At 42.0% G+C, this 60948-nt stretch overlaps 2 protein-coding genes across 3 annotated transcripts; one reads left to right on the forward strand and one right to left on the reverse strand.

Moving 5' to 3' along the window:
- The first annotated feature begins 9389 nt into the window (after positions 1–9389).
- ALKAL2 (ALK and LTK ligand 2) lies at positions 9390–21876 on the forward strand. The gene is made up of 5 exons (XM_077812592.1): positions 9390–9688; positions 12261–12314; positions 12436–12516; positions 14006–14071; positions 21770–21876. Exons 1-4 carry the CDS (start codon positions 9430–9432, stop codon positions 14068–14070), a joined length of 459 nt encoding a protein of 152 aa, XP_077668718.1. The 5' UTR covers positions 9390–9429; the 3' UTR covers position 14071; positions 21770–21876.
- A 9850-nt stretch (positions 21877–31726) lies between these two features.
- ACP1 (acid phosphatase 1) lies at positions 31727–59842 on the reverse strand. Of its 2 annotated transcripts, none has more exons than XM_077812594.1 (6): positions 59720–59842; positions 52773–52846; positions 52379–52492; positions 37496–37557; positions 32240–32345; positions 31727–32092 (listed from the first exon to the last, which is right to left on the reverse strand). In XM_077812594.1, the coding sequence occupies exons 1-6, from the start codon at positions 59760–59762 to the stop codon at positions 32015–32017; spliced, it is 477 nt and encodes a 158-aa protein (XP_077668720.1). In that variant the 5' UTR covers positions 59763–59842; the 3' UTR covers positions 31727–32014. The 2 variants fall into 2 exon arrangements, with proteins under 2 accessions (XP_077668720.1, XP_077668719.1); XM_077812593.1 differs by lacking the exon at positions 52379–52492 and adding an exon at positions 52552–52665.
- Positions 59843–60948: the final 1106 nt, after the last annotated feature.

The raw sequence follows: 60948 nt of genomic DNA on the forward strand, positions 1-60948 counted from the left end.
GAAAAAAGCATTTTGCAGTTTGGTAAGTTTGAAAGGAGATCCTAGAACAGGTGTGGCCCAAGGGCCACATCAGGGAATAGAAATTGTATGGCGGGCCATGAATGCTCACAAAATTGGGGTTGGGGTGTGGGATGGGGGTGCGGGCTCTGGGGTGGGGCTGGGGATGATGATTTTGGGGTGTAGGAGGGTGCTCTGGGCTGGGACTGAGGGGTTTGGAGGGTGGGAGGGGGATCAGGGCTGGAGTAGGGGTGCAGGAAGGGGTGCAGGTTCCAGCTGGAGGTGCGGGCTTTGAGTGGGGCTGGGGATGAGAGCTTGAGGGTGCAGGAGGTGCTCTGGACTGGGATCGAGGGGATTGGAGAGTGGGAGGGGCATCGGGGCTGGGGCAGAGGGTTGGGGCATGGGGAGAGGCTCAGGGGGTGCAGGCTCCTAGTGGCACTTACCTCAAGCGGCTTCTAGAAGAAGTGGCATGTCCCTTCTCTGTCTCCTATGCGGCAGCTTGGCCAGGTGGCTCTGCACGCTGCTCCGTCCGCAAGCACCGCCTCTGCAGTTTCCATTGGAGCACGTGGGAGCCGGAGCGGGGCCATGCCACGGCTTCCGGGAGCTGTGTGGTGCAGCCCCGATCCAGCGCCCCAGCCGGAGCGCCGGAGCAGGGCCGAGCCGTGTGGTGCGGCTTGCAGGACGGCTTAAAACAGCTCGACCCGCAGGCCATAGTTTGCCCACCCCTGTCCTAGAATAATGTTTGTTGGATGCAACACATTTTTCTATTTATTGGGACTTTAATATCAATTATTATAATTGCTTATACAATTTGAATGCTTGCTAGAATATTAACAGAAACTGACACATACACAAACATATATGATTAAACTTATACTGACCAGAAAAGAAAAAGTATGTGTCACCTGCTCAGGTTTTCTTTATTAATCAGTTAGGATGTTTTCTGTTCAAAGGACTATTAACTGTTATGTCTAAAAAGAGGCTGAGCCATAAACAATATTTCTGGTTGTAAATTTTGAATTTTGAATTATGGATGTGGCCAATGCTTTGGAAGTCCAGTTGTTATGTCAACCCATTGATATCCATTTCAGTGAACCAGAGTTATTAGCACCTTCTTGTTCAGTCAGATTCATCTGTAGCTGCAGTAGGACAAATTTTGCTTCTTATTTGCTAGTGCTGCAAAGTCTGTTTGTTTGTTTGTTTGATTTTAAAACAGAAAGTTTTACTGTTTGATTTTAAAACAATCTCAAGCAAACATGAGGTTTTAGGAAAAATGGATTTAAAAACATTATTTTGAGTATCTGAGTTCAGTAGAGAGCAGCTGACACCAGAATGTATTTTTATAGTCTCGTCATAAGGACACTCATGGGAATTTTCTGCTAAGCACACACACTGTTCACATGCTGGATATAACTTTGATTCAAGCAACCAGCGCTGTTCTGCAATTGCTTCAGAAGATGCAGCACTTGGCTTTTATTAAACATAGATGGGAATCTTTATGTCTGTTATAATCAGCTGGAACAACAGCATGGTTGAAATGCTAAGCCTCTTAGCATGAAAATTTCACCAGTCTTACATGGGAGAGGACCATAAAGTGCATATTTGCTTGTTGTTTTTATGTAGGCCAAGTAAGTCAAAATTCAAGGTATTTCCCTTTACATTCTAGCATGGTATGGTATTATCAGAATCAGTGCTTGTTAGTGATTTGATACCCAGAAAAGTGTGACTAATGTGTTATTTCACAAGAATATTAATCCTGCATATTGTTTTTGAAAACAAGCAAAACTCCAAATCCCAAATTTAGTTTCTGCTTCAAGGGCCACTTTGTTAGGTTTCCATATCCAACCCAGGGAGTGAAGAACAATTCACCAAATGAATTACTATACCAAACAGCATATCAGTTGTTGTTTTATATGCTTGCTTACAATACAAGGTGGTCATTCAGAGGATTTGGAACATTTCTTTTAAAGACCAGGTGATGTTTTTGGTTATTATAGATGTGTAGATTCATAGATTCTAAATCCAGAAGGGACCACTGTGATCATCTAGTCCAACTTCCTGTATAACACAAGCCACAGAGCATCAACTAGTAATTTCCCACTTTCTATTCAAATCCCATATAGCTGGATTGTGTCACTCTTACTCACATTGAATAGTACCTTATTCCTTGAATAGTTCCATTGAAATACATTGAATTATTTGCAAAGTAAGGTACTACTCAACATGAGAAAGGGTAACCCAATCTGGCCCTTAAATTCTTATCACATTTATACTGGTGTAAATCTGGAGTAACTCAACTGAAGTCAGTGGAGCTATTCCAGTTTTGTTTTGTTTTAAATACACCAGTGTAAAACAAAATCAGAATCTGGACCTTAATCTCAAAATGCCTCAGCATTTATTTCTGTAAAACATATAATTGTATTTATCTACTCAACTCACTTTGGTTCAATTAACATGTGTAAAGCACTTGGAGAGTCTTTGTTGAAATGTGCTAGATTGGTGCAGATTATTTCTTGTTTGCATGACATTAATTAAAAAAAATACTAAAAATCAGAAAGAACAAGTGCTCATAAAATAGAATAATGTCCATCCAAGTTAATTTTTTTTAAAAAGTGTCTGCTCTGCAATTGCATATGTCTGCTTCCCAAAGTATGTATTTGTATGAATGTTTGTTTGAAATGCTAAAGTAGAAGTTTTCATGTAATTAAGCAACCCCACTACTACATCCTAATAGAAGGGCAAATGAAGCTTCTCGAATGAGAACCCATAGGGGAGTGGCAAACCCTGTGTTTTGAACAGCACTGTGTATATGATACCTAAGTAATGTGTACTTCCCTAGATGACCAGAGGTCACTGTTTGATATGGATGCACAGTGAATAATAATCATATTATTTGTATGTTATACAAGTATTATACTCTTGCAAAGCTGAGCTAATCTCTCCAAGTTTCCCTGCATTTCAAACTGACAGAAAATAAATAATAAAGTAGAAAAGAAAGTATTTTCTGGATTCCTATCTAAACTGATCTTGCTTTGGATGTCTTTCTTAATTATGCAATGTTATGTATTTGCCATTGGTTTCCAATAGCAACCTAGATGTGACTGCATAGACTGAGAGAGTATGGAAGGGGGAGGCTGTTACATCATGTATGCAGGGGTGCTATTGGGGGGGGGGGGCTTTCTTCCCCCCCCCCGGAAGTTTCATACAGGAGGTGTGCTCCCAGGCAGAGCTCTTAATTGCTCAGCATTAGTGTGGAATGTGAGTTCTGCAGAGAGGTGTTTCTCCCAGCTTGCACCCCTAGGGCAGAGTCAGTATTTTGTTTACAAACAGAGGCAGGGTGATTAAGATGAGAAAGGGCTGGTAATTAAATTAAGGATCTGGAAATCATTAGATGAACCTGTAAAACAGAAATCCCACTGCAGGGAGTGGGAGGTGTTGAAGAACCCCCCACCCCGAGTCTGCAGGGGACTCAGAAGAAATACAGCTACGCCCTCTGAGCCAAGTTTACATTAAGGCTTTGTCTAAACTACACACCTTTTAGTGACACAGACGGGTCGCTAAAAGTCGGGCAATGTAAACGCTATTTGTTAGCACTTTTGCCGACAAAACACTTTCACCCCCTATGAGTGGGTTTTGCATTGTCGACAGGAGAGCACTCCTGCTGGCAATGTGGGCATTCACATAGGCACTTTCTGGGGTAAAACTTTTGTCTTTTGGGGAGGAGGGGGCTTTTTAAAGCACTCCTTCAATTGGCAGTGTAGACAAAGCCTCAGAAAAGAGGGAGATGTGAGGGGCATAGGTGAAAAGAAGGGGCTAAAACCCAGGGAAGGGATAGCAGTGGTATAGAGAAGTTCCCACACTACCTTACGTGGCCTCATCACCATAGCATCTGAGCGCCTCACATCGCAGCCCCTTGGTGAGGTAGAGCAGTGCTGTTAGCCACATTGTACCAATGGGGCACTGAGGCACAGAGAGAGTAAAGGCCAGATTTTCAAAGGTATTTAGGCATGTAGTGGGATTTACAAAAGTACCTACAAGGCTAGGTGCTTTGTAAATCCCACTAGATGCCTAGCTGCATCTTTTGGTGCTTAAAAACCTTTGAAATTCTGTCCCTAAGGCACTGGCCTGAGGTTATACACGAAGTCCATAGAGGAGGGGAGTAGAAACCAGATCTTTCAGGGCTAGTTCTCTATCCACTGGACCAGCCTTTCTCTTTGCTGCATGTTGCAAAAAAAAGAGGACTCTGATCTATGGAAGCAAAACCAAAGCAGCCAGTTCTCTGAGACTCCAGCAATTGGTCCCAGGCAATTGGGAAGGATGTCATGGTTGACAGTATGAAAAGCAGCACAACGGTCAAGAAGGATGAAGAAAGAAAAGAGAGAGAATGAGAGTCAGATGAGAGGAGAGCACTTAACTGCCAATGGGTGGCAGGTTCTGCCCCAGGGTGAGTTGTACAGCAATGGCTGCTGTGCAATTTTAGATTTTAACTGAAAACCATTTTGTTTTGTCATTTTTTGTTCTGAGTTTGAGAAAAGGAAGGAATGAGAAAGTGTCATCTGAGTATCAGATGTGATTATACATCAAATTCTCGGAGTTTCAGCTGGATTCAAGCCAATTCCAGAACAAAGAACAGAAATTGTATCCACAGAGTGCATAATGTCAATGATTATTGCAATGATTTGTATTATTCACTGGGCACCATCTCTGTGCTCAGCACTGTTCAGAATGTGCCAGAAAATGTAGTCCCTGAGCCAATGTGTATAAAATGTGTAACTCTGGATAAGATGGCTAAGATATTTAAGTATGAAGTGTACAGTTATTGACCATATAGTATTGCATGTTTACTGTGATGTTAATATCTATGAGTGGAAGCCCTGATGGCAATAGAAGTTTTACTTGATTAAAGACTAGACGATTCGACCCTCCAACTTTCTTTCAAGAGGAAGAGCTGCCTAGAGCTCCTGTGCCTGTTTATTTTCCTTTCCTGCCTGCAGTGGCCCTGATGTACTTCAGAAGTCTCAATTTTTTTCTCAACTTTAAAATGTGGAATTTTCTTGATGTTTGGTTTTAAATGTTCTCCTGTGAAAACTGCAACTCAATCACTGTAGTGTTGTGTTTAAGACCCTTCTGGAAAGTAACTAGCTTTTAAACAGAAGTGAAAGTAGTGTTGCCAATTCTCATGATTTTGTCATGAGTCTCATGATCATTATTGTTTTCCTTAAAGCCCCAGCTGCTGGAGTCAAGTGGATATGTGATTATTTCAGCCTTCATTCTTAAACAAAAAGTTTCTGAAGTTTCTAGCCCTCGTGGCTGTGAAGAAAACTTAAAAATGTGACCCCAGTGCATCCTAAAGGCTCAAAAAGCAGAATTCAAATAAAAAGAACACCAGATCTATTATTTTTACATAATCTCATTATTTTAAAGCCAATATCATGATTTTTGGTGAGTTTGATTCATGATATTTGAACATTTGGGATTGGAAATACTATGAAAGTGACTTGAAAGTTTCAAGGAGTCTGGTGGCACTTTGAAGACTAACAGATTTATTTGAGCATAAGCTTTCATGGGTAAAAACCTCACTTCTTCAGATGCATGGAGTGAAAGTTACAGATGCAGACATAAATATACTGACACATGAAGAGAAGGGAGTTACCTCACAAGTGGAGAATCGGTGCTGACAGGGCCAATTCGATCAGGGTGGATGTAGTCCACTCCCAACAATAGATGAGGAGGTGTCAATTCCAGGAGAGGCAAAGCTGCTTCTGTAATGAGTCAGCCACTCCCAATCCCTATTCAAGCCAAATTAATGGTGTTAAATTTGCAAATTAATTTTAGTTCTGCTGTTTCTCTTTGAAGTCTGTTTCTGAAGTTTTTTTGTTCAAGTATAGCTATTTTCAAATCTGTTATAGACTGTCCAGGAAGATTGAAGTGTTTTCCCACTGGCTTTTGTGTGTTACCGTTTCTGATGTCCGATTTGTGTCCATTTATTCTTTTACGTAGGACTGTCCGGTTTGGCCAATGTACATGGCACAGGGGCACTGCTGGTACATGATGGCATATATAACATCAGTAGACATGCAGGTGAATGAGCCTCTGATGGTGTGGCTGATGTGGTTGGGTCCTCTGATGATGTCACTAGAGTAGATATGGGGATAGGATTGTCGCTGCTCATACAAGCCCTGTCTGCCCCCAACCAAAGCCCTGCCTCCACTCTTGTATGGGGCTGGCATTGCTGCTCCCCCACACATTCCTCCGCACCCCACTTTTTTGGCACAAGTGGGCATTTGCTCTTGTGATCAACTGATCAAGTTGGCAAGAGCAAATGGGACAAATGCCTACTTTTGCCAAAAAAGTCAGGAAGGCCGGAACTGCGCTTAAAAAAGGGACTGTCCCAACCAAACCGGGTCTAGGGTCACCCTATATATAAACTACTTGTAGGGTTTAATGAAAAGAAAATCTCCTCTGCTCCGTGTGAGTGTATGTGTGTGTTTGAGAAGGGCTTTAAGCTGTACTGATGAAAAGTGCTATATACACACCTACACAAATACGGAGTTTTCTCTCCCTCACACACTCTCTTTCGCTCACACACACCGTATGGATACAAAGACGCGAACTAGACTCAGGCATGGAAAGCACGTTCACTGGGCTTCAGCAGAGCAGTACTCTAGCCATTGTAACAATTTTATTGTAAAGTTTCGCACGCCCTGAAGAAGTTTACATGCACAATCTGGAATGTACACCCAAGAGAAAGGAAGGCTCGGGGGAATGGCTTCTGGAGGAAGGGCTCGGCTTAATTGCAGCCCCTGATCTCGTTCCGTTTCTTTCACCTCGGCCTCCCAGTCACTTTCACTTTGCAGCGGGACCACCCCCTCTAGCGAACGCTCCCCGGAGCTTAATTACACTCGCTGCCACTACGTGTCGCTGTTGTCAGCGCCTGCCTAGGGGATGGCACCGTGTTCACGGCTTGCCTGACACAAGTGTAGCAGGAGAAGGGGAGAGGGCGAGGGGGCCGCTCTGGCTTTCCAGCTCCTAGCTTCACTTACCGATCGAGGTACACAGGCGCTGGGGGGCGTCCCCTCCCCTGCGTGGAGAATATGCGCCCCCCGGCCCGATCCGACTGGATAGGTGTCTGTTCGCTGCTGCGAGGGTGAGGTGTAGCCACGCAGTAAAAGCAAACAGAAAAGTTCAGCTGGATCATGTTTCAGCATCAGCCCCTGCCCCCCTTTTAGTGCGTTTTTTTGAGGCTGGGTGGGTGAGTATTCATTTGGCAGGATTCAGACTTAGGGGGCAGGGTTTTGCTGGGTGTCTCAAGGGGGCAGTGGGAAAGCTCTCTGCCCCGCGGCACTCCCCGCCGTGGGGGGGGGGGGGGGACGGGAGCGGCCCCGCTTGGGACAGCGTCCGCGCGGGATGGCGGCGCCTCGCTCCCCGGGCTGCCTGGAGGAGGGGGGGGGGGATTTCCAGTCACGGCTCCTAGCGCTGGAGAATTACCCTTTACCAGAATAACTGAGGGAGGCAGATGCCGGCTCCTACCCAACGCTCCCGCGGCCACATAACCGCAGACTTCCCGACTGAGGTGCCGCGCAGCTCCGCCCCAGACAGACGGACGGAGGGACAGAAAGTTCCTGGCAACCACGCAGCTTCCCCCCGCGTGACAGCCAAGGCGCGCAGGCGGCGGCGCGGGGTCCGAGGGGGGCCGGCGGACGGGGCTCGGCGCGGCGGGCGATGCCCAGTTCAGAGGCGCCTCCGCGCTTTCCCCGTTAAAGGCAGGGGCACAGCCCCACTCGGGACCGGCTCCTTACGTCGGCGCGAAGCTGAGGAGCGAGCGAGCCTGCACTGGGGACGGGGGGGGGGGGACTCGCCGGGTTGCCAAGCGGACTTTTGTTGCTTTCCTCCCACTTGCGAGTGACTCGATCCCATCTGCCGGAGCCGCCGCCTCGTGTATGTCCCGTAGCCTTTATAAGCGGCGGCGCCGGGGCTGGCCGCCATGGAGTAGCTTGTGGACGCAGCCTGTGCACCGGGACGGGGCGGGGGGCAACAAGGAAACTCCGGCACCGCGGGCTGCTCCTGCCGTGGGGGGAGCGAGCGAGGGCGGGCCGGGGCGGCGCGGGGGAAGCAGAGACAGGTAACGGCGGTGCCGGGCTGGCGGGGCGGCGCCGGGGCCAAGCGCTTCCCGCGAAGGTCAGACCCGGAGAGCCGGGCGCGCCAGGGATCAGCCGCGGGGCTGCTGCCGGCCGGCGGGGGAGGGTTACGCGACAGAGGCAAGGCAGGTGCGAGGCAAGGAGGAAGCTGGCGCCTTCCCCTCTCCGGGTGCTTTAGGAGCCGGGAGGCGACTGAGCGCCGCTGGGCTCCCACGTGCCTTCCTTCCCTCTGCTGGGGCAGACTCGAGCCCGGGTCCTTGCGGTGAGACTGCGCAGGAGCTTCTCAACTTCCCTAGGGCAGGAGGGACGGACTGCGCTGGGTCCCCAGGCTCCGGCAGGGCAGCAGGCACAGCCCGCTCGTTTGCAAGCCCCTGGGGAGCAGGCTGCCTCTCTGGGCAATGGGTCCCCAGCGCCCTGTTGCCGCAGCCGCGTAGTGGGAAGCGGTGACTGCGCATGCCGGGGGGGGGTTAAACCTCACTCACGCCAGCGCTTGGACTGGCTGGGCAATGAACGCTCGCCTGTGGCTGTAGCAGTCAGAGCGGGTGTTAAGGTGCAAGTTTTGGAAAAGTTTCCGCAGCGGGCTGTTCCCTACTGCCTCTCCCTGGGCGGACAGACGCCTCTGTTTACACAATTGCCCGCCGCCGGGATTTACTCTGCTGTGTTTCAGCGCTCAGGGATTACCCTCTGCTGCCACGCTGGAGATAAGAAGTGGGGTGGGATAGGAAGGGCCAGGGAGTCCTAGGAGTGCGCTCCTCCATGCAGCCGCCTCGCTTTCTCCATCCGTGTAGGCTACAGTGACTTTTAAGAATGGATCTGTGCGAGTCCCCCTTGCCTGGGCACTTCGGAGTCAGCACTGGCTGGACTGTGTAAAACGTGAAGGCAGCATGGGAGTACTTTGACTCCTGTAGCTTTCGGGCGGCTGAGCGGCTCTCTAGTCCGCACTGCAGGGGAGAATAAAGTTGCTGCTGGCAGGGCAAGTAAAAGGCAGATTGGGCCATCTCCTCAACTAGTGCAAATCTGACTTCACTTGAGCCCCGGCAATTTGCAGTTGGGAATCTGTTGGGAATCTGGTCCATTTTAAAATCTAAGGAGGTGGTGGGAAGGAGGAAACAGGGCACCCTGATTACATAATGTGCAAAGTAGCCTCTTTGCTCTTCCCCTGTAGTATTTCTGATTTCACCCCCGTGACTCGCCCTTCCCCCACCCCCATTTTTCTCTTTCAGTGAAATAGGAGTCCCCCCAAAGTGGATCATTTCTTTTCCTCTGATCATTCACTCTCCAGTTCAGACTTGCAATGAGTGGACTGAGGTCTCCTGTGCTGCTGGTGCTGGTGCTCTTAATGTTGTCAGCAGGTTATTGCAAAGAGAGAACTGACTCCATAGACCTAAAAGACAGGCAAAGCCTCTTCAATCTCATCATGGAGATTATTCAGGAACTGAAAAGGTACCACATGGAAGAGGACAACGGGGTGCAATACTTCTCCAACCACGATTATACTTTAGACCGAAGAGAAGTAGCTGATTATGGAGAGTACCAGGACGAGCAGAGAGCTGGTAAGTCTGCTCCTTTCCTTTCCTGGCAACTTTGCTCCCCTTGAAGGGGAAATCAGGCATCACTGTGCTAGTTCTTATAGGAGGTGCAAACCCCCTCAGGAGATCTGCAGACTTGCTTCAAAAATACAGAGGATTCCTACACAAGAAACTGGCTTTGAAAATCCCAGCGTAGAACTCCACTCTCACTTCAGTCTAATGTACTTCAGAAATGCATTAAGTTCAAAGCCAGACCTGCATGAGCTTTGGTTTTATACACTCTATATTTATAAAGAAGAACAGTGAGATGGACTGGGGTAAAAAAATCAGGGATGAAAAGTCCTGTTTATCCTAGGTCATGTAGTCCAAGGGCCTGTCTAGTGGATTATACTGTTTTAAATGGCCCTGGATTTGACCATCTTGCCATCTCCCTGGGGAGACTCCACAACCTAATAGATCCCACACCTGGAAGTTTTTCCTGCTAGGCAGCGTCATTCCCCTTTTTGCTAACCTTATTCATTCCTTTAGCTTTTTGGTACTTGCACCTTTCAAATATTTGTCAATTTCATCATTTGTCCCTCACCACCATAGATTTTAATTCTTTCCTCCTAAATCAGCCCCTACACCATTCTAATAATTTGAGTTGCTTTTCTTCAAGCTCTCTCCAGTCAGTGTTGTTTCTGGTAATAAGGTTTTTCAGAATTGTATGTAATATCCCAGATGCAGTCACATCAGACTGATGTAGAGAAGGGACAGTTATATGCCTGTTTCATGATATCCTGCTTCTATGCATGCAGCTCAAAATTGAATTGGCCTTTCTTGCTTCCCTATTGCATTGTAAATTCATGTCTAGTTTGTTGTTCACCATCTCTCCTAAACAGAATTACTGCCTCTCAATTTTCCTCTTCCCTTGAGTATCTAGGTTTGGGATTATTTTTCACTAGAAATTTCAGTTTACACTTTCCGAGATGAATCTCATTTTGTTATTTTCTACCCATCTCTTTTGATGTCTCTAGACCCCTTTGTATCTTTTCTTTGTACTCAAAGTGTTCACAGCTGCTCTTAATTTGGTGTCATGACTGTCATTAAAATGTGATTTTTAGCCCCTAATCTAGATAATTAGTGAAGATATTAAATAAAACAACCTAACAGTTCCCCATAAACTCAGAACAATAAGAACTGGTTCCTTTTTCTTAATATATGGTACAAGCTTAATGGGCCAAGTAACCAGTGCACTCTTGCTACAGTTGCACAGAGTAGTTAAGCAAAGCCAGCTGTAAACCCAGTTTTACAAGGAGGTTAAGCAGAGTTTATGGCCGTCCTGCATAAGCAAATCAGTGCAAAGCATCTGCCATGTACTGATGAATATGGCTCAATGAGAAAATCACTTCAGAAACAGACTAGTTGGTACAAGTGTCATTGGCTCTTGAAAGGGATGTTTTATTATTATTATAATGGAATTTATTCCCAGAAAAGCTGCTGCCACTGAAAAGAAACTATTGCTTGGAGCCCTCCTTTATTTCAGTCTTAGCATCACTTTCCCAGCGCATCTGTCCCATGGGAAACTTCTGAGAGAAGCATGTAAGCTTTCAATGCTTGTCATGACACAATTAGGTCAAATATGATATGGTAAATTTTACTCAGACTGACTAAAGTTAGAAGTAAACGAAGAATGACTTTTGAGAAATTTCTAAGCTCACCAGTGAATCAGATCTGGGTGGAAATGTTCTCTGATTTAAATGTGATAAGAGGTGCCTGGGGAATGAAAAGGCTGTGTAGGCATTTATGGTCAAATAAATAAAGTACAGTATCATATGCAATCAATGTGTCAGCATAGAGTTAGTAACTGAAAGCAATCAAAGATAACTGTAAAACAAGACACAAACAAGGGTTGACGCTAACATGGATTTCAGTAAACCAGTTTCATTTTGGCATCTGCTGAACACAAAATCCAGAGAAGCAAACCACAAGAGTGGGGAAAAGCAATTTGTTTATATTCCTTTCCTGTGAATTTTATTTAATGCTAGAGATAAAACAAGGACTGTTTCTAGATTTCCTGTAAATATAACAATTCGATCTCATGTTCACAATAGTTATTTCAGATAGTGCTTGTCAATACTTGCCTGTGTGACAAAACCATGCAGGTGCTTGTAGGAGAACGTTGCATAGACAGCCACAGAGCAGCCCAGAGAGCATTCCCTGGTGTGTCTTTGAACCTTTACCCCTGGTAGAGTCTGCACGGTTTCTAAGCACCAGTGATCTTAAAGACCTAGATAAGGGGTAGCCAAAATGTGGCCCACAGAGCCCTACAATGACAGTGACTCATGCTTACTCTCATTTTTAATGTGATTGTGGTGGGGCTGCTGGACACTAACGGTCCCAGCATTGTAATGCTCCATAGTCCTTTTAGCCGTCTCGCTATATGAAAGATAAAGGCAGCTGCAACTTGTTCCACTTTATGGCTCTCAATCTCCTAGTAAACAGTTATTTTGAGTCTCAGCTGAGCAAAATTTTGGCATCTCCTGTGGTTGCCCTACCATCCTGGACAAGTATATTTGCAGTGGAGTATAATTACTACTTTTTTTCCCCCCAACAGAAATAGTTCCTAGAGATTTGAGGATGAAAGACAAGTTTTTAAAGCATTTAACAGGTAAATTTAGATTTTGCATTGTATCCATCATTTCATACACATACCACCTAAGCCCCACTTCCCTTCTGGTAGGCCTTTTGTGCTGTGTTGACTCATGAGTTGTTCTTTTTCTGTATTTCAGGTCCTCTCTATTTTAGTCCAAAATGCAGTAAACACTTTCATCGGCTTTATCACAATACAAGAGACTGCACCATCCCAGCTTGTAAGTGCCATAAACCAAAGCTAACTTTTTAAAAAAAGAAAGCTATTAATTGGGGTGGCTACAGGAGATAATAGTGGCAATACTGTGCAACTATACACTGCCTTTCACTTAAAGGGTTCAGAGTGCTTTATGGATACTTATTGATCTTCACCTCCTGCCTGTGAGGTAAGTATTATCATTCTCAGTTTAGAGATGAAAAAATTGAGGCACAGAATTTCCAGTGGATATATTGTGTAAAATGATGGTTAAAACTGCTTTCTAGGATTCCAGGTTTATTGTCCCTTGATGTCTCCAAATCAAGTGCACTCAGTTTACCAGAAAAAAATTAATTGCTAGTGCTGCAAACTTAACCTGGGATCTGAACGCCAAGTGGGGCTATTTCCTTTTCATGCATCATCACTTGTAACACATACTCTACAGACAAATTATGGCATGTTACATTTTGGCAACTTCCTGTTCTTCCAATTATGCCCTCAGTGGCATCTTTGAAACCCTCTTGCCTTCCTCCAGTACATTTCCTAGTGCTTTGTGTGGTTTGGTAGTATCATAGATTTTAAAGGTCAGGTTTTATATATCAAGAACTACTGACACTTTAACTGTAACCCAGGCTGCTAGCTGTAGGACTGCAGGAGGTCTTTAACTGAGCACGTGAGCAATCTTTGAATAATTCCTTTTCCATCTGCACTGCACAGATTGTACTGTACAAAAAACAGATCACTTGACTGAACTTTGTAGGTATGAAACATTGTCTACCGTGACTGCTTCAGTTTTCCTCATTACAACACCACCACTTCTTATCTGTGTAACAAGACTATGCAAAGATCTAAAGAATATATTGTAGGGAACTATCCTATACTGCCGGAGGAAACAAGATGTAACTAGTCTTTTCTTTTAATTCTATGAACTCAAAGATATTTGGACACCTAACTTCTATTCATTTAAATAAGGGTTAGATACCTTTGAAGATCTGAGCCTCCAAGACTCTATTGCTCTGTTCCTCAATTGTTCGAGAAGGACAATTAGTTGGAGGACTGCACTATTATTTATCTTAGTATTAGTTCACTGAGAGCTGCATTTCAATGATGGGACAGTGCCATTTCAAACACCTAATTTGCACAATCAAATGCCATGATTGCAGCTTCAGATCCCGTACTTGTGCACACCATAGCTAGTTAGATGTATAACTGGCCATATATTCATACACACAAGCTGTCTGCATGCACAATTTTGCTGTTTGTGCACAGAACCAAAGAATTTGCAAAGAAAATGCACAGCAAATAGGCATCTAATATTTGAATGGTAATTCTTAAGCATATGGGGCCAAGGTCTACCCTGTTATAACCTAAGTCTTTAAATTAAAGTACTTACTAAAGTTAATTATGATAATTTGCACAGCACCTCTATCAATTTTATTTTATTTTTTGAAACCAAAATCAGTGATTTTAGCAGTGTCATTAAGTTATTGCATTTATGATTTTTTTCATGGCAGACTATAAAAGATGTGCCAGGCTTCTTACTCGGTTGGCAGTAAGTCCAATGTGCATGGAAGGATAAGGTAAGCTTTTTGAGAGAGGTAATAACATTCTACTGCATAGCAAAGCTGTGGATTTTGCATTGTGGACATAAAAAATTCATGAGTGTAAAAACAATCTTCCTTTGGCTAAGGTATTCCCTTTTCAGAGCACTTGACATAACTATCTTAATCTGGGAAAATACTGGCCATAAATAAAGGGTACCCCCTACTGGAAGGCATTATAAAGACCCACAGACATCAGCTGTGAATTATTCATAGCAGTATGCAGTTAGCAGATAGTGACCTTGCTTTTATAGAACAAAACACAGCAGCCATAGCTGATTTTTTTTCAAGTGAACTCAATGTACAATTGTGTGTATTGGCACTGGCTGCCCTTTCACATGCACAGCTTTAAATGTATTAGGTACATTTTAATATGGATTAATATACACATAACTATACATATGCAAGTTTTTAAAACATAGATGTCATTGGTATTTTTAGAATAATTCAGTTACCATGTACTTAAAACATTAAAAAACCCCAATATGTATGTTACTCAGATTTCTTTGGATTTCCATTATGTTCAACTTCTACTCCAAGGAGTTATTTTTTCTTGATGCACATGCTTAACTCTTTTTAGAGAGAATGGGAATTTCAGTGCACAAAAGGAAGAAAGTCCTCCCAAAATATCTATACCTCTAGGAGTTGACATCTTGTACACAAAGACTAGTCCATGTCCTGTCCCCCGTCAGCTGAGACAAAAATACAGTTGTATGTGATTTGAGAACTTTTAAATGAGGTTTTAATAAATTCTATATTTTAGTTTTCCCTGGATATTAATATAATACAAAGTCACTAAATGAAGGTGGCAGGTCAGAATTAGGACTTCAAATTAAGCCCAAATCTTTCCTCATGTTTCTTGCCTCTCTCACTTTCTTCCCTATTTTTCTGTTCATACAAGAGATAGCTTTACAAGTAAACCAAACCAGCCACAAATCAGGTCTGTAGGTTCCTGAGGTCCTATAGCTGGAGAACTGCCCCCTTTTCTGAAAGCTTCATTTACCCTTAGTAATGTAGTCACGGAGGCAACTCCATGATCCAGATCTTGCCTGGTTAAGGGAGAAATCACAGAACCTATTGCATATGGCACTTAGGCTCATGAGACTGATGTTGGGTATGTGAGGTAAATTCCTTGTTCTAGGTAAGGGAACTCTGCAGTTCTAAGGTAGTGAATTGTGCAATTCAGGGAGCTAGTTGGCACCTATCATCCATACATTCTACTGCAAGACACAGATGAAATGGTACTGCTACAAATACCTGCCAGTAAGCATAGATGGGGGAGCACATCCTAAAATGCATTATTTCTTTTCCCCTTTCCCTGAAAGTCTCTCTGCATCAACACCTCCCACTGGCATTTTATGAGTTTTCAGGGTGAGAAGGGACAGCTTCTTTCAGGGGCACTTGTCCACTCTGAAACTTGGAGAGTTTCTATTAGAAAATCCATAATGCCAGGGGCTTATACTCTCCTGAGAATGGGACATAAGGCGCAACCTCTGTTGGGTTGTCACTGATAGCAGCATAATTCTTGAGTGATTTGCTTTAGTGGGAAGGAGGACTGATTGTCATCACAGGTGCCTCAATATTTATAGATTTCACTAGCAAACTTGGAAGATCTATAGAGGACCATTCTTCCCTATAGAGATAATGCACTGAAACTGCCGCACAGTTCGACTTTTCCATGTAAGATACCTCCTCCTGTGGAAAAGCATGGTGGGGCTGTCATCATGTCCCATCAGCTCCCCAGAAGGAGCTCTGAGGAAGATCGTTCTCTTGCTCTTTTACACAAGCCCATCAAACCCATCTCTGTGCAGGCTGTGGATAATTTCTGTTGGAGCCAGCATTCTAGGTGCTTTTAAGAGATATTCAAAATTTTGCAACATAATGCCAATTAAATACATATACATACCAAACTGTAAAACCCATATCATATACTTAAGATAATTTAGCTAATAATCAAGCTCTAATAATCAGAATAAACAGCTGATATACAAGATAATAGAATGTAAACACGTCTTGCTTTTGCTGTCATCTTAGTAGCTACTAGTAAATCAAGAGTTAAGACAAACATTAAACATCAGGAACAAAGTTTTGCTTTGTTCTACCACTCTAAAGCAGTTACTTATGTGGAATTATTCCAGATTTACATGGGTCTAAAAGAGAGCGGAATTTGGCTCTAAATTCATAGTAGTTATAATGATGATAGATCTTTGGAATATTTTGCCACATTATGAGACATGTTTCATGTATACTCTTTCACTTTCCCTCACAATTTATACTCCAAATCCTTCCCCCCGCCATTTCATACTGCATCCTAAATTTAAGACAAAATTCATGGATGTATTCTTAATAAAAGTGCACAGCGATACATGGCTGCCTTTCCTCATTCGTTATTGCCATGCTAGCTTAAGTAGTGGTGTATAGGCAGTGATCACATATTTAGAAACGAATGAACCATACACTTGGAGGGCCCATTCTAGCAAAGCACTTAAGCATGTGCTTAACTTTCAACTCATGCTCAATGCTTTCCTGAATTAGGGCTTGAGGATAAGAGGACAAATTATGAAAATTCAGGAGAACTTTGAGATCTACAATATGTTTTTCTTCAATTTTAAAAAGAGGCTCTCTTGTTCTCAGTGGTGGGGAGTGGTTGCCTGCCTGCACTCACATCCCGCTATGGATAATGAATACACCTTTTTATTCCACAAGTTTAATATGACCGCACTGTAAATTCTTAGTTATCTTTAAATCATGCTTTTGGGCACCTCTGCCTAGTGGGAGATAGAAACAAACTCTTCATGGGGGCTGGCTATTCCATAAGTGCAGGGCTTCTTGCATATTCCTCTGAAGCATCTGGTACTAGCACCTGTCAGAGACAGGACACTGATAGAAGAACCACTGGTCTGATTCAGCATGAAAATACCCATGGTCCAAACTAATTAAATGACATTATTTTCAATTTCCATGTCTGGAGTATTTTGTTTATACAAGTCAAAAACAGTAAGAGCTAGGGATTACTATATTACCTGGTGCTTTTCATTAGTAGATATCACAGTGCTTTACAAAGAAAAGTCAAGTTTCATTATCCCTATTTTTGGTACTTTGTCTTGCTCAGTAGTTCCCACTTTTATTTCATTCATCCCTTCCTGGCAGCAGGCTATGGATGTATTAACGCTAGTGACTGTTTGGAAAGCTGGCAGGTAGCTTTTGCTTATTTGCTTTGGAGATGCATGGACATATGTCCATGTTTTGAGATTATTTTGGAAAAAGGTTAGATTTGTTTTGGATTTCTACTCACAACATGTTCGGGATTATCACAACTTCAAGGTAGGCAGGAGGCTTTCAGATTCCAGGAGGGAGATAAAATCAGTAGACACAAAGACAGCATTTAAACAATTGTTTCAGTGACAATACTTAACATTATGTACAATTTCTGCATAATACAGTCTTGAACAAAGGTGGATATTCACTAGCAAACCCAGCACAAGTTAGGCTGTGTGCTCTCAGGTTCAACAAAAGATTCTTAACATCCCTCTCTGCCATCAGATTCATAGAGCGACAAAAATCAATCTCGAGCAGTAGGAGTTCATTTACAGGTGCCAAAAAGGTTTAACCACATCCTCAATGAGAACATAGTCTCCTTTGTTCTTTGCTCAGCTGTTTATCTTAGACACTTGCACCACTGGCTGTCTATCCTTCCTTGTGAATTTTGGACACTGTTAAGATTTTCAGAAGTGACTAGTGATTTTGGGTGCCCAAACTGAGGCACCTTAAAAGGGTCCAATTATCAGAAAGTGTATGTCATCCATCCTCTGAAAATCAGGCCCCTTTAAGGTGTCAGGTGAAGAATCTTAAAATTGTGGGACCCCAAACACTTTTGAAAATCTTGGCTGGTGTCTGATTGCTATTCATTGTGAAGCAGAATAGCCTGACATTAAGTGTTATCTTTAGGCTTAATTTTTGGCTGGATTTCTAGCTCTTCAGTATGCACAACTCCTTTGTGCCTGTGAGTTTCCCATCCAGTTCCACAACTTGCATGTGGGGAAATCCCTGATTGCATATGCACCTATCAAGCCACATGCAACTATGATCCTACTTTTGGGGTGAAAAATACGATTCCCTGGGGTAGAGCCACAATGTCAGAGACGGGGCCTGTTAAATATTTTGTATACGGCTTGCTTTTTCTACTTGACTATAGTAAAACCGTAACATGCATATCATATTAGCCATCTCCCTTTTAGAGCATATTGAATTTTCTTAACATCTACTGAACTTCACAATGCAATGAGCCCTGAATATTACACCCTTCTGTAATTTTTTTTATTTTAACTGCTTAGCTATTAACTATTATCTTCATAAACAAAGATAATTAACAAGTTTTTTCATGCTTAGAAAAAAAAATTTTTAACCTCACCAAAAAAATAAAAAAAAAATAATCACTTTGGGGTTTAGAAGCAGCATGCATTTTCAGCTAATTTTTTCCTAGTGATTATGAGCCACTGAAAATAACTTAGAATGAAAAAGCCACATTCAATTAGAAGGGTCTGTCTACACACACAGTGAAACCAAAATAACTAAATTGGGTTTTATTAATTATTTGGATTGTGGTAGCACCTAAAAATCCCAGTCAAGGACCAGAACTCCACTATGTACAAATGCAGAACATGAAAGCCATTGCTGCAAAAGGTTTACAATCCTGCTATTTTTGATGCAAAGTTAATTTTTTACTGACTTGAGTTAACATCAAAATAGGATACTCAACTGAAAATAAAGAGTGTCAACACAGATTTGTACCAATATAATGAAAATATGTGAATTAAAAGTAATTTAATTATTTTGGTCCTGGTTTGTGTGTAGACAAGCTTTAAAATATTAGACCCTTAAAATTTAGACATAAAAATAACTTGAGAACATGGAAAAATAAAATACACCAGTTAACCAGTTTGTGGGGGAGGGATACCTCGGTGGTTTGAGCTTTGGCCTGCTAAACCCAGGGTTGTGAGTTCAATCCTTGAGGGGGCCATTTAGGGATATGGGACAAAAATTGGGGATTGGTCCTGCTTTGAGCAGGGGGTTGGACTAGATGACCTCCTGAGGTCCCTTCCAACCCTGATATTCTATGAACCTCTCATTTTGTAATAAATATCCATTAAAATGCATACTGTTGCTTTGCCTGCAAAGCTGCATCATGGAGATAATACTAAACTTCACAGTAGTTACAATGCTATGCATAATTACAACTTTAAGTCTGATGGTAAATAAATACCACTCAGAGATAAGTGTTTTGATAAGCTTCCATATCTCAACTACTTTTGACTTAACACTTCTAGCCCATTAGGTAGTATTTACATTATTCAGCTACCAGGATTCAATATGATTCAGTATTAGTCATTACTTCTCAGGAGATGTTCAGAGAAGGGTTAATACTAACATTCTATAATTTACTGGGGGGGGGGCGGGGAGGTAGATTTCCAGCAAATAAAAGGCCCACTGTTACAATTCCTACTTGAGTTGTCCCACTGTAGTCAGACTATACTAGTAAGACTAGGTCTCAAAACACAATACTAAATTTTTTGCTGTCATCTCTCCAGATCTTTTCTTTGAACTGAGTGAAAAAACTCCTAATCATAAGAACATAAGAGCTGCCACACTAACTCAGTGATCTATCTTGACCAGTATCCTATCTCTGACAGTGGCCCATATTAGAGCTTCAGGGGGAGTGTAACAGAACAGGGCAATTATGGAGTGATCCACCCCTGTATTCCACTCCTGGCTTTTGGTAGTCAGAGTTTTTGGGTCACTCTGAACATGGGGTTGTCTCCTCGTATGGAAGCTGTTCCATACCCGTGATCATCTCTGTTGCCCTACTCTGTCTCTTTTCCAATTCGAATATACCTTTTTTGAAACAGGATGACCAGAAATGCACTCATTATTCAAGGTGTGGGCATACAATGGATTTATATAGTGGCATTAGGATATTTTCTGTCTTATTTTTTATGCCTTTCCCAATAGTTCCTAACCTTTTTCACTGCTGTTGAGCATTGAGCAGAAGTTTTCAGAGAACTATCCAAAATCTTTCTTGGCTGGAAATAGCTAATTTAGAACCCATTACTGTATGTGTACAGTTGGGATTATTTTTTTCAATATGCACTACTTTGCATTTATCAACACTGAATTTGATATTTTGTTGCCCAGTCACCCAATTTTGTGAGATCCCTCTAATTTCTCGCAGTCTGCTTTGGACTTAACTACCTTGAATAATTTTGTATAGTCTGCAAACTTTGCTATTTCACTGTTCATCCCCCTTCCAGATCATTAATCAATATGATAAACAGCACAGGTCGCACTACAGAACTCTGAGGGACCCTACTGTTCATCTCTCTTTTGTGAAAACTGACCATTCATTTATTTCTACCCTTTCTTTTGTATGTCAACCAGTTACTGATCCATGTGAGGAATTTCCCTCTTATCCCATGGCTACTTTTATTTCTTTAAAAGCCTGAAAGATCTTGTCAAAGGCTTTCTGAAAATCCAAGCACACTATATAAACTAGATCATGCTTATCCACATGCTTGTCTATTCCCTCAAATAATTCTAATAGATTAGTGTGGCATGACTTCCCTTTACAAAAGTTATGATGACTCTTCCACAAAATATCATGTTCATCTGTGTCTCTGATAATTCTGTTCTTTACTATAGTTTCTGCTATCTTGCCTGATACACAGGTTAGGCTTACTGGTTTGTAATTTCCATAATCTCCTCTGACGCCCAGCATTACATTAGCCACTGGGCACAGAGGTGGATATCAGTAATTTTGTTACTAGTTCTACAATTTCATATTTGAGTTTCTTCAGAACTCTTGGGTGAATACCATCTGGTCCTGGTGACTTACTCTTTAGTCGATCAATGTGTTCTAAAACCTTTCCTACTAACACAATTTGGGACGGTACTTCAGATTTGTTACCCACACCAGAGCTATTCTTTTTGGGCATCTCCCCCCACATCTGCTGCAGTGAAGACCGATGCAAAGAGTTAATTTAGCTTTTCTGCAATGGCCGTGTATTGAGTGCTCCCTTTAACATCTCTGTCGATTAGTGGTCCCACTGCCTGCTTGGCAGGCTTCCTGCTTCTGCTGTATTTAAATAATTTTACTGTTAGTTTTTGCCTCAATGGGAGCATGCCTAGGCTCCTCAATCTTGATCCTGCCATTGGATCTATGTGGGCAGACCTTATGCCAAAACTATATTGGTAGTGAGATTTTAAGACTACAAAAATGACAGAACATTAATAGCATTGTTGATATGTACTCAGATTTTGATTTCACTACTGCATTTAGAAATTGATTTATTCTGAAAAACTAAGCTTAAAGTATTAAATATTTAAAACAGTAGAATTTTGTAGTTTTCAAAATCTGTTTTCCAGGCATAGAGCATCAAAGAGATAGGAATAGCACAGAGAAGGATGCTTTTCCAAAACACTAATCTGTAAGGTTTCGTTAGTGAGTAGTGCGATATGAACAGAACAAGAAATGTACTACCAGATTTTCCAGAGACAGTTGTTGCAAAAATCTTTATTTACTAACTCTGTTCAATCTGCCAGATGCATTTTAAACAGCTGAATTAAAATATGAAAATGATAAAAGGCAACTATCTTTTTCCTTTTCTTTTTTTTTTTAAACAGATATCACCATACAGAGAAGAGACACCAAGAACCAGGAGAAGTGCCTTGGAAACCAACAGGGAAATAGAACTTAATACCTTTATAACATATTCCATTGTGAACAAGAGGGTTTATTTTTGCAGATTGACAGACTATTTCCCATAATTCTTTTAACTGTTTTGTATGTTTTCAACAGTTTGCAGATCTACATTCTTTACAGTAGTATAACTGCCAGTAGTACTTACTGCTCCATACTTAAAAGTACACTCCACATTTGATGTGTAGTGCTGCCAAAAATTACATGAACATGTACCCTTCAGCCAGAAATTAATGTTCTGTTGCTGAATTCTGAGATTTGGAGGGATGTTTGTTTATATACCCAGAACTCTTAATGAATCTACTCCACAGCAGTGGTTTTCACTTGATATTCTTCATGCTTATGCAATTAAGAGACATTTTGGATAAAACAAACATGTTGGAGGGTCACATTGTACCCTTGGAGTACAAGTTACAAATTGCATGACAAATACAAAACACAATTCCAAGTGAACATGTTTTCTCGAGACAGAGGAGTGTGGATTTTGCATACACACACAAATATGCCATTAGTTTTCTGTTCAATAAATGTGTAAACATTCCAGCTAACGTGCAATATGTAAATACTGTAAATAACAAACATAAGTAATAAAGTGTTTGATATATTACATGATCTTCAATGTTTATTCTTTAAATGTCCCTTTAGAACAATGGTTTTCACAAACTAATGGATTTCATGTGGTTACTCATGATGTTTTAGAGCAAAATAATCTGTAAATTATAATAAAATCCAATGCAAAATTATATCAGGAGCGTAACCTGTGAAAAGGTTAAACGAAGACTGCATCAGGAGGTCTCACTATGAATTTCACTTTTCTTTAAAATCACCGACCCAACACATCTGGTGCATGGGTCATTTTATTTATGACCAAAAAACCCAAACCAAAAACCACACACTATGGAGCATTTCTAATAAATGCACTCCAGACACACAAGTTTTGACTCTTAAGCTTTCTTTCAAATAACCATCTATTTTGCACAAGTCCTTTAAATCATATTAGACTGTATGGTATAAAACCTTTGAGTATGATACAAGTAACTGGGACTAGGATTTTCATAGTTTCATAGAGTTTAAGGCCAGAAAGGACCTTTAGATCATCTTGTCTGACCTCCTGCATACCTCACACTATTAAATTCCATCCAAATACCCTATGTTGAGCCCAACTAAGTCAATTAAACCAAAGTATTTTAGTCCTCAGGAGACTAAACTAATGTGTGCCACAGGCAGTGAATAGGAGATACCAAGGTGCCACCAATGCCATGCCACAAAACTGATTAGGAGAGATGCTCAGATGACCCTAGAAGGCAAACCACACCCCAGGCTGCAAAGGATGACAAAAAGTCTTCAAGGTTCCTGCTGAACTGACTTTGGGGAAATTCTTGTGATCAGTTACATCCTAGGCAGCTGAGGAAGACACACTAGCCAGTCATCTGAGACAGAAAATTATGTGTATCAAATCAGAGTGCATGTCCACCCTAACTAGGAACCTGCATCTAGCTGTGGCATATCTCTGATGCATCGGGGAAGATGGGCCTTTACCCATGATAACTGATTTGGGGGGGAAATTCCTTCCTGACCCCCTGCAGGTGACCAATTGAAGCCCTGCTGCATGATATTAGATTATAATCATTATCAAATACAGAGCAATAGTGTTATGAGCAAACTGAAGACAATGTAAGCAAGCCTGTTCTCCCCAAGGCCTATGAAGGAAGGAGATTAACAACAGGGAGATTCATAGATTCACAGATTCCAAGGCCAGATGGCATCACCATGACTAGCTAGCCTGACATCCTGAACCTGAATTCTCCCAGAAACTGACTTCAAACATACCTTTCAGAAAAATATCTTTCTTCAAGGCTCCAAACAACAGTGAATCCACCACCTCCACTGACACTTCCCACTTAAATTTATGTTCCCAGTCAGTTGTGCTTAAACTTTTCAAAACTGGCCATTTGAAGATCCAAATATGCGCATTATTGGTTGGTGCCCCCACAAAGCACATATAACCACATCATGACCGCTGACACCATAAGTGCTAATTTTTAGGCCAGCAAAAAGTATGTATGCTGGCTAGCATATTATATGTCAGATTAATAACGTGTTATCCACACCACATGAATACATATTAGTATGTATTAAGCACAAATATTGTAACAGTAATATAGCATAAACTGGCCTATACCATAATCCTGTTAACTTATGCTAGGTATCTCATAACTCTTTGCAGTTGCTGAAGTAAGCATATGGTCTAAGCAGACAGGAAACCTGTCAAAAAAATCAAGATACATTCATTTTATGTCTTAATACAAACTAGGGAAGTACCTTCATGGACCAGTACCCGGAATGCTAGTCCAAAATAAAGATAGGAAGGAACAGAACAATAAGTTAAGGAATTGGGACAAAATGATGGGTTTGATTTTAGCGATGTGTAAAGAGATGTGTAAACTGTGAAATCATATAAATACCATCTAAAATGTATAACTTTGAGAGCACATCTTACGCTAAAGGTGAATGTAACATCTCTGCACAAGAGGGCTTCCCAGACACTGGCATCATATAGAACCTTTTTCCTGTAGTATGTTATTATTGGCTCATAGCAACAAACCTGACTGAAATTGGTTATTTGGTCTCTTGAGTATATTTTATAACAAACCAAAGTGTGGTCAAGCAATTGACTATGCAATTTACCAACAACTGGTAATTAACTCTTTGTCCATCAGAATGAGATCTAATATTGAGTTATCCTTTGCTGGGTGCAGGACTTTGTGTTAAAGAATCTTCATCTATCATTTTTAGGAATTCCAAGGAAGTTTTGTTGTTGGTCACATAAGATGCCAAGCAAATATTCCCCAGTATTCTTAAGTAAAAGAATTAAAGGTGTCCATATCCCATCAAAACTCCAATTGGATTTGAGCACCTAACCTCCTCAGGCTTCTTTTAGTAAGAGAAATCCATATTATGTGATTTATATCAGTGTTTCCCAACCTTTCCAGGCTACTGTACCCCTTTCAGGAGTCTGATTTGTCTTGCATACCCCAAGTTTCACCTCGCTTAAAAATTACTTGCTTACCAAATCAGAGATAAAAATACAAAAGTGTCACAGCACACTATTACTGAAAAATTGCTTACCTTCTAATTTTTACCATATAATTATAAAATAAATCAATTGGAATATAAATATTGTACTTACATTTCAGTTTATAGTATATAAAGCAGTATAAGTAAGTCATTGTCCGTATGAAATTTTAGTTTATACTGACTTTGCTAGTGCTTTTTATGTAGCCACTAGGCAAATATCTAGATGAGTTGATGAACCCCCCAGGGGTACACATTCCTCTGGTTGATAACCATTGATTTATGTGACCTCATGAGGCATTAACATGTCAACTGTCATCGACAGTTCTTACTACATTTGTAACAAAAAGTTCAGCTGGGAGAATAATGGGCTCCTATACAACACATTTAGGGCCAGATCCACAAAGGGACCCAAGTCTCAGTTTTAGGAGCTACTGCGATCCACAAAAACTCTGCTTGGCTTCTGCCTAACCCTGTAGGTATGAAAACTTGCTCAGAACCTAAAGTTTTGCTGTAAAAGTTTTCTAGGCGCCTAAATTTCTGCTTCTCGGCATGCTGCTTCACTTTAGGCCTCCAAACACCTGTCTCATTGCTACGCCCCAAAATAACCCACAAACCTGGGGAGCATCTATCTTGCCTGCAGGGCCTGACCCAGTAGGCAACCTTAGAGGCTGCTTAACGCCACACAAAATGGGGCAGGGAGAGGACCTTCCTTATAACCTTTAGCCCAGTGGTTACATACTCACCTCAGAATGCGAGAGACCCCTGTTCAATTCTTCAATTATTTTCCCTGATTAGAAGTGATGTGAACAGGGGTTCTCTACCAGTATGATGAGTGCCCTAGCCACTGGAAGTGATACGCTTGTGTGGGTCTCATTCTGTCTCTTGCTGAAGCTGTTCCACTTTAATTAAATAATTAAAATATTAATTGGGCTACAGCGAATCACTCTACAGTGCAGTGGTTAGGGCACTCAGAGAGGCTGCCTGACTAGATCTAAATATATCTTTTCATCTACTTAAGGTGAGCAGCTGCAGATAGAAAAAAAAAGAGGTAGAGGAAATTCTGTATTTGTCCATTTGGCACAACATTTTCCTAAAAGTTGAGAAAATTTAGACCTGTAACCAGTCATCTTCATGGATAATTATTAGTGCATTTTCTTCTTGTCAGTTGCTCATCTTGCACATGTATGTTTGTATAATGCCATTGTGCAACTGTCCTCCCATGAAGGCTAGCCATTTACTACTCTTTCACCTTCTGCAAACAAGTCTTCTTTTTAAATGCAATGTTACTCTCATGGGGTCCAGTTTATCCACGCTTTTAAGCACATTGAGCACTCTTCCTGAAAAGGGATGCACTCTTGAATTGGGGCCATGATATTTTGTCCTGCCACTTCCAATTTTATACATAGTTAAAAGGCAGAGTCCCATTTACAACAATGGGAAACTGACCAGATCTGAAAGGAAAAGATGTTGAAAATTTAATACAAAATGAAAACTTCTGAGAGACTGTGATGGGGTAGACTAGGCCCAGAGGCCTCTGCTGGAAGCCTCAAGGTCCTGCCACACTTGCCTCAGGAAAAGGGCAGTGGAAAGGATCCCTCCAAGCTGCCTAGAGAGGCTGCATGGGACACAGCCAATCAGGAAAGAGGTTGCAGGAAGCAGTCAATCAAAGCCCAGCAGACTAGGATAAAAAGAGCTGCAGACCCAAAGTGAATTCAGTCAGCTGGTAGGGACTGGGAGAGTAAGAGGTACTTCTGGCTGACTATAGAAGCTGAAAGGCTGGACAGAGCAGCTGATGGCAGGGGCCGAGGAGAAAGGAAGATGCTCTTGGCTGCCTGCTGGGACGTATAGAAGACAAGGGCTGTAGGGAAGTGGCCAAAGGAAATACAGTTAGAGGGACATGGTTACTATTTAGATGGTCCCTGGCTTGGGGCCCAGAGTAGTGGGTGGGCCCAGGTCCTCCCTCCCAAACAGCCACCAGAGAAGTGGCGATGACTGTGGTTCTCAAACTGGGGGGTGAGGACCCTTCAGGGGGTCGCAAGGTTATTACATGGGGGGGGGGGGTGGTCCTGAGCTGTCAGCCCCCACCCCAAACGCCGCTTTGCCTCCAGCATTTATAATGGTGTTAAATATATTAAAAAGTCTTTTTAATTTAGAAAGGGGGGGGGGGAAGCGCGTCCACATTTCGGATCAGCGGGTAGTGATCAATCTATCAGGGATCGATTTATCGCGTATAGTGTAGACGCAATAAATCGATCCCCAATCGCTCTGCTGTCGACTCCGGAACTCCACCAGGGTGAGAGGTGGAAGCGGAGTCGACGGGGGAGTGGCGGCCATCGATTCCGTGCCGCGAGGACGTGAAGTAAGTGATTCTAAGTCGATCTAAGATACGTCGACTTCAGCTATGCTATTCTCATAACTGAAATTGCATATCTTAGAGCGATCCCCACCCAGTGTACACCAGGCCTTAGAGACTTGCTATGTGAAAGGGGTCACCAGTACAGAAGTTTGAGAACCACTGGGCTATGCCTTGAGAGAAGGGAGTTTAAGCAGACCGAGGGAAGGCACTGCATGTGGAACTGTTACCCCTGCCCAGAAGGTACTGAACTGAGCCTGACCCAGCTGAAGAGCTGGGGTCAGAGCACTAAAGGATAAGCGAAGAGTCTCCAGGGAGAAAGTCCAGGAAGCACTGCTGTATCTCAGAGCAGGAACCTTCACATGTAAACTGGCCAGCTAGGATACTGAGATAGGCCCTGTTGGTCAGACTGAAGACTAAGTCCCGGGAGGGCTACAGGAAGACGTACCAGCTGATGGGGTACTGCGATAGGCCCCTGTTGGATTAATTAAGGGCCTGAGCCCAGGGATGGCTGCAGGTTGACACCAGTGGAGAGGGTACCGCGATGGACCATGTTGGACTGTTAGAAGACTGAGCCCAGAGAGGGCTGCAAGACATTTTGGACTCTGTACCCCAGAAGGGGTTTGTTTGTTTTGCATACTGATTGTGTATGACTCAGCCGGAGATCTGAGTCACTGAAAACCTGCCTGATGAGCGCAGCAGCTGACAGGAGGCATTGTGAGCGGAGAAACTGAAAAAAATTGCAGGCCCCCACACACTCGGCTACAGAGACAAATGCATCTATTACAGCATTACTTTAGTTGGTCCCCTATTATCAAGTCACCTAATACTGGACTGGTATTCAACTACTGGACATACAAATTTTCCTTAAGAACCTGAATTTTATAGAAACACATGGTTACAAATTCATGCACACAGAACTAGGAGTACTTGTGGCACCTTAGAGACTAACAAATTAGAGACTAATTTATTTGTTAGTCTCTAAGATGCCACAAGTACTCCTCGTTCTTTTTGCTGATACAGACTAACACAGCTATCACTCTGCAACCATGCACATAGATGTTATATTAACATATAAAAGTAACTGTTTTCCCCTTTAATTCTTTCATATAAGCCTGGAACAGAAGTTTGTGTTGAACACTGGCTAGGGTGATGGTCAAACATGCCCACATGGGTAAGTTTTTACAATTAATTGAACTTTCTCAGGACAGAGCAGAACTACCTCCCCATGGAGTAACCCCACACTAGTATTGTGAGGCCTGTTGTCTTTAGTTTAAAACTGAGCTTTCAAATGCATACTTTTGATGTGCCACCTACTCTCCTCTGAACAGCGTTCAGTGACACTGGCTATTAACAGAGACAGGGATTATGAGAGATTTCATTTTCAGCTACAGTTTTGACTTGAATAGGTTAATATTGCTAGATCAAAATATGAATCTCAGTTATGTTTTTATATTGTACTACTTTATCTTGAAAAGCTCTGCTTGGCTGAGCTTTGAAAGAATGTCAAGATAAACTGTAAACTTTCAGGTGCATCGCTCTAAAAAAAAAACCCCAAAACTATGTGGAGGGGATAGAGTCTGGCAGCTTATCTTCAGTCAGGGGAGTCACTCATTTTCTGAGGATGCCAAAGTGTGCTCTACTTTACAAATTAAGATGTGGCCTCTGTCCCAAAAAACATGCAGCCTGATTTCAACAACTGAGACATAACAAAAGGTGGGAAGGGCGGAGGAAGAAGGGTGAACATCAAAAACGTGTGGTAACTCAGAAAGGGATGTATTATTCATGAAGGATTTTAAAAAATTATTTATTTTAACACTTTTCATCCCTCTTGATTTTCCATAGGCCAGCCAGCAGAAGTGAGTTTTTAGGAGAAACTTGAACAAATCTGGGTTAAAGTGTACCAGCTGGGTGAAAGTGTACCAGGGCTGCAGCTAGCGAGAGATGTTAAGAGTAACAAGAAGGGTTTCTTCAGGTATGTTGGCAACAAGAAGAAAGCCAAGGAAAGTGTGGGCCCCTTAATGAATGAGGGAGGCAACCTAGTGACGGAGGATGTGGAAAAAGCTAATGTACTCAATGCTTTTTTTGCCTCTGTCTTCACGAACAAGGTCAGCTCCCAGACTGCTGTGCTGGGCATCACAACATGGGGAATAGATGGCCAGCCCTCTGTGGAGAAAGAGGTGGTTAGGGACTATTTAGAAAAACTGGACGTGCACAATTCCATGGGGCCGGATGAGTTGCATCCGAGAGTGCTAAAGGAACTGGCGGCTGTGATTGCAGAGCCATTGGCCATTATCTTTGAAAACTCATGGCGAACGGGGGAAGTCCCAGATGACTGGAAAAAGGCTAATGTAGTGCCAGTCTTTAAAAAAGGGAAGAAGGAGGATCCTGGGAACTACAGGCCTGTCAGCCTCACTTCAGTCCCCGGAAAAATCATGGAGCAGATCCTCAAAGAATCAATCCTGAAGCACTTACATGAGAGGAAAGTGATCAGGAACAGTCAGCATGGATTCACCAAGGGAAGGTCATGCCTGACTAATCTGATCGCCTTCTATGATGAGATTACTGGTTCTGTGGATGAAGGGAAAGCAGTGGATGTATTGTATCTTGACTTTAGCAAAGTTTTTGACACGGTCTCCCACAGTATTCTTGTCAGCAAGTTAAGGAAGTATGGGCTGGATGAATGCACTATAAGGTGGGTAGAAAGTTGGCTAGATTGTCGGGCTCAACGGGTAGTGATCAATGGCTCCATGTCTAGTTGGCAGCCGGTGCCAAGTGGAGTGCCCCAGGAGTCGGTCCTGGGGCCGGTTTTGTTCAATATCTTCATAAACGATCTGGAGGATGGTGTGGATTGCACTCTCAGCAAATTTGCGGATGATACTAAACTGGGAGGAGTGGTAGATACGCTGGAGGGCAGGGATAGGATACGGAGGGACCTAGAAAAATTGGAGGATTGGGCCAAAAGAAATCTGATGAGGTTCAATAAGGATAAGTGCAGGGTCCTGCACTTAGGACGGAAGAACCCAATGCACAGCTACAGACTAGGGACCGAATGGCTAGGCAGCAGTTCTGCGGAAAAGGACCTAGGGGTGACAGAGGACGAGAAGCTGGATATGAGTCAGCAGTGTGCCCTTGTTGCCAAGAAGGCCAATGGCATTTTGGGATGTATAAGTAGGGGCATAGCGAGCAGATCGAGGGACGTGATCGTCCCCCTCTATTCAACATTGGTGAGGCCTCATCTGGAGTACTGTGTCCAGTTTTGGGCCCCACACTACAAGAAGGATGTGGATACATTGGAGAGAGTCCAGCGAAGGGCAACAAAAATGATTAGGGGTCTGGAACACATGAGTTATGAGGAGAGGCTGAGGGAACTGGGATTGTTTAGTCTGCGGAAGAGAAGAATGAGGGGGGATTTGATAGCTGCTTTCAACTACCTGAGAGGTAGTTCCAGAGAGGATGGTTCTAGACTATTCTCAGTGGTGGAAGAGGACAGGACAAGGAGTAATGGTCTCAAGTTGCAGTGGGGGAGGTTTAGGTTGGATATTAGGAAAAACTTTTTCACTAGGAGGGTGGTGAAACACTGGAATGCGTTGCCTAGGGAGGTGGTGGAATCTCCTTCCTTAGAAGTTTTTAAGGTCAGGCTTGACAAAGCCCTGGCTGGGATGATTTAATTGGGTATGGGTCCTGCTTTTGAGCAGGGGGTTGGACTAGATGACCTCCTGAGGTCCCTTCCAACTCTGATATTCTATGATTCCAAGCATTAAAGAAGATCCCAAGCCCTTTGAAAGTTCTATATGAAAGGCAGAGCAAGCCTGGCGTTGTGGGGATCCAAAAAGACCAGGAAGAGATTGCAGCAGTTGAAGCAGGAGATTAGAACACGGATTGGTGATCTGGTTTTTGATTAAGAAACAGAGGGGAGATATTTGAAAGGTTGCAGAGAAAAAAATTCCCTCAATTCTTACTCGACAGCAGGCAACTATTTATCTAAGGGAAAGAGAGGCTTAGATGTCAGGGAAGTACAAGGAACTGGTCAATGTTCCCATTAGGTTATGTATTGGGAAGTTAACTCCAGCTTTAGGACTGCAGAAGTTTGCAAATGCTACCCAGCTTTTATACAATCCCAACTCTAGCGACTTGTGCTGGACAGGATGACAGCTGAAGAGTCTGATGATGATGATAGGTTAAGTATCCACAGACTTGTCTGCAGCAAAGTGAGCACCATAGCCTTGTCTGAAATAAACAGTCCTGAAGGATGCAGCTATTTTTGTTGAAAAATACAGCATTCATCAGTTAATGCTCAATATATGTAAATATGTGTCAAAACATTAAAGCTTCTGTTTCTCAAATTCCTTTTTAAGAATTCTTAAATGGGATATATGTACAAGAATGTAAGTTTGCATTACACACAAAAAAAGCAAAACGTTAATTTTATAGTACTTAGACACTGAAAGAGTTCATAAAACATATTTATTCTGCTGATCTCTGAATGAAATACATTGTTACGCTGATGCCTGACAAAATGGCTGATCCTCAAATACAATTTTTAAAACTTTTCCAAATTCTTCTGAGTTAGGCCATAGAGTAGTTACAATACAAAACTAAAATTAAGAAGCTGCAATTAGGATTTACCGCAGAGACACAATATTACATTTTAAATACATCAATCAAGTGAAATTTATATAACACTTCAAAGAAGGAGCTAAATATTATTTCCTTTTAGAAATAAAATAGCGTGGCACTAATGAGACTTCTCCAAAAATGCCTTACAGCATCTAACACACTGCTCATAAACAGTCTCAAAGTCTCTTTCATTTCCCTGGAAAAAGATAAGAAAAAGAAAGGGTAAAAATATCTAGCCACCCAGATTTAAGTCTTCAACAGCTACTTTTAAAATTGTGTTTGTTTTACAATCATACATACATATTAACGTTTAAAAGTTCTCAACTCAATTTGTGATACTTACATAGTATGGATCTTCAATAATAAGTTGTTTCTGTGGATCATAGCACCCAAGGAGTTCAATTTTAGCTGTACAGTTTTTAACTTGATTACTTTTTCTTTTCAGATCTCTGTAAAGTAAAAAAGAAGCAATTTTGAACCATTGTTTTTATGGCAATGGTGGTGTCTGCTCCATTTGGAATCAGCATTATAAATTCAATCATTCTAGAAAGTTTACAGGGTATGAATGAAGATGAAAGAGCTGCAATACTTTCACAGTGCTGTGTACTCTATGTTGTTGCTTACTTTTGTTAAATGTCAAGGTCATCTATATAAAATGAAGACTAACTGGAAAACAAATAAATCAAGCAATTGGGTTCTCGACAATGACCTTAATTTGGCTTCAGTCACTAAAAAAAAAGTTTAAAATTTTTTTCTCCCGTCATTTTATGCATTATTTTCAGTGTCTCCCTTTAGCTTTCATTATACAAAAGTCTCTCTGGAACATAGTCAATATATTTCTTAAAAATATGAGTAAGCTTCTTCCAGGTGTCCATGAAATGCTACTTCAATTGTTCTGTTTTTGTAAATTGTCTTAGCTCTGCCTTCAATTCATTTAAAAAATTCTTCTGTTGTATTCATATTACATTGATCGCTGAAATGCTAAACAAAGTCTTTCTTCCCATCAGTGTTTGTAAACATGTGGACGAGCACTTCTGATCATTCCGCTTGCTTCTGTTGATAAGGTATGTTGAGAGCCCTATGCTGTAATACTAAAGTTCTTATATAAAACCTGACCCAATACCAATCACAATGGCTAGCCAGTCTCACTTTAGGACTCTCAACACACCTCAACAGAAGGAAGCAGAGTGCTCTGATTCTGGGGCATGTGTGGAACGAAAGGCTCCCAAACCTGTGAAGGTATCCCCTTTCCTTCCGCTGCTGGTAGTATGCCAGCAGATAGAATGAGTCTGCCATCCCAGGCACTGTGGTAGAACAACTTCGAGCACCACAAGGCTGTTCCTAGGGAAAGCTGGATGATACTGGGGCCGAAATCTGAGATCTAGAATGGTAGCGTAGATGGCAGAGGTGGCTGGGTGCAGAGTCCTCTTCCCACTGTTGGGCTGCTTCCCTGGCAGGAGCCAGAATGAATTTCAGTTCTCCCAAGTAATGTTAAGATCTTTTGAAATCACTCCAGTTCTACACTTCCAATATTTTTTCCACTTGATTCGGTACAGCTCTTTTCACTGTGTCACTGACATCTTGGTAAGTGTAAAGGACACCAATATATAATTAAGAGTTTAAATGAAACTGGAAGTAAATCACCTAAGTATATCGTTTAGTCACTGACTAACACGTCAGTCAATTCAAGTGTCATACAGAGAGTTGTTTCATGATTGGGTTGTAAAAGAGGTGGCCATTCACAACCATCTGAAAAAACTTATGACTGATTTGTATAATTTCATCTTTATTTTTTAGTCTTTAAATCCTGAGAACTTTCAGAGGGCCATTGCTTAGAATTTCATACCCATTTAACCACTTGGCCCAGGACAAATGCATCCCCCAATTAGGGAGAAATTTTGCTACTGCTATCCAAATTAGCAAATTAGTCAGCTATTGTCATGCACAATTATTAAGCTCAACATGGTCCTGGGGAGACATGTTACCAGAATTACAGTGAATAGTAGCAAACAACCATTATTCTTCCTAGGATAATAAAGTGGCTTTTTCACACAGAGCCCTTTCTGCCCTCTCTAGCTGTAATGATAAAGATTCTTTTGACAGGACAGAATCTTCGAAAATCTGGACCTCACACCACTGTTTCCACCAGCTATGGAAGGTGGAAAACGGAGCAGGGCAGGATCTCTCTGTCAATTGAGACCTGCTAAATTTTCTGTTATATGCAGGTGTGTAATATAAAGCCCCAAGTTTTGCCCAAGAGTCTTTTAAGGTGTGAAGTGAGCTGTCTGTGAAATCTGCAAAAAGCTTCTGGCCATCAAGAGGTAATTCCCCATGGTAGATTGTAGCTCTTACGGAAACCCAGACAACTGAAGCCAGGAAGCTCACCTCATCACTACTGTGATGGAAACAGAGTTGGCTGCAGCATTATTTCAGGTTTCACTAGATGCTGTGAAAGTCTTTGAAAAAAGCTGGCCCTCCCTCATTATGGCACTGAACTGTTCGCAGTGTTCCTGTGGTAAATGGTCAATAAAAGCCTTAAACTTCTCATGGTTCAGGTAATCATATTTTGACATCAGTGAATAGCTATCCTGAATTGAAGTGTTGATGATGAATACTCCTACGGCCAAACAGGTCCAGACATCTGGTCTTTATTATAATGGGTGGTCTTTTGGATATGCTGCCTGTCCCTGTCACTGACTGCATCCACAACCTGAGAGTTTGGTCCCATGTGAGAGAATAAAAACCTCAGCATCCCTGGCCAGGACGTAGTATTTTTTTAAATCAGTCCTCTTGCATTTGTGAAAGGGGCTGGGAGGGAGGGAATTGCTGGAGTTTGCCAGATGATCTTGGCTGGCTCAAGGAGGACTTCATTGAATTGACAGTGCCACCTGTGCTGAGCTAGAGGTGTGCAATACATTCAGGAGCCTGTGATGAAAATCCTGGGCCTTCCTCTAGGGGAATTTGCAGGATGTCAGCGACCCAGTTAATAAAATCCTGGAATTGCCTAAAGTCATCAGCCAGCAATGGTAGTGATGGCCTTTGCTGCCTCATCAGGTGATGATGATGATGATGAGTTTTTGTAAGTGAGGGTAATCTCTTTGTCTGCTCTTGCTCCTTAAAGGTCCCCTTCGGCTCAGAGTGGAGAGGAGAGAGGAATGGTACCGGGGGATACAGACTTCTGTGTTTCCTGTGGACTGAGTGGAGGTACCTTGAAACTATTGCTGGTATACTGCCCATGGATCCCAGTAGAGCCAATGAGACCATAAGGAACTGGGGGAGATCCAGTATTGGTCTCTTCATCTGTTGGAAGCCAGGGCTCTGGTGTCTTGCCTTTGTTGCATTTGCAATGGAGAGTAACAGGTAGAAAAAAAATGGAGATCCTTGAACCAAAAGTTTTGAATTGGAATGCTTCTCCACATTCTGTATGGGAGGTGACAACCCCTCCTCATGGATAGTTGAAGAAGGAGAAGAGGTAGATCTCCCATAAACCTGAGCAGTCAGAACAGGAGTACTTATGGCACCTTAGAGATTAACCAATTTATCTGAGCATAAGCTTTCGTGAGCTACAGCTCACTTCATCGGATGCATACTGTGGAAAGTACAGAAGATATTTTTATACACACAAATCATGAAAAAATGGGTGTTTACCACTACAAAAGTTCTCTCCCCCTCCACCCCACTCTCCTGCTGGTAACAGCTTATCTAAAGTGATCACTCTCCTTACAATGTGTATGATAATCAAGTTGGGCCAATAGATAAGCTATTACCAACAGGAGAGTGGGTTTGGGGTGGGGGGAGAGAAGAAAACCTGGATTTGTGCTGGAAATGGCCCAAGTTGATCATCATACACATTGCAAAGAGAGTGATCACTTTAGATAAGCTATTACCAGCAGGAGAGTGGGGTGGGGGGAGAGAAAGCCTTTTGTAGTGGTAAACACCCATTTTTTCATGGTTTGTGTGTATAGAAAGATCTCCTGTACTTTCCATAGTATGCATCCGATGAAGTGAGCTGTAGCTCACAAAAGCTTATGCTCAAATAAATTGGTTAGTCTCTAAGGTGCCACAAGTACTCCTTTTTTTTTTGCGAATACAGACTAACACGGCTGTTACTCTGAAACCTGAGCAGTCAGTGACTCAGCAGACCGGAGGTTGCAAGGAGTGGAGACTCCAGCTCATTCAGTATCGCAAGCTCTTTCGGGTTTAGGAACTCCTGTGATACTGGAAGCACAACAGAACTTGGTATTGTGCCAGTGATTCTGCAGAACCTATGAGAGGTACTGATGTTGGTACTGCAAGGTCCTTCTGTGGTTCTGGAAGTGCTACTGAACTTGGTACCAGTGCCGATGATGTTGCAGATGTCATGTGAAGGACTGACGTAAGTACCAAGGATTGCATTGAAGCCAGTCCTTTGGTGACAGTGATCTTGGTGGTAAAAAGCTCTTTACCACTGAGGTATGGGACTTCGATGAAGTCTTAATGTGCTTCATGGTAACTGAAGTACCCAGAGCCTCACTAGTACTCCTCTTGGGGTCTGAGGTCTCTAGTGACTGGATCTTCTTTGGAGAGAACTCTGATGTTTTGCTCCTCTTATTCCCCTTCCTTATACCTGGAGTGGGAAACTCATGATACCAGGGGCACAGTTATCGGTATCTCAGTCAAGAAGTGTTGGAGATGGAGGTTTTGATGTTCTCTTCCCCTTGGAAGCTCTTGGTGACAGTGATCTTGATGACGACAGGGCACTGACTGATAAAGGTGGTCCCTGTATGGGGAGGGGTGTTCTCTGAACCCAGGTGCAAAGTCAGTTCTTAAGACTTGTTAAGACTTAAAAGTCTATGATTAATTCCTCCCTCCCACCTACCTGCCCCCCATTTCTTTTTTTAATGAAAAGAAAGGGAACAAGTGCTCCATCTTTCCAACTATTAGGTACTAAACCTACTCTACTAACCAATTATACAGCTAAATACTAATAAAATAAGCAAACAAGTACACCCTAGACTCAGTCTCAGGCCGTAGGCAGTTGAAAAGGAACTGAGGGCAGTTTGCCTGCTCAGCCCTATCTAGTCTCGGTACAGGGCACGAGGATCTGTACGGTCCATGCCTAGGCTGAAAAGGCACTGCTATCAAAAATCTCTGATCAAAGGCGCAGGAGTCCTAATGTGGAGCATCACAGAGATACTATTCAAAGAAGAACTTCAAATTTGATTTAAAGTATATTTACTCTGTATATTTTGATATAGGTTGACAATTTGTGTTTTAATGGTTATACAGTTTTAACTTTTTGAATCTCAATGTCTATTGTTTAATAATTGTCTGACCCCCCACCCTAATAATTTTCTGCAACTGAAAATTTAAATAGATATAAACTGAAAAAAAATGCGTAAAAATAAACATCTCATCTGTTGAAATTATATATATATATATATATATATATATATATATATATATATAAATAAAATTCTGCCAAAGCTAATTATAACTCATAAGAAAACAAACGGCAAAAGGTTGCACATTAGGCAATCAAGTCCATCTTCTGGATTTATCATCATCTACAAAAGCAGATAGTCAAATCAGAATCTCTTAGCATTCTACCATACCTTACCTTAGGTTGCTTTCATCCATGCAAAGTATATAATCAAATGTAAGGAAATCATCTTTAGTAATCTAGAATTAAAAAGATTTGCTTTAACTTTTGTAGCAAAGATGTGTTTGCTTAAAATACACAAAATATTGCAAAAGAAGTTACAATTTTACAATTCTTACTAATTATAAATATGTACATATAAAAATGGAATTGTGAACCAGCAAACTGGTTAATATATTCTGAGTCCAAGAGCTATCCTTCAGGTCAATTGTAACTGTTTTAACAAAACAATGAACAAAATATTAAGACTAAAATATGTAGTTGCACTTTTACAATAGTTTATTTTCAAAAGCTACCAACTAATCTTTTCATACCTAAGTGAAGATACTATGTCAGTTATTCATCCAGAATTATAAAAATTTTCACTCCACTCACAAACGTATAAAAAATAAACCAAGTCTGCAATAATTTTTATATGTCCCCTAGAAAATTAGAGAGACAGGGTGGGTGAGGTATTCTCTTTTATTGGACCATCTTCTGTTGGTGAGAGAGACAAATATTCGAATTTACACAGAACTCTTCTTCAGATTGTAATTTCTACTGAAAAACTAGATTAACACATAGAAACAACATAACTGAACCATTTCCTATTTTTGCTTATGATTTTTCCATCATATTTTGCTCTTCTAAAATTAAGAGAGACAAGTCTTATCTTTAAATAGTTACCAGGTGAGGAACAAATTATTTTTCCTTGATAATATGTAATTAGTTTCTATAGTCACTGTCCAGCTATTTGTGTATAAAGACAGGGTTTTTTAGACAGACTCAGATACAAGACAAAATTCGGAAGGAATATGTAATGTGATACTCCCTTAAACTATTTTTCACCCACATAATGCATTAAAGAGCATAAACTGTTTAACATTTTCCAGATTTTTTGGCTTGTAAAAGGTGTAAATTTAAACAGGCTGAGGGGCTACCTTAACCTACACCCTTGCACATCATATTATCAATTACTTTTCTTTCTATACATTCCTCTACTGTCGCTTAAGCATGAAAATTAAACAGAGTGAGCCAAGTTCAGAGGTATGTGTGGATCTACACTGTTGGTAAGTTGCTGTTGAAAGCGTGAATTTCTAAAAATCTTGACCACAGTAAGAAAATTTGTATTGGTGAAATTACATTGATTTAGTTACACTTTTGCAAACCCTTTTACATATTCTGCATGAATAAGGCTGTGTGTCTCTCATGGAGGTCACGGTTTCTGTGACTTTCCGTGACTTCTGCAGCAGCCGGTGCTGGCTTGGGGGCTGGCTGAGCAGGGCAGCTCCTGGGCCAGCAGCAGTTTCCGTGTGTGGGAGGGGGGTCAGGGCTCGGGAAGAGGGTTGGGGTGTGGGTCAGTTCCCAGCCAATGGGAGCTGCGGGAGCTGGCACTTATGGTGGGAGCAGTATGCAGAGCCCCCCCAGCTGCACCTCCCCCTAGGAGCTGCAGGGACATGCTGGTCAGAGCTGGGTAGGGAGCCGGCCAACCCTCCACCCCAGAGCCAGTAGGGGTCCTGGGCTGTGCACCACTGCCCGCCCCACCACCATCGTGGGTCCCGGGCCACCCCTCTCACCAGCACCTCCAGGGCCACCGGACCGACCCCGCAGAGCACCTGGCACCCCTGGCCTAAGTTTTATTTAGGGGTATATAGTAAAAGCCATAGACAGGTCATGGGCTATGAATTTTTGTTTACTGCCCATGACTTTTACTAAAAATACCTGTGACTAAAACATAGCCTTATGCATGAACTAGGTAGGGTTTACTGCACTTAAAGCAAGGGCTCATCTGTATAACCAGCAGAAGTTCAAAGATATAATCCAGTGTGCACTCTTGTTTCAGAATAGAGTGCCCGTTTTTAGTTTAGCTTACACACATTTCCAACTGACATACACTAAACTAAAAAAGCAACTTTTATACCAGACAAGACTGTCCATGTAAGTGGTTATACTAGTATAACCACACTGGTTTAAATTCACAACTTAAGTTATTCTGAAAAAGCTTTCCCACATCAGGCAAGGCCTACATCAATTTAAGGCCAAACTTTGTGCTGGTGCACCGCATTGATATTGGGGGTTTACAATGTGAATCAGTGAAATTAGCTACATAAATACTGCACAGTTCTACCCACAGTTACATATATAGCATCATAATTCAGCTTCTTGGAAAGTCTGCCTTGTAGATGTACTTTTTTGGGAGGAACTGGGGTAAGCAAAGGAAGCGTATGAGAAAGTGTCCTAGAAATAAAATAAGTTCACAGCCTGTGGAAAATCTGAACTTGTAAAAATTATGCATATGAAAAAATAGCCTCAATAGTAACTTGTAATGGATTATGATTAGACTTCCCCTAAATTGAGGTGGAGTGGGGTCTGGAAATCACATCTGGGCTAAGAGCAAACATGAAACATTTCACTCATATAGGGAATTTTTCCTGCAGTAAATGCAAAGTGTAAAACAGAGTTAGAATACAAGTCTCAATATAATCTCATCTAAAACTTTTGATAGTACTGAGAATTAGTGAAGATCTGTTTATTTTCAATGTAAAAATATTTGCTGTATTCATACTGTGCCTTTGACCTACAAAAATATTTTTATCGTGGAAATAGCTCTGTCTTCTAGCAACTCTAATAAAATCTCTACAGGCTTACCCTCATGGCTCTCTGCTGCTAAATGTTGGCCCAAGTGAAAATAATCTTACACAATTATGGTTGCACTGAGGACAACAAAAATAAAACATGAAGACAGATGTACTGTACCCTGAAGCTACTTAAAAATTAAGTTATGGACCAGCATTATCAATGATGATAGGGCACCCCAAGTTGCTCTAAGGGTAACTTAGTTAAAAAGGAGAACAGTCCAGTAAAGGAGACTGCCGTTCAGGAGTTATTTTGACGTCCATTGCTTCTCTGAAGAAGAGCGCTGAAGAAGTCCCCCATGCCTCACTTGTAAAGGAGAGGAAAAAGGTTTGATTCCATAACTGCATTCCACACCTTCTCAGGAGGAGATGCTCTCAGTGCTGTCAAGGCTCAACTCTCTGATGCTGTCTGAGCCTATACCGAGGAAGCAGGCTGCTGGAGTCCCACTGGGGGAGCATCTGACCCTACTGGGTTATGTTTAGGTTGCTGCTGCAATACCATGGAAGCCTGTGGTAATTCACTTTTCAGCAATTCCTTAAAGCTTGGGGCTGAAGTAGAGGCAGATCCTTCTGGTACTGCACCCCTACAAGTGAGAAGATTTTCCCAGCTTTGCTTTCAGCTGCTCCTTTGATACCAGAGAACTGGGGAAGGGTGATTGCTTCATTACAAGAGATCTTGAAAAGTAGTGACTCAGATAGATACTTCTGATAGATAATTGGGTTTCTGATGCCCGGGAAAACCACATGGTGAACTGGCTGCTGGGTGTGAAAGTTGCAGCCCACTCCAGACTTCTAGATAGATGTATGTGCAGTGTTGGGGAGATGCCAATGGTCGTGGTACATGTAGGTACCAATGACATAGGGAAAGGTAAGAGAGAGGTTATGGAGGCCAAATTTAGGCTGCTATATATGAGTTTAAAAGTCCAGGACCTCCAGGGTAGTATTCTCTGAAATGCTTCCAGTTCTACAAGTAGGGCTAGTTAGACAGGCAGAACTGCAGGGTCTTACTGTGTGCATGAGATGGTGGTGTTTGGAGAAGGTATTTAGGTTTATTAGAAACTTTTTGAAAAAGGGAGGAGCCTACACAGAAAGGATAGGCTCCAACTAAATTAAAACAGAACCAGATTGCTGGCATGAAAAATTAATAAAGGAGTTTTTAAACTAAGGGCAGGGAAAAGCCAACAGCTGCGGATGAGTACAAGGTTCAGACAGAGACATCCATTAGGGAATAGTTTATTAAAGTGAATACTCTATATCCTAGCAAAAAGAAGAGGATGGAAGTTGATAAACAATACGAACTGAAGAGAAGCCTATCAAATGAAAAAAAGAGTCCCATTCAGCTATATCACATGAATGCAGACAACTAAATACCGACAAATTCAAAAACTGCTTCTAAACAAATGCAAGAAGTCTAAACACAAAGATGGGTTAACTTCAGTGCTTGGTATTAAAGGAGGATATTGATACAATAGGCATCACCGAAACTTGGTGGAATGTTGACAGTTGATAGGACATAATACCACGGTACAAAATATATAAGAATGACAGAGCAGGTCATGCTGAGGGAGGCGTGGCACTACATGTCAAAGAAAGCAGAGTCAAATATAGTAAAAATCTTAAATGAATCAAACTGTACATAGAATCTCTATGGACAGAAGTTCCATGTTTCAATAATAAGAGTATAACAGTAGGAATATGCTACCAACCACCTGACAAGGATGATTACGATGATTGTGAAATGCTCAGGGAGATTAGAGAGGCTAGAAAAACAGAAAACACAATAAGAATGAGGGATTTCAACTATGTCCACATTCACTGGGTACATGTCGTCTCAGGATGGGATGCAGAGGTAAAATTTCTAGACATCATTAGTGACTGCTTCTTGGAACCGCTAGTCCTGGAACCCACAATGGGAGAGGCAATTCTTGATTTAGTCTGTCTGATGCAAATTTTTAAAAAGGATCCACAGGAGATCCTGGCAATTATAGGCTTGTAAGCCTAACTTCAGTATCAGGTAAGATGGCTGAAACTATAATACAGAACAGAATTATCAGACAAGCAGATTGAACATGATATTTTGGGAAGAGTCAACATGGCTTTTGTAAATGGAAATCATGCCTCACCAATCTATTACAAGTCTTTGAGGGGGTCAACAAGCACATGGACAAGGGTGATCCAGTGGATATAGCGTACTTGGATTTTCAGAAAGCCTTTGACCAGGTCCCTCACTAAAGGCTCTTATGCAAAGTAGACAGTGAGGTAGCAAAATGTGCAGACAATACAAAGTTACTCAAGATAGTTAAGTCCCAAGCTGACTGCAAAGAGTTACAACAGAATTTCACAAAACTGGGTGATTGGGCAACAAAATGGTAGATGAAATTCAATGTTGATAAGTGCAAAATAATGCATATTAGAAAACATAATCCCAACTACACATACAAAACAATGTGGTCTAAATCAGCTAAATCAAGAAAAATCTTGGAAGCATCATGGATAGTTCTCTGAAAACATCTGTTCAGTGTGTAGCAGCAGTCATAAAAGCTGACAATGTTAGGAAATATTAGGAAAGGGAAAGAAAAGAAGACAGAAAATACCATCGTGTCACTTTATAAATCCATTGTATGCCTATATCTTAATTACTGTGCGCAGTTCTGGTCATCCCATCTCAAAAAAGATATATTAGAATTGGAAAAGGTACAGAGAAGGGCAACAGAAATGACAAGGAGAAGAGAACACTTTTCAGATAGGGAGAGATTAAGAAGCCTGAGACTGTTCAGTTTATAAGAGAGACAATGAAGATCAGATATGATAGAAATCTATAAAATCATGAATGGTATCAAGAAAGTGAATAAGGAAATGTTATTTACCCCTTTGCATGAAACAGGACCTATGGGTCACAATGAGATTAATAGGTAGCAAGTTTAAAACAAAAACATAAGAAAGTACTTCTTCACACAATGCCCAATTAGCTTGTGGACCTCCTTACTGAGGGATGTTGGATAACTTGGTTCAAAAGAGAATGAGGTAAGTTCATGAAGGATAGGTACAACAATGGCTATTAGCCAAGATGGGCAGGGAAGCAACTCCATGTTCTGGGTGTCTCTAAACCTCTGACTGCAAGAAGCTGGGACTGGACAACAGCAGTGGATCTATTCTATTCTATTCCCTCTAAAGCATCTGGTACTGGCCACTGTCAGAAGACAGGATATCAGGCAAGCTGGACTATTGGTTAGAAGCAACTGAGGCAGTTCAGCAGGATCATGCTGACCTTTATTTTCTTAGGAGTGGGGCTTGAGGATATGGAGGGTGCATGTGACACCCCTACTGGATACTGCTTTTGTCGCTTCTGAACTGTGCAAGTCGTACAACCACACCATAAGTGGGAGCCAAATGCATGGGAACTTGAAGAACTCTAGTGCTTAATTACATGAAGTAGTAATAATATTTGGACAGCAGTAAGGAGCCAAGAAAAGAATAAATGCTCCTTAATGTGTTTGGTTATTTCCCCACCAGCAGATGACTTTCCCAACCTGCTCTAAAAGATATCCCACATGCTCAACTCCTTCCTTGGATTTGGCTTTATTAGCAAAGAAACAAAATTCAGCTCAAGCCTTTTCACTAGGCTTGGCTGATTCCAAATATTCTACCTCAATACTTCTTCACCTACACCTTTCATTCCCCCCTTCCTAGAGGGGCTTTGCTAGGTGTGCTCTCAAACCATCTGCTTCATCAGAGAGCCAGAAGGACCCACTTTGGTGAGATTTTCAAAAGGTACAAATGACAGTTAGGTGTTTAACTCCTACTGTCTTTGGATACCCAACTGCCATTTGTGCCTTTGAAAAGCCCCTCATTAATCCTTTTCCACCTGGATCAACACATACCAACATGGTTGGCTGTTTTGAACAAACATTGCTAGCCTGTCATAGTCCCCCCAAAATTGTACATCTGTGTTTAGTTATATGTACAGACAGAGGAAATATATTTTATGATCAAACTCATCATTGCCTTAAGTTCCCTTTGCTGTAATCTCACCAGGTCATGTTGCAATTTTACTCTGGATATTTCCACAAATTTTTTCATGGTTGCATTTATATCATAAAAGATTTGACAAAGGAAGATTTGAAGCAGTCACGCAGAATGCAGATGTGCATGTGTGTTAGAGATTTGGTTTCTTTTTAGTTCAACTGGTCATAAGTGATCTAGAAACACCAAAGGAGAGTCTTTACAAGAAGCCCTGAAGACCTCTACATGTTTCACCATGGTAGCTGAAACAGCTTCACAGGTGAGTTTAAGAACCACTTACCTAATGTAAAAATAAAAGGAAATATGCTGCTTACAAGCAGTAAAAAAAATAAAAAAAATAAAAATCTGGTACCTGTAAATGGAAAAGACAGAACTGTTCTAGTATTAAAAGCGGCAAAATTTGCAATAGTGTGTTATGTTCAATTCTGTTTGTCATAAATATAATGGGAAGGGTAAACACCTTTAAAATCCCTCCAGACCAGAGGAAAAACCCTTTCATCTCTAAAGGGTTAAGAAGCTAGGATAACCTCGCTGGCACCTGACCAAAATGACCAATGAGGAGAAAAGATATTTTCAAAACTGGAGGGGGGGAGAAACAAAGGCTCGGTCTGTCTGTGTGATGCTTTTGCTGGGAACAGAAAGGAATGGAGTCTTAGAACTTAGTAAGTAATCTAGTTAGCTCTGAGTTAGATTCTGTTTTGTTTAAATGGCTGATAAAATAAGCTGTGCTGAATGGAATGTATATTCCTGTTTTTGTGTCTTATTGTAACTTACGGTTTTGCCTAGAGGGATTCTCTATGTTTTGAATCTGATTACCCTGTAAGGTATTTACCATCCTGATTTTACAGAGGTGATTCTTTTACTTTTTCTTCAATTAAAATTCTCCTTTTAAGAACCTGATTGCTTTTTCACTGTTCTTAAGATCCAAGGGTTTCGGCCTGTGTTCACCTATGCAAATTGGTGAGGATTTTTATCAAGCCTTCCCCAGGAAAGGGGGTATACGGTTTGGGGAGGAAAGACGTTTCCAAGTGGGCTATTTCCCGATTATATATTTGTTAGATGCTTGGTGGTGGCAGCAAAAAAAAAGTCCAAGGGCAAAAAGGTAAAAAAGTTTGTACCTTGGGGAAGTTTTAACCTAAGCTGGTAAAAATAAGCTTAGGGAGTTTTCATGCAGGTCCCCCCATCTGTACCCTAGAGTTCAGAGTGGGGAAGGAACCTTGGCATGGTGGCAGAGCGGTGGGATTAACTTGAAATCATTTTGAGATCAATTTGAGATTTTTTGAACCAGAAGCACAGATTTTAAAAGGAAATATTTTTTTTTCCCTTTGGGCTGCTGGAAAGCAGGTTTTAAGCTGAAAGCAGTTAGAGTTGTTTGTTTGTTTGTTTTTTTTGGTATCTGCTTGGGGGCCAGAGCAGAGACAAACGATAATTGTCTTGTGAGCTGCAGTTCTCTCTACCTAAAGGCAGGGTAGTTAACCTCCTGCAGGGAAATTCATAAGTCTTCACAGACCTGAAGTTGTTTTTTACCTAAGAGCAACTAGAGGGGTTTTCTGTCTATTTGACTGGAGACAAAGGTGTTAGGGTTTTTTTGTTGTTTTTTTTTTAAGGATTTTTCTGTAGGCTGACAATCACTATCAGAGAATATAGGTATCATTATACAGCACAGCAAAATTTTACAAGCCAAGGTTTTTTTGTTTGTTTGTTTTATTTCTAACTCTCGGATGTAAAGTTAGTTAAAAACAGAGAAGCAAAGATGACAGAAACCAAGACACAACACAAATTGGAGTTAATCAGACTGGAGGCAGCGAAAGAGGTAGAAAAAGCCCTAGAAGCTGCCCACAGGAGAGAAATGGAGGCAAAGGACAAAGAAATGGAGGCAGCGAAAAAGGCAGAAAAAAAACAAGAGGCTGCCCACAGGAGAGCTATGGAGGCAAAGGATAAAGAACTGGAGGAGAAGGAAAAAGAGAGGAAGCATGCACTGGAGATGGAGAAGGCAAAGGCTCAGCAGAATATACCAACAAACCCTTGCAATCCTTCTCCAGGTACCACTTCCCATCCCAGAAAGTTCCCCACCTACAAGGCAGGCAATGATAAGTAGGTCTTCTTAGAAAACTTCAAAAGGACCTGCCTTGGGTACAGCACCTCTACAGACCAATACGTGGTAGAGCTGAGGTCGCAACTCAGTGGACCCTTAGCTGAGGTGGTGGCTGAAATGCCTAAGGAACACATGAACAAGTATGAACTGTTTAAAACCAAGGCGAGAGTCAGAATGGGGCTAACACCCGAGCATTCCCGTTGGCGGTTCAGAGCCCAAGGTGGAAACCAGACGTGTCATTTACCCGACATGCCTGCCACATTGTGAAAACACTGGGATGCCTGGATATCAGGAGCAAGTGTTAAATCTCCAGAAGATTTGCCCTTCCTAATGCAAATGGAGCAGTTCTTAAAGGGTGTTCCTGAGGAAACAGAAAGATACATCCTAGATGGGAAGCCCAAAACTGTAATTGAGGCGGGGTAGATTGGAGCCAAATGGGTGGAGGTGGCAGAAAAGAAAAAAAACTGGTTGCAGTTGGAGTAGATACCAGAAGGGACAACCTCAAACCACACCCTACTACCGGGGGCAGCCCAAGGCCCCAACTACCCCCCCAAGGAACCCTCCAGACACCTTATCATCCCACCACACCGTTCTCCAGCAACCCACCTCACTCCAATGACCAGTCAGGTGGACGATGTTTTAAATGTAACGAGCCGGGGCATGTAAAGGCCAACTGCCCCAAGAATCCCAACAGATTACCGTTCATTGCACAGGAATCGCACCAGAGGTCCTCAGGCCCAGGTACCTCCCAGATACCCTCAGAGTGGAGGGAAACTGAGTGTGGGCAGGAAGAAGGTCACCGCGTGGAGGGACACTGGAGCACAAGTGTCTGCTATCCATGCTTCCTTAGTGGACCCCAATTTAATCGACCCAGAGATCCAAGTGACGATTCAACCCTTCAAGTCCAACTCTTTCAATTTGCCTACAGCCAAGTTGCCTGTCCAGTAAAAGGGCTGGTCAGGAACGTGGATTTTTGCAGTCTATGATGATTATCCCATCCCCATGCTGTTGCGGGAAGACTTGGCCAATCATGTGAAGCTAGCCAAGAGGGTGGGAATGGTCACCCGCAGCCAGGCTAAACAAGCCGTCATGCCTAGCTCTGTTCTGGAAACTTCTAACAGGACCCAGTCAGAGGTGACAACATCTGCAACAGCAGTAGTGGATCCAGTCCCAGAGACCCAGACAGAGCCAGTCCCAGAACCGGCAGCAGCCGATAACCCTACACAAGAGACTCAGCCAGAGCCTGAAACCCAACATAATGCACCAGCGGAGAGCGGTTCACAGTCCACGGAAACAGCCCCATCCCCTACATTGCTTCCAGAGGGACCAAGCATAGGTCCACAATCCAATGAGGAACTGATGTCTCCAGCATCAAGGGAACAGTTCCAGACCGAACAGGAAGCAGATGAAAGCCTCCAGAGAGCTTGGACGGCGGCACAGAGCAACTCACCGCCTCTCAGCTCTTCTAATCAATCCAGGTTTGTTGTAGAAAGAGGACTTTTATACAAGGAAACTCTTTCTGGTGGACACCAGGAAGACTGGCATCCTCAGAGACAGGTGGTAGTTCCAACTAAGTACCAGGTCAAGCTCTTGAGCTTAGCCCATGATCATCCTAGTGGCCATGCTGGCGTGAACAGGACCAAAGACCGTTTGGGGAGGTCATTTCACTGGGAGGGAATGGGCAAGGATGTTTCTACCTATGTCCAGTCTTGTGAGGTATGCCAAAGAGTGGAAAAACCCCAAGACCAGATCAAAGCCCCTCTCCAGCCACTCCCCATAACTGAGGTTCCATTTCAGCAAGTAGCTGTGGATATTCTGGATCCTTTTCCAAAAAAGACAGCCAGAGGAAAGCAGTACATACTGACTTTCATGGATTTTGCCACCCATGGATGGCCGGAAGCAGTAGCTCTAAGCAACACCAGGGCTAAAAGTGTGTGCCAGGCACTAGCAGACATTTTTGCCAGGGTAGGCTGGCCCTCCGACATCCTCACAGATGCAGGAACTAATTTCCTGGCAGGAACTATGGAAAAACTTTGGGAAGCTCATAGGGTAAAACACTTGGTTGCCACTCCTTACCACCATCAAACAAATGGCATGGTGGAGAAGTTTAATGGAACTTTGGGGGCCATGATAAGTAAATTTGTAAATGAGCACTCCAATGATTGGGACCTAGTGTTGTAGTAGTTGCTCTTTGCCTACAGAGCTGTACCACACCCCAGTTTAGGGGTTTCCCCATTTGAACTTGTATGCCGTGAGGTTAAGGAGCCATTAGAGTTGGTGACGCAGCAATGGGAGGGGTTTACACCTTCTCCAGGAACTAACTTTCTGGACTTTGTAACCAACCTACAAAACACCCTCCGAACCTCTCTAGTCCTTGCTAGAGAAAACCTACAGGATGCTCAAAAAGAGCAAAAAGCCTGGTATGATAAACATGCCAGAGAGCGTTCCTTCAAAGTAGGGGACCAGGTCATGGTCTTAAAGGCACTCCAGGCCCATAAAATGGAAGCGTCATGGGAAGGGTGATTCATGGTCCAGGAACGCCTGGGAGCTGTTAATTAGCACATGGCATTCCCCACCTCCAAACAAAAGCCTAAGGTGTACCATATTAATTCTCTAAAGCCCTTTTATTCCAGAGAATTAAAGGTTTGTCAGTTTACAGCCCAGGGAGGAGATGATGCTGAGTGGACTGAAGGTGTCTACTACGAAGGGAAAAGTGCTGGTGACATGGAAGAGGTGAACCTCTCCATGACCCTTGGGCGTATGCAGCGACAGCAGATCAAGGAGCTGTGCACTAGCTATGCGCCAACGTTCTCAGCCACCCCACGACTGACCGAACGGGCATACCACTCCATTGACACACGTAATGCTCACCCAATTAAAGTCCAACCTTACCGGGTGTCTCCTCAAGCTAAAACTGCTATAGAACAGGAGATCCAGGATATGTTACAGATATGTGCAATCCGCCTCTCTGGCAGTGCATGGGCATCTCTAGTGGTTCTAGTTCCCAAACCAGATGGGGAGATACGTTTTTGCGTGGACTACTGTAAGCTAAATGCTGTAACTCACCCAGACAACTATGCAATGCCACACACAGATGAATGATTACAGAAACTGGGACAGGCCCAGTTCATCTCTACCTTGGACTTAACCAAGGGATACTGGCAGGTACCACTCAATGAATCCGCCAAGGAAAAGTCAGCCTTCACCACACATATCGGGTGGTATGAATTTAATGTACTACCTTTTGGGCTGCGGAATGCACCGCCACCTTCCAAAGACTTGTAGATGGTCTCCTTGCGGGATTAGGAGAATATGCAGTTGCCTACCTTGACGATGTGGCCATATTTTCGGATTCCTGGGCAGAAAACCTGGAACATCTACAAAAAGTCTTCGAGCGCATAAGGGAGGCAGGACTAACTGTTAAGGCTAAGAAGTGTCAAATAGGCCTAAACAGAGTGACTTACCTTGGACACCAGGTGGGTCAAAGAACTATCAACCCCCTACAGGCCAAAGCGGATGCTATCCAAAAGTGGCCTGTCCCAAAGTCAAAGAAATAGGTTCAATCCTTCTTAGGCTTGGCCGGTTATTACAAACGATTTGTACCGCAATACAGCCAAATAGCCGCCCCACTGACAAACCTAACCAAAAAAACAGCCAAATGCCGTTCAGTGGACCAAAGAGCGTCAGAAGGCCTTTAACCAGCTTAAAGCGACACTTATGTCTGACCCTGTAATAAGGGCCCCAGACTTTGACAAACCGTTCCTAGTAACTACAGATGTGTCCGAGCGTGGTGTGGGAGCAGTTTTCATGCAGGAAGGACCAGATCAAGAATTCCACCCTGTAGTGTTTCTCAGCAAGAAGCTGTCTGAGAGAGAAACCAACTGGTCAGTCAGTGAAAAAGAACGTTACGCCATTGTCTACGCTCTGGAAAGGCTATGCCCATATGTTTGGGGATGGCGTTTCCACTTGCAAACTGACCATGCTGCGCTACGGTGGCTTCATACCACCACGGGAAATAACAAAAAACTTCTTCAGTGGAGTTTAGCTCTCCAAGATTTTGATTTCGACATCCAACACATCTCAGGAGCTTCTAACAAAGTGGCTGATGCACTCTCTTGTGAAAGTTTCCCAGAATCAACTGGTTAAAATAGTCCTTGAGATGTGGAAAATATTGTTAGTCTTTATATACTTGGTAGTATATTTAGAGGTGCATGTGTCTTATTAACTATGTTTTCTCCTAGAGCTCCAGGAAAAAATCCCAGCCAGCGTTTCACCCTATCTGTGATTTTGGGGGGGCGGGGCATGTGTCATAAATATAAAGGAAAGGGTAAACACCTTTAAAATCCCTCCAGGCCAAAGGAAAAACCCTTTCACCTCTAAAGGGTTAAGAAGCTAGGATAACCTCGCTGGCACCTGACCAAAATGACCAATGAGGAGACAAAATATTTTCAAAGCTGGAGGGGGGAAGAAACAAAGGCTCGGTCTGTCTGTGTGATGCTTTTGCTGGGAACAGAAAGGAATGGAGTCTTAGAACTTAGTAAGTAATCTGGTTAGCTCTGAGTTAGATTCTGTTTTGTTTAAATGACTGATAAAATAAGCTGTGCTGAATGGAATGTATATTCCTGTTTTTGTGTCTTTTTGTAACTTACGGTTTTGCCTAGAGGGATTCTCTGTGTTTTGAATCTGATTACCCTGCAAGGTATTTACCATCCCGATTTTACAGAGGTGATTCTTTTAAGAACCTCATTGCTTTTTTCATTGTTCTTAAGATCCAAGGGTTTGGGCCTGTGTTCACCTATGCAAATTGGTGAGGATTTTTATCAAGCCTTCCCCAGGAAAGGGGGTGTAGGGTTTTGGGAGGAAAGACATTTCCAAAGCAGGCTCTTTCCCGATTATATATTTGTTAGAAGCTTGGTGGTGGCAGCAAAAAAAAAAAGTCCAAGGGCAAAAGGTAAAATAGTTTGTACCTTGGGGAATTTTTAACCTAAGCTTGTAAAAATAAGCTTAGGGGGTTTTCATGCAGATCCCCACATATGTACCCTAGAGTTCAGAGTGGGGAAGGAACTTTCACAGCGTTGTTACATAAAAATTAGAAACTGGAAAAGTCAACGGAGGGCAGTTAGTAAGATTGAGGGAATGTAGTCAGAAAGGTTAGAGGAACTAAGCGTGTACTCTTTGGAAACAGAAAAAGTAAAGGATGACCTCAATAAGGTCTACCAAAATTCTGAAGGGAACAAAAAGGAAAGATGCTAACAAGACTACTTGATTTTGTGTCAAATGCAAGAACTAGTGGGATGAACTCAAGCTAAGGAAAGGTCAGGTCCTAAAGGAACACTCTATACACAGAGAATAGTTAATGGAAATAAGTTATGTGCATTTATTTGAATGTCTAAGTCATTTAAATACATGAAGTTATGTTTATTTCAGTGCATCTCTCTCTGGAATGCAATGCCTGAAATATACTCACTAAATAAAAACTGAGGTGGGCATTTCCAAAACTTCAGACTGTTTCCGTTTAGTGAATGGTGCTGCCCTAACTCTTAGAGAGAGTGCCCCAAGTTATGTTTACAAAAATTATCTAGTTGTAATTCTCCTTTGAAGATATTTTGATATTATTTTCACTCTTGGTCTGAGCTCCTTAGTGTGAGACAGGAGCTCCTTTACTCAAAGAATTTTGACCCTAAGAGCAGCAGTACCAGGGCAGAGTACAAGCCAGGTCATCTATTGGACCTGTACAATATAAATGCTGCCCTTCGTATCAGTTCCTTCACGTGCCTGGGATGTGCCATGGACTCACAAGATAAGACAATGCAAAATTATTCAAAATAGAAGAAATATGCCTCAGAGAAAGAATATTAAACATTTAAAGGTAGGGTTTTCAAAGTCACTCAACTGTTGGCCTAAGTCTCCTCCCATAGACTTCAACTAGAAGAGTGAAACCAATGCTGAGTGCTTTTGAAAATCTCACTTAATAGTCAATCCTCCTAATATTTAATATTCAATCTGACACATACCATATACTCAAAACGGCTGTTAAGATTGGTATGAGAAATTATGGCTGAACAAAATTATTAGTTCTGTCAAGAAATAAAATGTACTCTTTTCTACCTGCCGCGCTTTATGGGCTGTCTCAATGCCGTGATTTCTTAGACAGCTTAAAGCCCTTGCATCTGGGGAGCACCCCACGTTCCAGTCAGAAACAGCAGCACTGTCTGTCATCCACTGCAACAACAACAATAAAAAACACAAATACACATTTAAAGGAAATATGAGTACAGTACCTGTCTGGCAATATGATTCATGATAATGCCATGCTGTCTCATACAAGTCTGTCCCCGAAAATCAGGAGGGTTGCCTATTTCATAAGTAGATGTTGCTGCACTGTCTATCCTCCACTACAGAGAAACAAATTCAAATGTTTATGTTTTCCTTCCCGCAGCTTATGTAATACTGACTGGTAGAAGAAAGTATATTTTGGCAACAGTAAAAACAAACAACTGACCTTATTTTCAATGTTTTCATCAGTTACAAGTTTTCTAAAAACTGCTTCAGCTATGGGTGATCGGCAAATGTTCCCTAAAGAAACAAGAGATTGAACTAAAGTTTATCTATGGTAAAAGAAGCAAGATAGGACAGGATTTTAGTTCACATAGTACTTTTACAGTTTATTTTATCATATCCCCTAGACGAATCCACAGCAGTGGAGTCAAGCCAAGGCCTCTGGAGCAGTCTCTGTTTATTTCCATTTCACTGCACCAGGGGAGTGAAGGTACTGCCCCATGGAACTTGCCACACAACGGGTCACGTATCCCTTGCATATGATCCCAAATCTTGTACCCCTCCTGTATGGTGTAATTACATTGCTTTTTTTGTCCCCCTCCACAAAAAGACTTTCTGTAACCATAATTGAAAAAGCAGAATTTTGAACTGTATCTCAAATGGATGTTAATACTGACATTTTCTGTCTTGTCTTTCATAGTTTTACTCATAACAGTCTGGAACTTCTAGGGTCTTCAGATGTCCCATCCCCACAAATCCTCTATGCACTGGCAACAAGTAGGATAAATTTCTGACTATGATTTACTGGATGATTTGCAAAAGTTTGCTTGAAGTATTTATCTTAATGGCCAGCATCGTTGTTGAGAGAAAATTTTCCATTGCCTTTTTACCCCTTAAAAATGTTTTAAACAAACACTGCAGAATGCTAAAAATATTTGGGAATATATCACATCCTTGCCCAAAGTAAATAAAGTTCAATACCAAAGCAAGAGTCTGCCAATGCTATTGTTTGGGCTCCTCTTTTTAATGATACCTCCATAGATAAAACTTTCATCCCACAGTCTGCTTTTTCATATTCTACCCTTTCCCCACTTCAAATGTTTTGGAAAATTGAAAGCACAGTTATGATATGCCATTTATGTTCATGATAACTAAAAAGTATGATATTATTCCACTGTAGCAAAACACTATACTTCCATTCTTTCAGACTCAAAGGGAAGGTAATAAAGTATTCTGTTGAAGACTCAGGAAAAGTCAAACCACTGATCTGGTGGAAAGCACTGGCTCAGCACCTGGAACTAGGGGGTTGTTGAGCTACTTGTGATGGCAGGAGCCTCTTCTGGAGGTGCACAGAGAGTGTTTCCTTAATTTGGACTAGTTCATTCAAGTTTGAGAAATTAAATGGGAGTTGAAAAAAGTAGGAAAGCTTGTTTTCCTTTGCTAATCTACGAATAAATTTGAGGAGGGAGAGAATGAGCTCTACTAGCTCTAAAAACCTCAAAAGGGCATGGTGACCAGAAGCAATCAATTAAAGTCACTAACAGTTAACACTTCCTGTTTTGTTTAATAAATCAATTAGTTTTAAATGCAAAAGATGTTTTTGAAAAAGAAAAAAAAAGGAGTTTATGCTCCCAGCACTCTAAGGTAGTTTTTATTTAAATAATAAACAACTTTAAAATGGATTTCTGTGAATTTTTAATTGAATTCAAATTTGTCAAGCTGCATTTGGAAAATCACGAGTAAAAAAATTAATATAGTAATAAAAAAATTCCATTTTCCAAAATAATAAAAATATAAAAATTAAGAATCTACATAAATGTACATAAACCTGTGTAATTGCTTACATAAGTGTATATGGTGCATCCTCATGGTTAGCAAAAAGAAATACAAAATTTAGTGTAAAGGCTATATTTACTTGCAAATCAAAATGCTTTCACGATTATACCAATCAATGTGAATGAACCTGTCTTTAGGAAATCAAAAAAGAACAGATGCAAAACAAGATTAAAATGGATGATTTAAGTAAAGGTTTCCTGCTTGCTGATTTAAATCAGGATTAAAAATGGTGATTTAAAATTAATCCAGCCTGACAAAGGCAGGTTTTTAAACAGTGAATACTGTCTGAAGGAGTAGCCTGTAAGGAAAAGGAGTATTATTGGACACACAGTAACCTACTGAGAGGACAATGGGATTTTGCTGGTGTGCCAATGGTTGAAGTAAATGTCTTGCCACATAATTAAACTGAAACAACATTAAATAAGCCTGAAATACATTTCACTTTCAGCCTATTGCATATTGCACACTAAAATAAGTTGAAGGAAAGTTATATAACATGGTTATAGACCTTCAGATGAGTGGTGGATACTAAATTATAGCCTAAGCAATCCAGTAATACTTGCTACCCAGATGAATCTATTCTGAAGCTTCTCACAGAGACAATAGCGGTTATCATTTAATATTCTGTTACAGCGGTGCTTGATATCAAAAACAATTCACACTTTTTTGATGTTTTAGTTCACATTCAAATCAATAGGGTATATTTGTTTTTCCATTGAAGGGAAGTCACTTTCTTTCACCTCACAAAAATCAGAGTTCCATTTTTGATTTTGAACAGTACCGAATGGTGGCGGTGGTTTTTGGCAGTGATACAATAAGATGAGATCAGTTTTTAAAAAGTTTAAATTACTGCTTCATTAACATCACCTTTTGAAGGGTCATTAAACAAAAGAAAGTAATCCTACAGTAATTAATAGATTTCACTTCCTTCTAAAACATCTGTGAAAGTCATTTAATTCATTAAAACAGATGGAAGCGAAACGAAGATATTTTAATGCAACATTAACTTTTGAGACTGTCTCAGTCATGTCCCGAAATTCAGAATTAAGACTCTGAAGCAACTTAGTTCTAACCCCTTTTGTGCAAATTATCTTATTACAGTAAATAAGATCTTCACATTTTATGATCATACAGAAACTATGGTAATTAAAATGCAACGCAGTATGTGCATCTGCAGTTCGCGAAACAATGTGGTTCTTTTGTAGTACATAAAATTTATTATTTACCACACTGGTAAATCTATTTGGAAAGCCACCATATAGAAAGTGATGACAATATACACAAAATAGACTTTTCCCTTCAATCCCTTAAGCAACAGAGTAGGTACCACAGACAGGAGAAAAATGCAAACTTCCCCATATTGTACCAGCAATATGCCTCAGCCCTGCAATGATTAACTGGGGCAAGAGATAACTCGATGCCAATCGACACCCTTGTTGACAGACTTAGGGGACATCATGGGTAGAACACATAATAAGAATGGACTATTTTCTCAGAAGAAATAGTCCCTCCACTAAGAGAGAAGCAATGTTAGCATGGTTGAGTGATGAAACTTGCTTTTTCTATAGGCAGAATGCTTCATAGTTATGCAAGGCTAGGAGGGGTCAGAGTACACTTCTAGATATGTGATATTGCACAAGAGCCCTATATACCAGAGGTTCTCAAACAGTGATCCGCGAGCTCCATTCAGGAGGTCCGCAGATAGTTCCCTCTAAGGTGCATGCCTGGGTGGCTGCATAAGAGAGAATGAAGCGCCACCCACTTAATTAGTGGAGCCGCTCAGGCGTGGCTCCACTAATTAGGTGCGTGGACCCTGGAAAAGATGCACATATAAGGTGAGGTGGTGGCCTTGGAGGGAATAGGGGGTAGGTGGTAGGGCGAAGTGGGGTTAGAAGAGGGGGTGGGGGGAAATTGAGACGTGCAGGGCTGCGGTGGCCAGAGAAAGATGACTTTCCCCAGTTCCAGGGCTGCAGCTACTATGGAGAGACTGCCCTCCTTTCCAGCCCCAGCTCAGGGGCTGCCGTGGTGGGGGGAGAGAGGGCACATCTATCACATTAGAGAGATAAGATTACTGATATTAAAATATGAGTTGTATGCTTTTATTTGCAGAACAAAAAAACGTTCATTATTAGCAATTTTTTTTAGATAGCGCTTTTATCCAAAGTGCTTTACAATAGTTAGCTAATGGTTCATATAACATGTGGAAAGATCATTAAGTGGTCCGCCGAGACACTCAGCAATTTTCAAGTGGTCCATGAGAAAAAAGTTTGAGAAGCACTGCTATACTACTTCAATAAAAGTAAAGGATGACATACCTAATTGAAACTGTAGGGGGAATACAAGCATGCAAAAGATATTACCTAGTTTTATAATAAATAAGATAAATTGGAATTTCACCAGAACACAAAAGCCATCCATCAACTCCTGCAAAAAGAGTATGGATTATTTTTTAAAAGGATTACAATCAGGATCTCTCAGATGAAGAAACACAACGTCCCTCATCCACTGTCTACATTATAGAAATTTGCACTGGTAATGTACATATGCAGCATCATTATAAAGATGAATTTACATCAATGTAACATAATCTGAAACTACCAGAGTAAATGCACCTGTGTAACCCCCACTTTAGAATGGTGCAGTACATACACATTAAAGGTTTGCATTGGTATAGGTAAATTAATGGGTGAGCTACAACAACAAAAGTTTTTGTTTTTTTAAGGGTTTTTGTTTCTTTTTTTTTAAAAAAGTCTTCCCTTAAATTAAATAAAAACTGCAACTTGTTCACCTCTTCTCAGTTCCAATTCCTTTTTATGTATTTGGGTTACTTATGTTGCTGGATACTTCATTTATTCTTCTGTGGTAGGAAAAAATTCAGAAGCAATCTAATTATGCAACTATTAAGTAGGTTATATTTTGCTGTGTAATGAATATCTGCTTCTCTTGTTACAAACAGAAAGCAGATGTTAAGTGAATATTTGACTATTAGTTTTTCAAAACAAATGTAGATGTAAACAACCTGACTTCACATGAATCCTTGTACTCTCTAGAATCAACTCTCAAGTGGATATCTTCAGAAATGACAGCCTGTCTCTCCCTTCAAACAGCTGAACACTTGAAATATTGGAAGTTTCAGATATTTGCAATGGGTGTTAAAAATAACATTCATATTTTTGAATTGATTGGGCTCAGCTTTTATTCTTTTTAATCAAAAAAATCACATATACTTAAAATTATACTAATGCATCAAGATTACTTTTTAGGGCACAGGGAAATTTTAGATAACTGCTGAAACACAGCAAAACCCAACACTGGCAGAAGGAAAGCTCAATGCAATCTTAAAATACTTTAAATGAATGAAACTTTGACAGGTCAGCCTTTATTAAAAAAATAAAGCTATTTCCCACATCATTCAATCCTTGTTGTCATATGGCACCAACTCTTTTGGGTAGCTAATATAAGATGAAGGGAAATTCCAGGGGAGTTGACAACATTTATTACAGTGATTTCACCCCATTGCTTGCACTTTCTGACTTTGTTCATTCTTCCCTGAAAATAGCGAATATGATTTATTCTCTCCATTCCCAAGTTTCTCTAGTATTATTTAACATTGGACTAGACACACAGAGTAAGCCATGTCCCTGCCCCAGAGAGTTTACAGTCTAGATGTGTTCCATTAATGGTTATTATCTGTTTTACTTACTGCAGACAGAAGACATTATCAAGCACTAAACTGTAATTTGCTGTGTAATGAATATCTATTTATCATTACAAATGCAAAGCAGATTGTGTGCATATATTTATTGATGGTTCCATAACACAGATCTAATTTAACAAATGAAGACTTGTCTTCAAGGATCATCTTCCAGTGCATCAGGGAGATTTTAAGGGCCAGGTAACCAGACTCACAGAATCATAGTAATACAGGGCTGGAAGAGACCATCAGAAGTCATCTAAGTCCAGCCCCCTGCACCAAGGAAGGACCAAGTAAACCTAGATCATTTTTGACAGGTCTAACCTGTTCTTAAAAAAAAAAAAAAAAACTCAGAATGATGGGGATTCCACAACCTCCCTTGGAAGTGTATTCCAGACCTTAACCACCCTTATATTAGGCAGTTTTTCCTAATATCTATCCTATATCTCCTTTGCTACAGATTAAGCCCATTACTTCTTGTCCTGCCTTCAGAGGACATAGAGAAAAATTAAATATAGTCCTTTTTTAACAGCCCTTAACATATTTGAAGACATCTATCAGATTCTCCCTCAGTCCTTTTTCTCAATACTAAAGATGCCCATATTTTTTAACCTTTCACCATAGATCAGACTTCCTAAACCTTTTATAATTTTTGTTGTTCTCCTCTGGACTCTCCAATTTGTCCACATCTTTCCTAAAATGTGGAGTTCAGAACCGGACACAGTACTCCAGCTGAGGCCTCACCAGTGCAGAGTGGAGTGGAACACTTACCTCCTGTGTCTTACATATGACACTCCTGTTAATACACCTCAAAAAGATATTAGCCCTTTTCACAACTGCATTACATTGTTAACTCATATTCAATTTGTAATCCACTAACTCCCAGATCCTTTCCAGCAGTACCACCACTTAGTCAGTTTTTTCCCATTTTGTAATAAAACATTTAATTTTTCTTTTTAAGTGATATACTTCTCATTTCTCTTCACTGATGTTCATCTTGTTGATTTTAGAAAATTCTCCAATTTGTTTGCAACCCCTCCAACCCTGGTGTCACATTCCAATTTTATAAGCATACTCTTTGTCCCATTAGCCAACTCATCAATGAAAATACTGAATAGTATCGTAACTTCTCTGCAAACTTTGGTAGGTAGGTATTAAACATGAACACACAGCCTGGCATTACACTTACTATGACACTGTACTAAGCCCTCCGGGCAGAGATAACAGCTTGTTGGGGTGGGCAAATAGATTAGGAAGGGGAATGATGGTGGGTGGGAGATACCAGAAGTGTTTATTACATTGACAGGAGCTCCTCCCCTGTTCAGGGTGCACATCAACCCTTCCCCTGCAAGAAAGCCCCCCCACTGATATACTCACCTCCTCCTCCTTCCTGGTGGGGAGGGGAGACTCTATTCAGGGTACGGGAGGACGCACTCTACTCCTATCCCCTTTCCAGCAGGGAGGCTGCTAATTCCCTCCCCACCCGTCCTGCGGCTGTCCCGGAGCGAGGCGGGAACGGCCTTCTCTCCATCCACCAACCATGGGTGCCTCAACCCCCAGCAGCCCCTGTCCCCTTCCCACCACAGCGCTGGGGACGCGTCCCCGCTCCAGTCCTGCTTGAGCGGCCGCCGCGCACTTACCCAGACACACGAAGAGCACAGACTTCGCTTCCCCAGCCGCCATCTTCTTTCCCGGGCAGCACCAAAGAAGGGGGGTCCTTCCTTCTCCGGACTGTCGTGCAAACCTCACCGCGCTTTGCGGCACCACTTGTTAAAGCCGTCGTTTGTTTATGCCTGATCGGAAGCTGGGTGGGGAATAAACATAATTTAAAAATATGCTCTCAGAGTTTGGCAAAGGGACCCCGACCAGCCACTCCAACCAATACACCCATCATGGCGTTGGCGTTTATGTGTGTGTGTGTAAAAATCAGGCACTTGAATAGACACCCCCCCAGCTGCACCTGTCCCAGGTGAGCAGCTCTCGGGGTCCTTCCTTCACCTTGCACGCATGTACGCACTCAGTGATGAGAGGTCGAGTTTGGGCTTGGCCGCGCCCTCTCTCTTCTCCTGTAAAGCCGCAGCCAGGAGCCTTTGGAGGGTGTTACAGGGAGTGAGTATTGACACTGCTGTGTTCTCAGACCCGGGGAAGGGGATAACCCCATTCTGGGGAAGGATAGTGGTTCCTTGGGTCCTGCCTTCCCTACTTTTGCTGGTTAGATGGAGAATGAGGGCAAGACTACCCTAGGGTTGCCAGGCATCCGGTTTTTGACTGGGCTGTTAAAAGTCTGGTTGGAGGTGCAGCGGGGGCCTGGGGCTAAGGCAGGCTCCCTACCTGCCGTAGTTCTGTGCTACTGCCAGAAGAGGCCACCAGGCCCCTAGGCACTGGGGTGGCCAGGGACTGGGAGGGTATGTTCTGCAGCTCCCATTAGCCGGGAACTGTGACCAATGGGAGCTGCGGGGGACAACGCCTGTGGACGGGGCAGGGTCGCCTGGCTGCACCTCCACATAGGAGCTAGAGGGGGGGACATGCTGCTACTTCTGGGAGCTGCTTAAGGTAAGTGCTGCCCGGATCCTGCACCCCTGACCCCCCTGTGACATCCCCCTCCTTCCCTCTGAACCTCTTGATCCCAGCCTGCAGCACCCTCCTGCACCCCAAACCCCTCATGCCCACTCCAGAGCCCACACCCCAGCTGCAGCCCTCACACTCCCCTGTGCCCCAACCCTCTGCTGAATCCTTGATCCCCCCTCCCACCCTCCGAACCCTTCAGTCCCAGCCCTGAACGCCCTCCTCTACCCAAACCCCTCACCCCCATCCCAGAGCCCTCACCCCCCATGCCCGAACCCCCTCCTGCACCCCAAATCCTTCATCC

This window comes from Eretmochelys imbricata, chromosome 3, assembly GCF_965152235.1.
Source record: "Eretmochelys imbricata isolate rEreImb1 chromosome 3, rEreImb1.hap1, whole genome shotgun sequence".
Classification (NCBI taxonomy): domain Eukaryota; kingdom Metazoa; phylum Chordata; order Testudines; family Cheloniidae; genus Eretmochelys; species Eretmochelys imbricata.

Coding starts and splice junctions, on each gene's coding strand:
- ALKAL2 (XM_077812592.1), top strand. CDS start 9,430: ATGAGTGGACTGAGGTCTCCTGTGCTGCTGGTGCTGGTGCTCTTAATG. Junction 9,689..12,260: donor CCAGGACGAGCAGAGAGCTG/GTAAGTCTGCTC, acceptor TCCCCCCAACAG/AAATAGTTCCTAGAGATTTG. Junction 12,315..12,435: donor GTTTTTAAAGCATTTAACAG/GTAAATTTAGAT, acceptor TCTGTATTTCAG/GTCCTCTCTATTTTAGTCCA.
- ACP1 (XM_077812594.1), bottom strand. CDS start 59,762: ATGGCGGCTGGGGAAGCGAAGTCTGTGCTCTTCGTGTGTCTGG. Junction 52,493..52,772: donor ATGAAAACATTGAAAATAAG/GTCAGTTGTTTG, acceptor TTGTTGTTGCAG/TGGATGACAGACAGTGCTGC. Junction 32,346..37,495: donor ATGGATGAAAGCAACCTAAG/GTAAGGTATGGT, acceptor TTTACTTTACAG/AGATCTGAAAAGAAAAAGTA.